General features: G+C 33.4%; 4 protein-coding genes across 5 annotated transcripts; 2 read left to right on the forward strand and 2 right to left on the reverse strand.

Annotated features, from left to right (window-relative positions):
* Window positions 1–4,329: 4,329 nt before the first annotated feature.
* LOC108225894 (two-pore potassium channel 5) lies at window positions 4,330–6,629 on the reverse strand. 2 transcript variants are annotated; one of them, XM_064079108.1, is made up of 2 exons: window positions 5,434–6,629; window positions 4,330–5,161 (listed from the first exon to the last, which is right to left on the reverse strand). In XM_064079108.1, the coding sequence occupies exons 1-2, from the start codon at window positions 6,435–6,437 to the stop codon at window positions 5,134–5,136; spliced, it is 1,032 nt and encodes a 343-aa protein (XP_063935178.1). In that variant the 5' UTR covers window positions 6,438–6,629; the 3' UTR covers window positions 4,330–5,133. The 2 variants fall into 2 exon arrangements, with proteins under 2 accessions (XP_063935178.1, XP_017256337.2); XM_017400848.2 differs by having other exon boundaries at window positions 4,337–4,984; window positions 5,434–6,628.
* Window positions 6,630–22,208: 15,579 nt separating this feature from the next.
* LOC108226581 (protein TIFY 10A) lies at window positions 22,209–23,644 on the forward strand. Its single transcript, XM_017401559.2, has 2 exons — window positions 22,209–22,498; window positions 23,009–23,644. Exons 1-2 carry the CDS (start codon window positions 22,299–22,301, stop codon window positions 23,433–23,435), a joined length of 627 nt encoding a protein of 208 aa, XP_017257048.1. The 5' UTR covers window positions 22,209–22,298; the 3' UTR covers window positions 23,436–23,644.
* A 160-nt stretch (window positions 23,645–23,804) lies between these two features.
* LOC108227006 (pollen receptor-like kinase 3) lies at window positions 23,805–26,440 on the reverse strand. Its single transcript, XM_017401999.2, has 2 exons — window positions 24,881–26,440; window positions 23,805–24,708 (listed from the first exon to the last, which is right to left on the reverse strand). Exons 1-2 carry the CDS (start codon window positions 26,331–26,333, stop codon window positions 24,149–24,151), a joined length of 2,013 nt encoding a protein of 670 aa, XP_017257488.2. The 5' UTR covers window positions 26,334–26,440; the 3' UTR covers window positions 23,805–24,148.
* A 30,134-nt stretch (window positions 26,441–56,574) lies between these two features.
* On the forward strand, window positions 56,575–57,731 carry LOC108226535 (protein TIFY 10A). The gene is made up of 2 exons (XM_017401506.2): window positions 56,575–56,874; window positions 57,225–57,731. Exons 1-2 carry the CDS (start codon window positions 56,675–56,677, stop codon window positions 57,610–57,612), a joined length of 588 nt encoding a protein of 195 aa, XP_017256995.1. The 5' UTR covers window positions 56,575–56,674; the 3' UTR covers window positions 57,613–57,731.
* Window positions 57,732–59,708: the final 1,977 nt, after the last annotated feature.

Genomic DNA, 59,708 nt, shown 5'->3' on the forward strand with positions numbered 1-59,708 from the left:
TTTTATCATAATATAAATGATTCTTGGTTAGTATTGTGTTTGAGGGGAGGACGGCCCAAACTAATTTTTATCTATACAATAATAATTTTTTTATTATTATTATGTTTGACGGGAAAACGATTAAAATAATTTTTTATCTAAGTTATAATATATTTGTTTATTAAAACGGAACTACAGCTTATAATAATTTTTATCCAATTATAATCTTTAACTTTATCATAATTATAATAATTTTTATTAGTATTGTGTTTGACAGTCAGGACGACTCAAACTAATATCTATATTATAATATTTTATTATTAGTATTGTTTTTGACAAGAGAGCGGCTTAAACTAATTTTTATCTATATTATAATATTTAATTTTATCATAATTATAATAATTATTGATTAATATTGTCTTTGATGGGAGGGCGGGTCAAACCATTTTTCTTTAATTAGTATTGTGTTTGAAAGGAGGGCTACTTAAACAAATTTTTATATTAGTTATAATATTTTTTATTAATGATATGGTTAACGGGAACATGACTCAAAATAACTTTTATGCAATTATAATATTAATTCATATCAAACTAATATCTATATTATAATATTTTATTATTAGTATTGTGTTTGAGGGGAGGGCGGCCCAAATTAATTTTTACCTAAATAATAATATTTTTTTATTAGTATTATGTTTGACGGGAAAGTAGTTAAAACAATTTTTTTGTCTAAATTTAAAAAAAATTCATAACGCCGCCGCGAAGCGCGGCTTTTTTCGCTAGTCAATATACTTATATAAAGGAGAAGCGAGGGGCGTGTAGGTGGCGCCTCTCACATCGCTCCATTCTATTTTTCTAATTTTCTAAAATTTTTGAATGAAAAATATCAAAAATTAGAACTACCTTTTTCAGTTTCGGGTATATTAGAAGTAAGTTTCACAATCTGATTTTGTTTCAAATTATATATAGAATATACTTCCTCCGTCCCATTTTAACTGCTTTTGACTTTTTTACACGTATTTTAAGGTGTTAAAAAAATCACATCTAAATATAATTATTCTTTATAAAATTTATATCAAAAAAAAGTTTAGAATCTAAACTTTTGTTTGATATAAGAATTGAATATTTTTATTAAGCGTAGACATTGTCTTTTTACACCTCAATATACGTGTTAAAAAGTCAAACATCAGTTAAAATGGGACAGAGGGAGTAGTAGTATGAAAGTTTTAATCTGATTTTGTTTCAGATTATTTAATTACGGGAAAGAGTAGCACACAAGTCTCTCTGCACCTATAAATACCCTTATAGATTGTAGGGTTTTGGATCATCTAAAGACAACCTCCTCTCTCTCAATATCACAACTCTACCTCTCTCTGGTGATAGTCCTCTTGCTTGATTTCTAACTCGGTGGTGTCGTTCTTCTGCAATGATAAGTGAAGGCTATTTATATAGTATTAAAAAAATAAAGGTTGTTGCAAGCAAAGGTAGTTATAGATCACTACGTGGGAGTCGACAAATTGAAATAGAGGAAAAGAATATAGTCTTGACATGATATTGATGGATGATATCAATAAATTAATTATTAGTGATGTATGTTTGTTGGTTATTTTTTTATAATATTTGTTTTTTTATCGGACATGTTTGTTGTTGTTAATTTTTATATGATTTACTTTGTATACAGGAAAATATGGTGGAGAGACGAGGGGCGTGTAGGCGGCGCCTCTTATATCGCTCCGTTCTATTTTTCTAATTTTCTACAATTTTTGGATGAAAAATATCAAAAATTAGAACTACCTTTTTTAGTTTCGGCTATATTAGAAACAAGTTTCAGAATCTGATTTTGTTTCAGATTATTTACGAAATATAGTAGCTTGAAAGTTTTAATCTAATTTTGTTTCAGATTATTTAATTATGGGAAATAATAGCACACAAGTCTCTCTGTACTTATAAATACCCCTATATATATCGTAAGGTTTTGGATCATATAAACACAACATCTTCTCTCTCAATACAACCTCACGGATTTAAGTTAGATGTTTTTGGGCACAATCAATCCAAAAAAAATTGACGGAAGGTGACAATGTAAGAACATGATTACTTTAAAAAAAAAAAACACAAATAAAATTAAGATTCGTCGTGCTTTAAATTGTTGATTACATGTATAAATTTATTTTCATTTTTTCACCATGAATTATAGTCCAATTTTACAATTTTATATATTAGTATTAGTATTACATCAAAATATTTATAATATAAATTTTATTTTATCCTACAAATATTAATTTTGAAATGTTAATATATTTTTTTATAGATAGCCACAAAATTATTTTATTTTACAAATATTAATATTAAATCATTAATATAATTTTTATAGGAGTTTCAGATTATTTATGGAATATAGTAGCTTGAAAAATTTAATCTGATTTTGTTTCAAATTATTTAATTATGGGAAATAGTAGCACACAAGTGTCTTTGGCACCCATAAATACCCCTACAGATTGTATGGTTTTGGTTCATCTAAACAAAACTTCTTCTCTCTCAATACCACAACCCTACCTCCCCGGTGATAGTTCTCTTCCTCGAATTATTACTCGATGGTGTTGTTATTCTGCAACGATAAGTGAAGGTTGTTTATACAGTATTAAAAAAAATAAAAGGTTGTTGCAAGCAAAGGTAGTTATTGATCGCTATGTGGGAGTTGACAAATCCAAACATGGGAAAAGAATATAGTCTTGACATGATATTAATGGATGACATCAAAAAATTAACTATTAGTGATGTATGTTTGTTGGTTATTCTTTTATAATATTTGTTTTCTTCATCGGACATGTTTGTTGTTGTTAATTTTTATACAGGAAAAAATTATTCATGCATTATATGTTTGCTCCGTTCAAGCAACTTTTAAGTGAAGGCACGATAAGTGAAGGTTGTTTATACAGTATTAAAAAAATAAAGGTTGTTGCAAGCAAAGGTAGTTATCGACCGCTATGTGGGAGTCGACAAATCCAAACATGGGAAAGGAATATAGTCTTGACATGATATTGATGGATGATATAAAAAAATTAACTATTAGTGATGTATGTTTGTTGGTTATTCTTTTATAATATTTGTTTTGTTCATCGGACATGTTTGTTGTTGTTAATTTTTATAAGATTTACTTTGTATACATGAAAAAATATTCATGCATTATCTGTTTGCTCCGTTCAAGCACCTTTTAAGTGAAGGCTGTTTATAGAGTATTAAAAATAAAGATCCTTACAAGCAAGGGTAGTTATAGACCCCTATCTCACGGATTTAAGTTAGATTTTTTGTGGCGATCAATCCAAAAAAATTGGAGGAAGGTGACGATATATGAACATGATTTATTTTAAAAAAACACAAATAAAATTAAGATTCGTCGTACTTTAAATTGTTAATTACATGTATAAATTTATTTTCATTTTTCACCATGAATTATATTCCAATTTTGCAATTTATATATTATTATTAGTATTACATCAAGATTTTTATAATATAAAATTTATTTTATCCTACAAATATTAATTTTGAATCATTAATATACTTTTTATCAGACAACCACAAAATTATTTTATTCTACAAATATTAATATTAAATAATTAATATAATTTTTATAGGCCGCCGCAACGCGCGGATTTTCAACTAACTTATATAAAAAGCACATTATACCTAACTTAATAAAAAGCACATTATACCTAACTTATATAAAAGGCTTATATAAAAAGCACATTATACCTAACTTACGTTCAAAAACGATATTATACCTGTACTTTTGGAAACCCAAATCTCACCACCTATCTTTACAACGATACGCACCTCCTCCATTGAATTCCGTTACCTTCCGTTAAAATACTCCTCCGTCTCAATTTACATGTCCCTTGTCAAATTGACTAATTTTTGACCAACTATTAAAAAAAAAATTATTTATTATTTTAGGAAATAGAAAGTTACATATTAAAATATACTTTCTAGCCTGTTTTAATAGAGGTATCTAGTCTATTTTAATATGTAAATTTCTATTTTCTAAAATAATAAATACAAATTTTCAAATAGTTGGTAAAAAATTAGTCAATTTAACTCCTCAAAAAGCAAAAGGGACATGTAAATTGAGACACGGGAGAATTTTAACGGAAGGTAGCGGAATTTAACAGAGGGGGTGCGTATCGTTCCTGAGACGTAAAAATAGGTGGTGCGATTCGAGTTTTTAAAAATATGAATACAATATCGTTTTTGAACGTAAGTTAGGGGGTCCGAATTGCAATTATATATGTACTGACTTAACGGAGGGCACTGAGTTAACGGAAGTTAACGGCAGGGGGTGCATATCGGTTTTGAGAAGTAAAGATAAGATGTGCGAGTTGAGTTTCTTAAAGTATCGGTACTCTATCGTTTTTGAACGATACTTAGGGGGTGCAATATGCAATTACCTCTAATCTTTTAGTTGCTTGCTTAAGGAGGAACATGTGAAGAGCGATATGACTGGTGTGTGTATTTGTGGCATGCTCGGGCTTAACGGTTATGCTTATTGTAGAAATACAATAATTGTAATAATTGGAAATGAACAAGTAACATAGAGTCATCGATACAGCAGGCAGGACCGAGCAAATGCCAACAACTCCCTATTATATTAAATATGAAGATCTAGACAGCTAACCAAAGAGTATAAATATTCAATCAGTATTAGCATTATACCAATAGAAAATTACAAATTATGGTTTTAAACTTAAATATTATCATTACCATTGTGCGTCTACACAATCAAATATATGAAAGGGCAAAAAGAAAAAGGTTCTTTTCTCTCTGAGGAACAAAATTCATCAAACACCTCAAATAGCGTTATCCAAAAGTCGCATGCTTGTCGATAAACTTGAAATAACACGTCATAGAAACAGAAAGAACTAATTACTAGTCCGTCATTTACCCATCTAGTACATTATGACATCTGCATTTGAAGCTTATCCGTTATATGATAGCTCTCATTGCCTACCTGCGTCATAAAGCGAAAGACTGATGCTTAAAGTACTAGCCTTTTTGGAGACCAAGTTCATCAAACATCGCAACTTATAACTATCGTTAACCCTGGTTATGTCATTGATGCTGAATTCCATAATGTGCTCTTTCCAACCCCTTCTTATGCTACTCAAGGTGCCAAAATACACTGGACCTAATGTTAATAGTCATTACTAAGTTGTTTGTAACAATTTCAATAAAGATTGAAACTTGAACAAAGAAATATCAATTAATCTACTCGAAATCGCTGGATAACGTACAAGCAAGCTAAAGAGACATATAAACATAGTAAACACACCTCATGAAGATCGTAACTTGAAGCTATTTGTAACAAAGCTAAAAAGGAATTTAACTACAACAAAAGCATATATTATTTCCTTAACCTTGAAATCACTATGGAGCACAAGCTAAAAGATAGCAAAATACCTGATGAAGCCATTGTGATTGAGGTCAGCAGCAACCAAATCCTCGACCGTGATTTCCCTATGCAACACCCATTTTGCAATCCTCCTATGCCTCTTATCAATCCTTGCCTCTGCCAAATACAAGAATGCCCTAGCCACGGCCAGCGTTGAAAACAAAAGCCAAAACGATGCAAACAACCTCCCTTGAGGAGTCTTAAAAGCTCTATCACCATACCCAACAGTAGTAACGGACATCACAGACAAATAAAAGGAATCAATCACACTCAACTCCTCCGTATAGTACAAAACCACACTCCCAAGTCCGATACACAAGAAAACCACACCGATAGCCAAACCAACCTTCAACCTAATTCTCATCCTCCCTTTAGCCTTATCATAAATATAATTCTTAACCGAAAACCCCTCTACTGAATTCTCTTCAATGCCTGTTAAAATCATGTTTTCTTGCAAATCAAGAACATAATTCACAACCCCGGATAACAAGATATCAATAAAACCAAACCCCACAAGCACAAACAAACAAGCAAATATCTTAGCAGCAGCAGAAGAAGGTGCAATATCACCATAACCAATTGTACACATAGTAACTATACAGAAATATATAGCATCAATAAAGGGATTCGTTTCGATACCGGAGAAATGATCACGATTAAACGCATAAATCAAAATTCCCAACATCAAATACACAATGAGCAAAAGGGTAGCTTGTCTAACTAAAGAACCTGAATTTGGCACAGGTTTTGCCACACTTTTCTTGGTGTCATGCATAACAGTCATTGCAGGGGAACTCCTGCAGCGGTGAAGTGTTTTTCGAATCTTGGAAGGATTAAAAAACAGGGAAATTGTGATGGGGTTTGAGTTGAAATCATCATCAGAACAAGGGGAAGGAGGGTATTGAATTTCTTGATTAATATTGTGATTAGTAGTGTTAAGAGTGTAATCTTGATTGTAGTTAAGAAGAGTTTGTTTAAGTTGTTGTGGACTAATGAATGATGGTTCTTCCATTTTAACGAGAGAGAGAGAGAGAGAGAGAGAGCCCACTTTTGAAAGATGTTAGTAGCTTAGAGGTGGTATGTATGGGGTATGGATGATGAGATGTAAAGATTGAGGATGAAAGGTGGGGTGTGGAATGTAATTATTCAGCACAGTCTGAGCGAGGAAATATAGGAGTTATCTGTGTCAAGAGAGACAGATGAACGGTGAAGACTGAGTTGAAATATTTGAAGACACGTAGTGGGGAATGGGGCTGCCCTTTTGATACTACGTAGTGGGAATGGGGGTTGCCTTGCGCTTCCTATACCAAAAAGGCAAAAACTACAAATGTTTGATACAGATACTGTTGAAGTATTATTGAAGTTGTTTCTTGATAAATTAATATCCAATCAAGTTAAATACTCCGTCCGTCCCCAATAACATCGGGAAACAAATGCTCGACACGCATTCTAATGCTTGGTTTGATAAATTATTTTAAATTTTTCTTCTGAATTAAAATTTGATACTTAAATTTTTATACAAAAAAAATTAAAAATAAATTATAAAATTATGTTTTACACGCGCCTTAAAATGCGTGTCGAGTGATGAAAAAAACTGTAAAGAAATGAGAGGGATGTAGGGAGTAATAATTTATTGATATATTAATAATTTATTATTTTATGTTAAAATTTTATAACATACACAATGCTCAGAATCAAATTTATATTATAATTCCCTGTATTGAATATTTAAAATAAAATCAGAAATCTGAATATATTTTATTTACATAAAAAATATGCACACATAGATAGACCAATCCTTTAATTATAAAGGCGGAAGCTACAGGAAAAAGCCTTTCCCAAACACTGAACACAGAAACTATAGGAAAAAGCATTTTTCATTGCGTACAAATATTTTATTAATTTATTTAATTTTCAATTCTAATTCACTTATTTATTTTAAGTAAGAGTCATATTTTTTAAATTTACCCAAACGGCCTCTCACATCAATATACTTATATAAAGGAGAAGCGAGGGGTGCGGAGGTGGCGCCTCTCACATCGCTCCGTTCTATTTTTCTAAATTTCTGGAATTTTCTGATAAAAAATATCAAAAATTAGAAGTACCTTTTTTAGTTTTGGATATATGGATTAAAAATATCAAAAATTAGAAGTACCTTTTTTAGTTTCAAATATATTAGAAGCAACTTTCAGAATCTAATTTTGCTTTAGATTATTTATGGAATATAACAGCTTGAAAGTTTTAATTTGATTTTATTTCAGATTATTTAATTATGGTAAAGAGTAGCACACAAGTTTTTTTGCATCTAAACACAAACCTACTCTCTCAATACCACAACCCTACCAATAAAGGTGGTTGCAAGCAAAAGTAGTTATAGACCGTTATGTGAGAGTCGTCAAATCCAAACATGGGAGAAAAATATAGTCTTGACATGATATTGATGGATGATATCAATAAATTAACTATTATTGATGTATGTTTGGTGGTTATTATTTTATAATATTTGTTTTGTTCATCGGACATGTTTGTTGTTATTAATTTTTATATTATTTACTTTGTACACAGGAAAATATTATTCATGCATTATCTATTTGCTCCATTCAAGAAACTTTTAAGTGAAGACGGTTCATACGGTATTATCCTTACAAGTAAGGATAGTTATAGACCGCTATCTCACGGATTTAAGCTAGATGCATTTGTGCACAATCAATCCAAAAACAATAAGAGGAAGGTGACAATGTAAGAACATGATTACTTTTCAAAAAAAAAAAACACAGATAAAATTAAAATTCGTCGTGCTTTAAATTGTTAATTACGTGTAGAAATTTATTTTCATTTTTTTTCACCTTAAATTATAGTTCAATTTTTATATATATTAGTATTGGTATTACATCAAGATTTTTATAATATAAAATTTATTTTATCCTACAGATATTAATATTTAATCATTAATATACTTTTTATAGACAGCCACAAAATTATTGCATTTTACAAATATTAATATTGAATCATTAATATAATTTTTATAGGCCGTCGCAAAGCGCGGCTTCTCAACTAGTATATATATAAAGGAGGATACGGGCGTCTTTAGAATTGCTCGATTCAGTCTTCTGATTTTTCTTAAATTTCGGATAGAAAATATAGTTATAATTCAAAAAATCAGGTTCAAGAATTCTAAAAATAATACAACTCTTTTCTTATCGAATTCTAAAGATGATATAATTCTTTTCTTATTTAGTATTTCTTATTGAATTCTAAAGATGAGACAATTCTTTTCTTATTTAGTATTTCTTATTGAATTCTAAAGATGAGACAATTCTTTTCTTATTTAGTAATCCTAATAAAAATAGGATTATATTTATTCAAACTAACAAAACCATAGATAAAATACAATTTATATTTAAGATTTGTAAGGTAATACGTACAATTTTTATTATCGATTTAGTCTTATAATTTTCATAAATTTCGAATTAGAAAATAAGGGATTGTAAAGATAATAATCATTAAAAAAAACTGATAGCAACAAAAATTAGAACCATAAAAGAATAATAATTTTTAACTAATAAATAGGCATCAAAAAATAAAAATAATTAACAAATAAAATAATATATAAAAAATAGGAATCATATATTAATTTTATGATAATGTAAATGGGTCTTGATTAGTATTGTGTTTGACGGGCACGGGACGCGGCCCAAACTAATTTTTATCTAAATAATAATAAATTTTCTATTAGTATTATGTTTGACGGGAAAGTCGCTAAAATTTTTTTTATAAAAGAATAATAATTTTTAACTAATAAATAGGAATCAAAAAATAAAAGTAATTAACAAATAAAATAATATATAAAAAGTAGGTATCATATATTGATTTTATGATAATGTAAATGGTTCTTGATTAGTATTTCGTTTGACGGGCACGGGAGGCGACCCAAACTAATTTTTATCCAAATAATAATAAATTTTCTATTAGTATTATGTTTGACGGTAAAATCGCTAAAATAATTTTTTATCTATGTTATAATATATTTTTTTATTACACAATTCAAAATAATCTTTAATTTTGTCATAATTAGAAGTATTGTGTTTGACAGTAAAACGACTCAAACTAATATCTAAATTATAATATTTTGTTATAAGTATTGTGTTTGACAAGAGAGCGGCTCAAACTAATTTTGATCTAAATTATAATATTTAATTAATCATAAAAATAATAATTATGGATTAATATTGTCTTTGACGGGAGGGGGGTTCGAACTAATTTTATTATTAGTATTGTGTTTGACAGGATGATCACTTGAACAAATTTTTATATCAATTATAATATTTTTTATTTGTGATATGTTTATAGTATTATGTTTGACGAGAAAGCGGCTAAAATAATTTTTTTTTACCTAAGTTATAATACTTTTTTTATTAAAACGGGTCCACAACTTAAAATAATTTTTATCCAATTATAATTTTTAACTTCATCATAATTATAATAATTTTTATTAATTAATATTGTATTTGACGGTAGGAGGACTCAGACTAATATCTATATTATAATATTTTGTTATTAGTACTGTGCTTGACAAGAAAGTGACTCAAACTAATTTTTATCTATATTATTATATTTAATTTTAAAGTATTATTTAGATAAAAATTAATTTGGGCCACCCTCGCCTCAAATACAATACTAATCAAGAATCATTTATATTATGATAAAATTATAATTATAGTTGGATAAATATATTTAATTTCATAGATTTTAGCTATTATATTTTTCTTTGAGATTCCTATTTCTTAGTTGATTATAATTATCACTTTTTTCTTTTAGAATTCCTATTTCTTAACTATGGTAGCTATTATATTTTTGTTAAAATTTCTATTTCTAAACTACTTAGAATTATCTTTTTTATTCGATAAGAAAAGAGTAATTTGAGCATAAATTAAATCCTAAATTCTTAACTCAAAAATTTAGAATCTAAAGTAATAAAGGAATTTCATTTTTTCCAACAAATAAGTTGCATTGAGTTGTTGCAAGTTAGTGCAGTTGCATTTATGATAGCAGACCGTATTTAGCGGTAATATATAAAAAATAATAATTTCATAATAAATTCTTTTTAAAAAAGATAATTTTGATAAAAGGTCAGATATCTTTTATTTTGTATAATTATGCATCAGATAAAAATATTTACTTATATTTTGACATATCATCAATTTAAATGAATTTATATATATACTAGTGAAAAAAGCCGCGCTTCGTGGCGGCGTTATAAATTTTGAATATACAAATTAATATTATAATAGCATAAAAATTATTTTGAGTCATCTTCCCTTTAAACATATCACTTATAGAAAATTATTATAATTAGTATAAAAATTTGTTTAAGTGGTCGCCCTCTCAAACACAATACTGATTATACAATTAGTACGAACCCCCCTTCTGTCAAAAACAATATTAATCAATAATTAATATTTTTAAGATAAAATTAAATATTATAATATAGATAAAAATTAGTTTGAGCCGCTCTTTTGTCAAACACAATACTAATAAAAAAATTATAATATAGATATTAGTTTGAGTCGCCCTACCGTCAAACACAATACCAATAAAAAAATTATTCTAATTATGATAAAGTTAAAGATTATATTTTGATAAAAATTATTTTGAACTGTGGTCCTGTTTTAATTAAAAAAATACATTAGAACTTAGATAAAAAAATTGTTTTAGCCGTTTTCCTGTCAAACATAATACTAATAGAAAATTTATTATCATTTAGATAAAAATTAATTTGGGCCGTCCTCCCCTCAAACACAATACTAATCAAGAATCTATTTTACAAATTTTGATACGAATTAATATTATAATTGCAAAAAATTTATTTTGAGTCATGTTCTTGTTAAACATATCATTAATAAAAAATATTATAATTAATATAAAATTTTGTTTAAGTGGCCCTCCAGTCAAACACAATACTAATAAAAAAATTGTTTGACCCGCCCTCCCATCAAAGACAATATTAATCAATAATTATTATAATTATGATAAAATTAAGAGTAAATCACACTCAGCACCACTATCTTTGGGTCTAATTAGAGTAAATTAGAGTTAAAAATAATACAACTCTTTTCTTATCGAATTCTAAAGATGATATAATTCTTTTCTTATTTAGTATTTCTTATTGAATTCTAAAGATGAGACAATTATTTTCTTATTTAGTATTTCTTATTGAATTCTAAAGATGAGACAATTCTTTTCTTATTTAGTAATCCTAATAGAAATAGGATTATTTTTTTTTGATAAGCCATATTATAATATTCATAAAACACCAACAGGGGCTGGCTTTACAAGCCAAAATTAGCACAGCCCCAAGAGAAACCAACAATATTCATCCGCAAACCATGCACTTACAAATGATCCAGAACAAAACCAGAAGGAAAATTGAAACAACCAACGAACTAAAGAAGACAAGCACTGAACAGGAAATAAAACTAGGAGGAAGAAATGATTAAAATCTTCCTTTTGCTTGAGCTGAGAGACCGCTGCTGCTGCCTAGGCCACCTCTGCCTTCTGCCATCCTCCTTGCACTTCCCTGCTGTCCCCAGTCGGCATCTTCACCAGTCAGATCAACCATAACCGTCTTGCCCTTGCTATCCCTCAAAGCTGTCATAACCTATCCTTCACCAAAGTTGGGCTGCACTTCCAGGAAATCCTCTCGTGGACCAAAACCAATATCCATGTCCAATTGTTCCTGCAAATCTTCAAATGGGGTAGGTACCTCAACTAAGGAATTGAAATTTGACATACCGTATTGTGCCATGCAAAGAGCCGCCCTATTCCTTAATGCATTCACAGAAACAAGCTCACAATCCCACTTCACTCCATTTTCCTGCATTGTGCCGTTATAGGTCCTGCTCATATTATTAATCTGCCTAACTACTTCTTCCAGACCCTCCTTCTCAATCAAGTCAGCATCATCCTCCAGGAGTATTTCATAAGCATGTGCATTATCCGTCTCCAATATCACCCTGGGAATCTTCTTTTTGTATGCCGTAACCATGGCTTTGTGAATAGCCCATAGTTGCAGCTCCAAAAATCCAACATCCTTCATCGGACCCATGAGCCCCCATAAGTACTCCATTCTATTATTTCTAGCCAAAATACCCACTCCATTACGATTGCCATTCTGCAGTGGCTCAGCTAGAGTGGAGGCATGAATGTTGACTTTCACATAGTTGCGTTTTGGCGGAGTCCAGCTAGGGTCCATGAGCCAGATGAAGATGGAGAAGAGAATATAGTGAAAGAGGAGAGGGAGAGAAATGAATAACCTTATAGAAGAGCGTTGATCATTCACTAGAATCCCTATATATTCACCTGCCCAGCACTCTTTCATAGTCCCTATATAACTCTTTTACAGTCCCTATACGCATGCATATAAATGCCTGTATTGGAGAGGCCAATGGCAATTCATTTCATTGCTTGGGAATATAAGACGCGTCGAGGATTGCATGTAAACAACGGTCAAGTTGACTGAGATATACAGCTTTTGTAAACACCAATAACGCTGCAATTTTTATTTAAAACAGCCCAAAAAATGGGCTTAAATGGGCTTTACACCCAACCTTCCGCTAGCCTAGGCCTATTAATCCCTGCCTTTGCAAGCCCATCAGCTTCAATATTGAGCCTTCTACTAACATACTTGAAAACCACCTTCTCTGAAGCTGATATAATATCGGAAGGGAGCTCTCTGCTTGCAGCTTGATCATACCTCAACCCTTCCAAATAAGAGATCGTTTCAGCAGAGTCTGAACAGATAACCACCTTGAAATCTTCATGCATTTTCTTTGCTAATACACCCAGTACATGCAAGCATGCCTCCTTCTCCGCATCCAGCGCTTGATTGGCCTTTGAGGGACCTGAGAACACATACTCCATATTACCTCCACTTGACTTGATTACACCTCCAATTCCTGCTTGTGCATTAGGGGACTTATGTTTTGTAAATGCACCATCTACAGCTACCACCCAATCATATCTACTCCACAGGCTTTCCCAGAAGTCATTGAATTGCTTACTGGCACTCACTTTTATTGCACCTTTTGGATTTACCCAGAACAGGCTTTCCATATTTTCACTAACTAGTTTAGTGATTTCCAGCCACCTGAAAATTCTTAATCTTAGAACTCTTAAAACATCCATCTTACCAGCTCTGCATTCATTGAAGATTAGTGCATTTCTAAATAGCCAAATAGTCCAAATAGTGGCTGACACCACTATCTGCCAAGCTTCCTTTACTTCTGCCTCCATTTTGTGCTCCAGTAATTTAGATAGTGCAAAATCCATTTGGATAAACTGATTCCATTTTATGCTCCAGGACTTACATATTTCTTCCCAACACCACTTTGCAATCTCACATTCAAGGAATAGATGCTCTAAGGATTCATCTTTCATCAAGCACCAGTCACAAGTTGGAGATAAATTAATACCATGTAATCTTCCTGCCAGAAAAGCTTTGGTGGGAAGAATCTTATGCTTCACTTTCCAGAGAAAAAAGTGTACTTTAGGCGGAATTCTGAGTTTCCAAAATGAGAGGTAAACAGGGCTTTGTAATGACACATTAGACAAAGCCATATAACATTCCTTTGTGGTGAAACTCTTTCCCGACCAACTCCAATACAGAACATCTTTGTCCTCAGTGAAAGTAATTCCTGACAGCAGTTGGTTCAGGGTGGAGACCTGTTCTGTCTCCCAAGCTCGTAGTTGTCTAGACCAGATTGTGCTTGGGAGACCTCCACAAGCCTGCCAAATCTCCCATACTAGCCGAACAGATGTTGTCTTTAAACCTGATAAGAGATATAATCGAGAAAACTCCTTCTGCAAAGAATTATGACCATACCAGATGTCCTCCCAGAATCGCACGCTACGCCCATTCTTGATTTTCCATATAAAACCATCCCTTAAAACACCTTTATCCCAACCCAGCCTCACCAACTTTTCAAGGCTTACTAAAGTGTGACTAGAAGATCTGTCTAAATTAATTCTGGCTGGATCAACTCCAAAAGTACTACCATACTTGCTCTGTAAAGTTTTGTTCCAAAATCTGTCCCTTTCATTTATGCATCTCCACCACCATTTTCCAAGCATAGCTATGTTCCTTTCTTTGACTTTCATAATACCTACTCCACCCAAGCTTCTAGGCCGGCAAATTTTCTCCCAAGCTATTAATCGCATATTATCCTTTTCCTGACCACTTATCTCTTTGGTACCCCAAAAGAACCTCCTCCTTATTTTCTCGAGTTGATTTTCTACAGCTCTGGGCATCAAAAACATATTGAACCAGTATATCGGAAGACTATCTAACACTGCTTGCAGAAGTATAACTCTACCTGCCGTAGAAACAGTTTTACTTTTCCAATCAGCCAATTTCTTTCTCACTTTGGATACTAGAGGATCCCAAAATTGGATTCTATTAGGAGACTTTGCCCGTTCTAAACCTAGATATTGAAAAGAGTCACTACCTACTTGACATCCAATGTTGCCTGCCCATCTACGCAAGTCCTCGGCACAGCTATTAAAACAATATAAACTGCTTTTAGCAAAGTTTATACGCAAACCTGTCAATAGTTCAAAACCGAGTAGAACTCTCTTAACTCCATTTATGGAATCGCTGTTGTCACTAACAAATATGACTCTATCATCTGCATACTGGAGATGAGATAAAGACCCCCCCATGTTCCCCAATTGGATCCCCTGAAAAATGCCTGCCCTTTCCGCCCTTTCTAACATACAGTGAAGGACCTCCCCTACCAAATTGAAGAGCAACGGAGAGAGAGGATCCCCTTGACGGAGACCTCTGCCAGGGGAAAACTCCTTAGAAGGGGAACCATTTATTAGAACCGAAATTCTTGAAGTTTTTAGAATGACTTCTATCCATCTAATCCACCGATCATGAAAATTCAGAGTTCTAAGTAGGTGAAGCAAGAAATCCCAATTGACGGAATCGAAAGCCTTTTCAAAGTCTAGCTTTAAGATTACCCCTCTACATTTCTTGCTTTTCATGCTACTTATAATCTCACTTACTAACAAAATTCCGTCTGAGATTTGACGACCTTGCATAAAACCACTTTGCACTTCTGAAACCAAATTACTAAGAACCCTATTTAGTCTTAAAGCAAGTACTTTAGTAACGAGTTTCATACCTGCATTAATCAGACTAATTGGTCTGTAGTCTTTTGGTAGTTGTGGACTTGCACACTTAGGAACTAAAGCGATGAAAGAGGAGTTGAAACCTCCAGGCAGGATACCCGAACTCATGAAGTTATGGACGCAAGCTAGAAGATCATCCTTGATCCACTCCCAAATTTTCTTCAGAGATCCCGCATCAAACCCATCCGGCCCTGGAGCTTTGTTAGACGGGCTAAGTTTCAAAGCATATTCCAGTTCCCCCATAGATATGTCTTCCATCAATCTAGTTGACCCCATATCTGATAATCTTTTCTCCATCAGCGTACCCAGCAGAAAAATGTCTGACTTATGAGTTTCTTTAAAGAAATTTTTAAAATACACATAAAACTCCTCTTTGATCTGCTCTGGATTGTCTACCCATTCACCATATGCAGATAACACCCCTCTGATTTTATTTTTGCTCCACTTATACTTCACTATATTATGGAAGTATTTGGTGTTACGGTCACCGTCCTGCTGCCATTGAATTCTAGCCTTCTGCAACCACATCTTGGCTCTATCATCATACAATCTTTCCAGTTGCACATTAATATCTTTGCTTCTCATTTCTTCTCCCAATTCTTCTGCCTGAAATTGCTCTCTCTCCAAAGTCCTGATCTTCTCTTCAATGTTGCCGTTTTCATTCTTATTCCATACAGCAATCCATTTTCTGAGGTGTCTAATCTTCTGATGAAAGTTTCCCGTTGCTTCCACTTTCCAAACCTCCTTGAGTCTGTCTAGAAATATTTCATTATTTAACCAACAATCAAAAACTTTAAACGGTTTAGCACCCCAGTTTTCCTTGCCCACAAAGAGATGCAAAGCTCTATGATCCGAATTCATTCTACCTAGTGCCTCCACTTTCCAATCTCCCTTCGAGAAAAATTCCCAATTTGCTAGCACCCTGTCAAGCCTGCTTTGTTTTGCACTAGGACCACACCAGGTGTATCCTGAGCCCACCATTCGAACATCAAATAACTCACTAGATTCTATGAAATCATTAAAGAAATTTGAGTCTGAATTCCGATAAATGCAGTTCTTCCGTTCTTCCAGATTTCTCACACAATTAAAATCACCTATTAAACAAACAGCCTTGTCTCCATGCTCATGAACAAAATTCTTCAAGACCGACCACAACCTTATTTTATCCAGAGCATGCTGAGGGCCATAAACATTAATACATACAAAAGATTGATCAACATTTTTCACCCTTCCAACGACTGCCAGCCAGTTTCTGTCACCTATAGCGGAATCAACTGAAAATACCCCACCATTCCAGAAAATCACTAATCCCCCTGACTACCCAGATGGAGGAACTTCTACCCAACAATTATAATCCCAAGCACCTGCAGACTGCCTAATTATTGGATCTTTAGTTTCTATCTTGGTTTCCTGCAGACACACAATGCTTGGCTGGCTGCATTGCAGCAACTTTCTTAAGTTATCCCGATTTGCCTTTTTAGAAATCCCTCTAATATTCCAGCTCAATATCGATATATTATCCATAAATAATGTAATTCCTATTGAAGAGGCTAATCACCACAAAATCTAATTTCCAACCAATCTATCTGTTGTTTTCTTAATAGCTTCCTCCCTACTGACCTGTCCAATCAATCCCATTTGCAAACACGATTCATAAATCTGCTCTGCTTCACTGCTACCAACCTTACAGAAAACAAAATTATCTGGTTTACTAAGAGCGAACGCTTGGTTTCCTTTTTTTGTCTTCCTCTTGGGAGGTCTGCCTCTTTTCCTCCCAAGTTTTAATTTTGTCATTTGTTCTTCAACTTTGTTAAAAGAACCACTTGAAGACAGTTCTTTAATTTGACTAAGAGTAGATGCAGAGTTTGTTTCCACAAACGCCAGCTGATCTTCCACACTTGTTACAGGTGATGATTCATCCTCCCTCACAAACCAAATATGACCATTGCGAACTGCCGGGGAGATTGTATCCTGTGTTTCCTTGACTACAGAATCCTCATCAATATCTCCTAACTTATCCTCAGTTGCACCTATTGATGGATCCTCACCTAGATCACCCTCTTGGCCCCCCTCTAATCCATCTTCTTGATTTGACCCTATAAGCCCTCCCACTTTATCACCATCTAATTTACCCTCATGATCATACTCACCCTCTTGAGCCCCCTCCAATACATACTCCTGCTTGGACCCTATATGTCCACTCACTATATCATCTTCTAAAACATCTGCATGCTCATCTTCTCTCTCTAAAGCCCCCCCTAAATCCTCTTCATATTCATCATCACCGTCTTGATCATATTCATGACCTAGATTGTCTTCAAGATCATCTTCTCCCTCTTGAGCACCCCCTGATTCATCTACATATTCATCTTTACCCTCTTGATCATAATCATGACCTAGATTGGCTTCATGATCATACTCCCCCTCTTGATCACTATTTATTTTATCATCTCGTTCGACTTGTTCATCACTGACCAGACTGCCATCATTGATTTCATCTTGATTTTCCTTCCACACATTTTCACTCTGGCTAGAGAGGCCCTCCTCATCTCTAACATCCTTCACCAAATCCTCCTCCCTTAAATCACTCAATGTATTTTCTTCGATAACTCCATTTTCCAACTCATTCAATAACACCATGATACTCTTTCCTTCGTATTCTATCATCACTTTCTCTTTAACTCTAGTCAACTCCTTTGTCTCCACCTCAAGCTTTGGGATCTGGTAACAAAGTTCCTCATTCATCAGCCTGGAAATTGCCGTGATTTCTCCAATACCATCCACTAGCTTTATAAAATTGCTAAGTTTCCAAAGTGTTATTGGTAGGCCCAAGCATTCAAGGACCAATTTTCTTGGAACAATCAAATCTTCAATTGAAGCTTGATTACATTCTAAGAAGCTCAATCCAAATAAATCCTGATCCACCTCCAAGAAGCTCTCCTGAGTTGGGAAGGTAATAAGGAACTTCCTGGAAGAGAGACCTCTAACCAAAATGTCCTCATGCCCCAATAGTTCAATTGAATTAAGTACCTCTATGGTTGTACTTTCTTTCCAGGTGGTTACTACAAGACTTTTGGAGATATCAGAAGCAATCTCATTATCCTTCAGCTTCAGCCCAACTGTCTCCTTCTTCTTATTATTTTCTTTTCTTGACCGAATAGGTGTCGGATCCTGCAGCTTCTTTTTACCCCCTCCTTTATAGCCTCCTTCTCCTTGTTTGCCGCTTGAAAATCCTTCCTTATATCTTTGTTGGCGAACTGCGCTCGAATGGTATTCCCAACCAACATTTTCCCGTTGATCCCTTTTATGAAATTCTCAGCTTCATTTGTGGTTTGCAATTTAACAAAACCATACCTCTTGCCCCATTTATCTCTCTTTACCGGAGTGATACAGTCTTGGATCCTACCCCACTTCCTCATAAATTTCCATATTTCAAGCTTACTAGTATTCACCGAAAGGTTGTGCACAAAAACTGTTGAACCACTTTTTGCCGACTTGTTTACTGATTCCTGTTTCTCTTTTTGAACCCATTGCTTTTGTCCACCCTGATAAACCAGGGCATTCTTAAAATTTAGCTTACTTTTCCCATCGTGCATATCCACTCCTTGGTTCTTCAACTTGTCTTCCTCTTTATTATTACCCAACATTGCTTTCATATTTCTGATGGTTCTCGATTCCCTTAGCGAGTTGTAATGAATATGGTTTAAAGCCATTTTAATACCCTCTCTGTCTCCTTTTTGCACCATCTTCACAACATTCGGATGGACAAGATCCTTGTAAATAATGACATATTCCCTCAGCTCACTCTCTTGTCGCTTCATCTTCATATCCCATTCTTTGTCTCTTCTCCAAACTGTCTTATTCAGATCAAGGTTTTCTGCCCTATCCCACCAACCTTCATTCATCAGAAATCTGTGGCATTGACAGAGTGCTTCTTCATCTCCTTTTAGGCACTTCTTCATTATATCCTCATCAAGGACCTTTCCTAAATACTCAACCCTTGCCATAGCAATATCCGCCCAACGGACATCACCCTTTTTGATAGCTTCCAACAAATCATAGTCTAAAAGAAACCAAAACTCCAAGATGCTGTTTTGCAACTCAAGAACCTCTTCATCTGTGATTAACTCCCTATTAACTCTAGCTTTAGTTGCTAAAAACCTCCAATGATCACCTTCAAAGCTTGGCTTTCGTCGATGTTCCTGCCCGTCGCCTTCGCCACCACTGACCTTTCGACTCCCCATCTTCTCTCATAAAATTAAAATTTGAAAACTAACAAAATCATAGATAAAATACAATTTATATTTAAGATTTGTAAGGTAAAACGTACAATTTTTATTATCGATTTAGTCTTATAATTTTCATAAATTTCGAATTAGAAAATAAGGGATTGTAAAGATAATAATCATTAAAAAAAAACTGATAGCAACAAAAATTAGAATCATAAAAGAATAATAATTTTTAACTAATAAATAGGCATCAAAAAATAAAAATAATTAACAAATAAAATAATATATAAAAATAGGAATCTTATATTAATTTTATGATAATGTAAATGGGTCTTGATTAGTATTGTGTTTGACGGGCACGGGAGGCGGCCCAAACTAATTTTTATCTAAATAATAATAAATTTTCTATTAGTATCATGTTTGACGGGAAAGTCGCTAAATTTTTTTTTATAAAAGAATAATAATTTTAACTAATAAATAGGAATCAAAAAATAAAAGTAATTAACAAATAAAATAATATATAAAAAGTAGGTATCATATATTGATTTTATGATAATGTAAATGGTTCTTGATTAGTATTTCGTTTGACGGGCACGGGAGGCGACCCAAACTAATTTTTATCCAAATAATAATAAATTTTCTATTAGTATTATGTTTGACGGTAAAGTCGCTAAAATAATTTTTTATCTATGTTATAATATTTTTTTTTGAGCAATTATAATATATTTTTTTGTTACACAATTCAAAATAATCTTTAATTTTGTCATAATTAGAAGTATTGTGTTTGACAGTAAAACGACTCAAACTAATATCTAAATTATAATATTTTGTTATAAGTATTGTGTTTGACAAGAGAGCGGCTGAAACTAATTTTGATCTAAATTATAATATTTAATTAATCATAAAAATAATAATTATGGATTAATATTGTCTTTGACGGGAGGGGGGTTCGAACTAATTATATTATTAGTATTGTGTTTGACAGGATGATCACTTGAACAAATTTTTATATCAATTATAATATTTTTTATTTGTGATATGTTTAATGGGAAGATGACTCAAAATAATTTTTATCCTATTATAATTCTGATTCATATCAAAATTTACCACGCCGCCGCGAAGCGCGGCTTTTTTCACTATTTAGTATAAAATACGTAGGACTATACTTTATTCTGAGAATAATATGTATAAATATAACAAAAAATATATAATACAATAAAAATAATATAAAAAATACCTTGAAGAATTATAATGTAAATATAAATTCTGGCATTAACCATTAATACTACTGTATTTTTATGATTACGAGAAAATGGTGCGGGAAGATAATGTTCCATGTAGGATTTGTAAAGATGGTGAAAAGGAATACGCTGTTTTAGGACACAAAACCGTGCAAGTAAGCTTCTTACACTTAACATAAATAAGCATAAAACCATATGGTTAAACTGTTCCCTCTAATGCAATCCCCCCGAATTAGAAAACCAGCAACGACTCCATCAACAAACATATATCGAAGCATATGTTTGAGCAAAAACTACTGCCGACTTTCAGGTGGGCAACTACTATTAACAATTATAGCACAATGTATTTATGTTTTAGAACATCAATAGCTCACGTGTTTCCTCCTTGGGTTGGTTATTTTTTAAAAATCGATAATTCAAGATTTAACGAAAAAACACATGAATAAAGCAGAAATAATATTATTATCGGTTTTTCTATGGTGTGCCCCCACACTAAACACTAATTTTTATGAGTTTGATGCATTCTTATTGGTCATGTAATCATAAATATGGATGACCCCCTTGCATTTACACCAACTCCACCAATCAAAATCCACTAAACTCATCAAATTTAGTGCTTAATGTGTGCCTTTGGGCACACACTAGAAAGACCCTATTATTATTCATACGAGAGTGGGCCGGTAATACAGTGGATTTGGATTTTAAGATGGAAAATGCTTGGTGCACATAATTGTGTACAAAAACATGTGCATAATGACATGTGGTGGATTTTAATTGGATGGCCCCGTGCATTTACACCAACCACCTCAATTAAAACCCACCACATCACTCGCCACATCATTATGTACAAATTTTCTGTACACAATTATGTGCACCTAGCACTGCTATTTTAAGATTTATGAACATCCCACCGAGTAACGAGTGGTGTATGTGAGTGCAATTAACACGTGCTGCGAATTAGTAATAGAAAAAATAGGAGACAGGCGACTAGTAGTTGTAATAAAATGTCAAAAAAGAAAGCACGTCGGTTAGACCTAACATAACACAAGCTTTACAAACACATGCTAAATTCCTGTCTTCCTATCCATATTCTATTCTTCTACATGTTATCCACTTTATATATATATTTACTCGCTTCCCTCTTCCTCACTTATACTTCCGAATCATTTGTACAAAGTTAAGAGACAAGAACGGTGAGTTTTGGCCGTCAACATGTCGAGAATTTCGCAAGAAAAATCCAAGTTTGCTCAGACTTGTAATCTTCTGAGCCATTATGTTAAGGAGAAGGGTAGGTTTTTAGATCTTAATATAGGGATCCATGGAGAAGTATCGCCCCAAAATGATGTCAAGCCCATGAATCTTTTTCCACAATATGCTAGTCTGCAAGATGCTGTGAGAGTCACCAGCTCCAGGTTTGTTGTTTTTTGTTACTTCTCTTGTTCAACATTTTTCGAGTCGCGCTTGTTGAGCTGCAAAGTCTCTAGAAAGTTTAAGTCGTTAGAAACAGACCTTAAAATGTGATACACCTCTCTTTAACTCAAAAGCCTAATTTTAGATTGGAGAGTGGATCATTATGGAGTTGTTTGTCGGAAACTCGAACTCGTGTTTGATGTTTGGATTTGTGATTTTGTTATACGGAATGAATCTCCAATCTCATTTGATGAATGATGGCTAAATCATATCTTAATTATCGCTTAGATATTCATTCTCATACCCCTTCCCATTCTCGATTCCTATTCCACCCACCATCCAGGCATGAGAGTTTTCATTTGAGCGCGGACAAAATTTAACTTAATTATACTTTTTTTTAAAAATGGTTTTAGAATGGAATTTATGCTGGATATCATCCTCGCATGATATTATAATTTTGCATTTAACTTGTTTCTGTATTTCTAACGAAATTTTGCTTATGATTGGTGCAGGGTTAAAACTGAGACCGGGCAAAAAAGTGGCCAAATGACTATAATCTACGCGGGACAAGTTCTGGTGTTTGATGATTTTTCTGCGGTAAAAGCCAACGAAGTGATGCAACTAGCAAGCAAGTCTGCCGCACCATCTGATACCAACACTGGATCTGTTATAGCCTCTGGCGCAAGCAAACTCGTCGAAAATCACAGCAACTCGATGCCCTTTATCTCCAGCATTGGTTCGGTTTCAGGTTCTGTTGAAGCACAGAGCGAAATGAAGCAGCAATTGCAACCAATTGGGTTGGATCTGCCGATTGCAAGAAGAGCTTCACTCCATAGGTTCTTATCAAAAAGGAAAGACAGGGCTAGTTCAAGAGGGCCATATCAATTGCACAAGCCATCTAAAGAATCTTCAAAGGAACTGTTCGATCTCAACTTGTAGTCGATGCTAGATTGATAACAGGACTCGACTGTTAACAGTAATTAGCTGTGCGTTTTGGCCAGAGAAATTAATGATATATATTCAATGTATTAATGATGTTACCTATTTTTTAAGTTGAATGCTTCTTTAACAATACAAGTAGTTATACATGCTCAGATCTGCTGGTGTAATGTATTTTATGGGAAATGTGATTTAGTATGATTCAATTAGTCTCTCCTTCTAACCTGTTACGATTTTGGGAGAGATCGTCACTTAACACGATTCTTTTTGTTGTTGTGACTCTGTTCAAAATTCGTAAGATTAAATTTCCAGAACAGAATGGCCTCACTATAAAAGGCAGCACACAGCAGGAAAAGGGCCTGCAATTATATGAGAAATTTTGCAGAGCTTGGGATCATATTCATCGAAATCAAATACAGAAAATGTCACTTTTGTCGAGTAAACATGCATGTACTGAGATCCCCAATGCTAGCATCAACCTCGCAAAATTACTGCATGTTCAACAATGTGATCATATACCAATGCAGTTGTATTTAGCATAGCATCATCACCCTTTAGGTTTCAAACACAAATTTGACGAATTCGTCACCTCAGTTTCGTATTCTAGAGCTCTTTTTCATGACCATGTGTGTGTACATATAACTAAGATATCTGACTTTCTGGGGGCACAACATGGAGGGTATAGTGGATCATCTTGAGATCTGTACTGCAATTTATATCTCCTCAATTCGTCTAGTCGCTTCTCTAATGTCCAGCCGTTGATCTGGATTACTTTCGGAACAAGCTACACCAATCTGAAGGATCCGTTGCATCTGCCCAATTGCACTACTATTGTCCACAATCTCTGGATCAAGAAATTCAGCTTCTCTTCCCTCAAGAACAGCATTTCTTACCCATTCAACCACGTCAACTCCACCGCTCCCATGGTTAAGATATTGTGTTGGAAATTTACCTGTGATGATCTCCAGAATGACAATTCCTAGACAGTAAACATCACATTTGGGAGAGACCTGATGACCTTGTGAAATTTCCGGAGCCTTGTAGGCGAATAGTTGTGGTACTTGGTTGTCAGAGATCATAGAATTGAATCCGAAATCTGCCAGTAATGGCTCATAGTTGGAGTCTATAAGAACATTGCTTGATTTAAGATTACCGTGAGGCAACTCTGAAGAAGCATACTGCGTGTGAAGATAATCCAATCCTCGAGCAATCCCTTTGATAATTTTTAATCTAGCAGGCCAGTTGAGCTCTGCATGGGTTGGTCCCCTGTCACCTACATGAGAATACATCATATGGTTGTTTATCTTGAATCTTAATAACGAATTCAACAAATCAAAAGACATGTCAAATGTTTAACAGTTTAGAGCTATCACGAAAACAGAAAAATATGAGAAAAAAGAAAGTATTAAATCCGAAGGAAAAAGAGCCACATAGTTGATGCATACCATGCAATATGTAGAGTAAACTGCCTTTAGGCACAAACTCAGAGACCAACAATTTTTCTTCGTTGCGAAAATGGTATGCCAAAGGTGCCAAGATGTTAGGATGACTCATTGCAGACATTTTTCTGATCTCTGCATCAAATCTATCTTTCTCAACCTTATTCATCTCTTTAATCCTTTTTACCACCAATGAAAATCCATCAGGCATCATTGCTTTATATGATGAGGCCCCCATTGTCCCATTACCAAGAACCTCAGCATTTGCCCTCATTAGATCCTGCAGCCCAAACATACCATTCTTCTCATTCACCACCACCAAATCTCCAAGCCTGCGCTTGGCGCTCTTATTGGTGGACCGTGTTTTCTGAGCCGTGACGCCTTTCTGAGTTGACACCCTACTCTGTGTTGAACCTACAGACAGTTCTACATCTCTTTTACCCCCTTCCCATCCAGCTGATTCCATAGATTCCTCTAAGTTATCATTCTGAAAAGCATGTTCATCTTCTTGGCGACGTTTCATCACAAGAATAGCAAATACCATAATGCCAAGAATCAGCACACACAAGGACAATAACCAGAAAGCTATTTTACTATTAGATTGATTATTTGAAACTTTTCGCGATGATGATGGCCCTGCCCCCGCCACACTCTCCTCACATTTTTTACCTAATTGTTTTCCACAGAGACCCTTGTTTCCAGCGAATGAACTCTGGTTGAATTTAGACAAACTTGAAGGAATCTCCCCATTCAAATCATTATTGGATATATTGAGTGACACCAAATTGTTTTGCTTAAATTCGGGTATTTTCCCAGAAAAATGATTATCATTCAAGTGTATCGACATGAGGGAAGAAATCTGTGTCAACGACAAAGGAATCTCACCGCTGAAATTATTATTAGAAAGCCATAATTTCTTGAGAGACCCCATTCCCTTGAAATAATCAGCTGGAATTTTACCTGAAAACCGATTATTAGCCAAATACACAGCTTTCAAAGATCCCAGTCTATTAATTTCTGGGATCGGACCTTCAAAAGAATTATCCGAAACGCTGATGCTTCTGAGGTTAGGCATTTTCGTTAAGGCATCAACATCAATTTTACCAGAAAGTCCCAATGTTCCGAGATGAACACCGGTGACTTTCCCATTGTGACAAACAAGGCCAAGCCATTGTTTACCTTTGGCACAAGGCTCTGTTCCGGATTTCCATGTATTAAGAATGTCACTGTTTTTGAATGATTTCTTGAGCTGCAACAATGCGGCTGAATCTGGGTTGGGAGATTCGGTTGAAATTAGGGAGAAATTGAAGAAAATAATGCAAAAGAAAACAAGAGGATTGCATTTGCGGAGGACTTTGGCATTGGCCATCATAGCAGAACCATGCATGCAAAAATGCAGGTTGAATGAAAAAAGGTGGTTCATCACAGTATCTAATAGTTTCCAAATTCCATGGGCCATGTGATTCGCTTGTGAAAAACCGTTTTTTTCGTTGCTTAGATTTTTTTCTTTTTATTTTTTGACAAACGTTGCTTAGATTTTTTATTCAAATAATTGCATGTGACAAGATTTACTACGTCACACACAAAATTGTCTACCAATATGATTTGTTATTTCTACATTCTAGCATGAAGAAATTAACCACTTTTTTGTTCAGAACGAAGATAGATATCTAAATTTTTGAATTTTGATTAAAATATTAAAATTTTAGTTAATATATTAAGATTATGAATACATTTAGAGGGCGTTCAGAAATGTACTTTTGATTTCAAATTATGGGTTTCAAATAATAATATTTGAGTTGTCACTCGAAATTTTCAAATTTATTTTAATAGTTGTATGTTTGGATTTCAAATGAATTCCAAATCAAAATTTTCAATCATATTATTACTAAATTTAGAATTTCAAATGAAACCCAAATTTCCTCATCAACCCATTAGCGAAATTTCTTTTGCAATACAATTTTTTTCTTAATTTGTAAATTGATGTAAACTAAACTATTGTATTACGTTTCATTAAAAGCAACATAATACATAGCTCGTACTCTTATTAAAAAGAATATATATATATAGAGTGTTTGGATAACTTCACTTATAAATCAATATGTTTGGTAATTTAAATTTATAAATTAAAAAAAAACGAATTATACAAGAAACATTATTAATAAATAAAAATTATTACATATTAAAATACTTTTGCTTCTAAACACATGCAAATAAGCTTAAGCAGCGGCGGAACCAGAGGGGGCTTGGGGATGCTATAGCCCCCGAACTCGAAAAAACAGTGTAATTTTTTTTATAGCCCCGTTGAATTATTGATAATATAATTTTTTTAGTCCCCGCTGAATTATAAATATCATATAGAGGGACTTGCTTTCCAAATTTCAAGATATGATATTTTGATTGATTCTTGGATAAATTGTTATTCTTTAATATTTTTGTATCTGCTCATTTTATATAAAGAGATTATTGATTTGGGGCTTTGGATTTCTCAATAATTGGAGTTTGAACTTTGAACAATTGAGTGCACATAATTTGATGAACCGCGTTTGATGAACATCATGTGCGAGTACTGCTGTTTGATGAACATAATTTGTTAGGGTATGTGATGGTTAAGCGTAGCACATTGGTTCATTATTCCGGAAGAAAACAAATGATGTATTGCTATTAAAATTTTACATTTATTTTTGTGAATTGTGATGATCACTTATTTGTTTTCAAAAATCTTTCTACATAATTACATTGCACTTTTGATGTATTAAAATGTGCATGTATCCTCTCCTGGCAGCATGTATCCTCTTCTAGAAACGTACTTTAGTAAAAGAAATAAGAAAAGAAAGGATGAAAGAAAAGACACACAAGACATGTCTTTTTACAAAATAGATTTTGATCCCCTTGTAAATATATATATATATTGAAGGTCCTTACCATCTATTAAATATTCATTTTCTGGTTAACTTTTTCTATTTTCGGGTAAAATAAATTCTTAAGCATGAAAATCATGAGTAGACCTTATATTGTTTAGTAAAAATTCACTAAAAGGATCAAGATATCGAACCGCAAACCGAATTCGCGAGTCATCAGGCCTGATTCACAAGAACTAGTTTTTTATGTACTCGTACCTCGTACCCGAATGACCCATGAACCAAGTCCCTCTTAAATTTTAGTCCTGATTCCGTCACTGAGCTGAAGTCAACTTTTATAAAAAAAAAAAAAAAGTGAGAAGCTGGTGTTCATAAACACCCACTCTATTTATAAATTTTTTTCTCACGACTTTTTAAAAATACTTCTTACTTTTTTACGCAAATTAATCAAGAAAAGAAGTAAAGAAGCATCACAAACTTCTCTTTTCCAAACAGGGGCGGAGGCTCGATAAGAGGAAATGGAGAAAGTGAAAGGAAATGTATTAAAGAAGGAAATATAGGAAAGAACGGGGAAAAGAAATTTGGAAAAGAAAACGACGTAGTCAAATATATAATCATATAAAGACTAAAGTAATAGAATCGTGGATTTCATGTGTGTAGTATAATGGCTGGGCAACACCCCGGCACAAGCTATCATTCCACAACGGCTTTCTACGTGTTAATTTTCTTTTCAGTAGTGTGTGTTACATTATTATTTGGGAAATTTTATATATTATTTTTATGTAACATTACTATTTTTATATTTATGTCTGACGTAATGAGTCATGTAACCCATCAAAAGATTCAAAACCCTCACCTTTTTTTCTTTGACGGATATCAAAACCCTCACCTTGTTCATACCAAAAATATGTTAATGATATCGACAGAGATTCACATTAATTTAGTCGGCACTCGGCAGAGTATGCTATGCGCCTAATATCACACCATTCTTTAAGCAAAATGATCCAATTCATCCCCTTTCAACCCGTACCAGGAGATCTCCGATGAGTCGCGGACTAAATTGGATCGGTAAGTGATTGGTTATAATTATTGGCTAAATTAAACCGGTAACACATTATATAAAATTTGCTGAACCTGTAAGACAATGTTGTGCTTCAATAATATTGACTATATTAGTTGGCTATAATTTAAAAACAATATGTTATTAATATTTAGATTGTTATAAATAGAATACATCAGTTTAATATGAGAATAAATGATATGTAATCTACATACAAATTTCTTACAGACATGTATAGGTTCGACAAATATAGTCATCCATTTTTTGGTATGTCAACTCAATTTTTAGCTAAAGAATCTTCATGGTTGGAGATGCTCTGAGATATTATGTAAAATTTGTTGAACTTGTAGGATATTGTACTTCGATGATATTGGCTATATTGGTTGAGTCTGTCATTTATAATATACTCCTACTAATTTCTGATTTTAAATTCTATAATTATTTATTTATAATTTTAAATAAATTTCTGATGTATCATATACAATTTTTTTTTTTTTGAAAATGAGAATAAATTTCACAAATATAAGTCGAGATATATAATAGATTATATATATTATAAAATAAAAAAATATATCAAATAATTAATTATTAATAAAATCACGTGTATATACATGTGCTGATCAAAATATTCACACAATTATGATAACTCATAATTGAGACAATTAAACTTTTAATTAAGGCACAATTAATAAAATATTAACGCTCCCAATTAAGACACAATTAACGCCCTCAAATAAGGCACAATTAACGCCCTCAATTAGGAGGCACAATTAACGCCCTCAATTAGGAGGCACAATCTATGCCCTTAATTATGAGGCACAATTAACGCCCTCAATTAAGACACAATTAACGCCTTCCTTTGTGAAACCAGATCCATCCCGGAACTATCGTTGCCGCAACCCTTGGCCACCACCGTTACGCCATTTCTCCCACACACAACCGCGAAGAAGACGACCACGAAGAGAACAATAACCACCCGAAATATATTCATCGCTAGAAGTAACATACACCAAACCACCAAACCTCAGAGTCTCAACGCAGACTTCAAAAATCTCGAATCACTACCACAAGAATAAATATCGATAAAATCAAAATAATCCCTGCTCAAACAACACTGACCTCGAATCACTACCACAAGAATGAATATCGATAAAATCAAAATAATCCCTGCTCAAACAACACTACATTATCAATCTATTCGCATTATCATTGGTAACCACCCGACAAATTCGACAAAACCACACTCTGTGAAAATCATCCGCTTCATTAGCAAGCACAAAATCAACATCAGCTTCAACCAGGTAACTCAGAGAACACATGCCGCAGCCACATATTGCGTCAAGCACAAAAAAATATATTTTAATTTATAATAAAAAAATAATTTTAAATTCGGAATCAAGGACCTTCAGAGCATCTCCAAGGGGCTCTCTGAATGAGTTTTTAACTTCAAATTTAAAGAGCAAGGCAAGAAATAGAGCTCCAATGGGCTCCTTGGAGCTCTTTAACTCCTCTCTTTTAAAGAGCATGTAGGAGCTCCTAACATCTTTTTCATAAATAAAATATTACTTTCCCTTCAACTTTACTACTAACATTTCTCTATTTTTACTTTTCTCTCTCATTTATATGAATAAAATATGAATAAGGAGCAAGTATAAAGAGAAACATTGGAGATGAAATCTTTTTCAATGTCTTAACTCACTAGGAGCCTAAGAGCAAGTCCAACCATGTCTTAGTGAAAGCCCTATATATATAATAAAATATAATGTCCTAGTGATTTAGGACACTGTATACATACATCTAATCCAACAATATGCCTTATCTTCATGTCTTAATATTAAAATATTAATATATTTGAATACAACTATATATAAGCCAAGTATGAAAAGGTGTGAAAAGAAAGAGAAAATGAATACTTTATGGATTAAAATGTTTTAGGACAAGTGTGGTAGTGCTTTATAAATAAGGCACATGTAGTGTGTACTAGTGTTTAGAGCAAGTCCAAGAGAAGCCTTATATCATGTCCTAAGTTAAAATTTAGGGCATTTGATGAAAAAAGTTGCTCCAACAATGTCCTAGTGATGCCTTATATCACTAGGACAACCCCTTCAAGCCCTATTTTTGTGGCACTCTCTCTCCTTGCCCTATCTCATATTTTATAATAAATTCCTACCAACACTCTCTTTCTCTCTCTACTTTATATTATGTTCTAATGATGAAAGTGAACTTTTAATAATAAAATATTAAACATATAGTGAAAATAAGGCACATTGTTGGAGTTGAAGTTGGTAGAATATGTCCTAAACTACTAGGACATAATTTTTTATATTATATTTAAGGCTCCAACTAGGACACTGTTGGACTTGCTCTAAGGCACCAGGACACTGTTGGATTACATCATTATCTCAAATGCCTTAAATTTTAACTTAAGACACAATTGTAGGGCACTATTGGACTTGCTCTAATATTATATTACTCCCTTCATCCCAAATTAGATGGCCCTTTTGAGAAAAAAATTTATCCCAAAATAGTTGAGCCTCTCTTTTTTCAATGCACATTTATCACCAATCTTCCATCCTTACCTTTTCTTATTTATCATTTCCAATGTAACATCTTACTAATAGAGTACTATAAAATGTCAACACAATAAATAAAGACATAGATGGAAAAAAGATTAATCATTTAATACTTTTTAATATGTGTGAAATGAGCAAAAAACCTCATCTAAATTGGGATGGAGGAAGTATATTTAAAGAGTGTTTTAAGAGGCTCGTTGGAGATGCTCTTAGGCTTTACATGGGAACGGGAATAGTGGCGATGATCTCCTAATCAGTGACCACCATGCAACTTGCTTAAAGGTGTACCGTATGAGTAGTCAAACGAGGCGCAGCTTCCAGGAAAGAGGCTGCGAAGCTGCATTCAGGGAATGGATTGTTGGCCTGTTGGGCTTAGGGGGGTTATATTGGATCCGACACAAATTCGACCCGCAAGATAAGAATTCGGGTTAGAGTTTTTCGTGTTTGAATCGGATTCGAATTGATTCAAAATCAACTCGAAAAGAGGTCATTTTCGGCTTTAATTCGGGTTACTCGAAATTGACCCGGAAATTAATATATTTAATATAAATATTATATATTTATGTAAAATACATATATTTATATTATTTTTGTAATATTTCTTAGTTAATTTATTTAGTTTGATATATATTAATTTATTTGAATTAAACTGAATTTATTTATTATTTAAAAAATATATTTATTAATAAATATTATATTTCGGATCGGGATCGGGTTCGAGTTAGGTATTTTGACCCGTTAAACTTTCGGATCGGGTTCGGGTTGAGTAAAATTTTTGACCGCGACTATCAACCCGACTGGAACCTAACCTGAAATCCGAAATTACCTGCCGTTTTGGCTGTTGCATTATTTTACTTATTTCAATATATACATTTACTTGTGTGACTCGCCCGTTTGGGTTGAACTATTTTATCTTTTCTTTTTAAAACTCGACGGTGCTGAACTCGGCAGTCGGCAATCGGCATGTTAGTACCAGTCTATATGCATCTTATCTCTTTACACTTTTTTACATTACTCATTATGTAATTAGTTGAGAAACCGTGCGTGGCGATGGTCTATAAAATATGTATTAATGATTAAAAATTAATATTTGTAATATAAAATGAATTTGTATATGAATGACTTCTCCAGTTTCTTTAAATTGATTGTCCGCACAAATATCAATTTAAATTAATGAGATAGTGGTCTATAACTCATAATTGTATTGGATAGAGAAGATAAATATGCACAAAAAATTGTTTATGTTAAATTTTATGATGTCTAACCTTAATATACGGGGGTTTGTTTGATAAAAGACCGGTTTATCAAAAATATTTTCTGTTTTTCATATACAACTTTTCGAAAGATATGGTGGTTATAGTCTTGGAAGAAAGCCCTATTCGGTATCAAAATAATTAAAAAGAAGTTTCAAATTCTGATTTGATATTTATTAAGGTAGATGATATAGTGAAAAAGTAATTTTGAATTTTTTTAATATATTCGAAACTAAAAATAATAATTTTTATTTTTGATATTTTTAGAATTAAAATCATAATTTGAAACTTTGGTTCCAATAATTCTGATACTTAAAAAGATATGTAGATTTTATTTTTGATATTTTGAAAAAGGTAGTTTTGAAATTTGCTTCCAATACATCAGAATTTAAAAAAGATAATTTTATTTTGTGATATTTTTCATTCAAAAATTCCAAAAAATTAGAAAAATAGAACAAAACTATTTGAGAGGCGCCACCTACACGCCCCTCGCTTCTCCTTTATATAAGTATATTGATTTAAAGCGTATATAAAACACAAGTTTATAAGAGAATCAGAATGTGTGCCGAGTTCTGTCCTCCAATATAAATAATCGAGGGAGACGAATGGAGTAGTATTTATTTTTCAAGTCTTTCAAATTTTATTACATTAATCAATCAAAAAAATATTTTTTTTGTAACAGTTTAGATAATAAATTTTTATTCAGAAGAAAAAAAAATAAATTAATTTATCGAATTAAATTCTATGAGAGTATTAAAATACGTGCTGAGTATATACCGCAATAAATAATTGAATGGGAACGTGGGGAGTGGTATATATTTTTGAAGTGTTTCACATTTTATTGCAGTAATCAATCATCATGAATCCATATTTGACTAGTTGATATCCCCCACCAACCAACAATTGCCTCTGCCCCCTAAAATAAGCGGAGTTTAGTTTGTGTGTACGTCTCTTTTTGTTCCGCTTTAGTCAAAAAGTAACACTGTCCAAATTACAAAGTTTGTTAGGTGCAGATAAAAATATCATGTGATTTGCAAACAATATTCAACTACAAAATCAGTTTTGATATGAATATCTTATAAAAACTTAGAAAATTCACATGATTCGTTTCTAGAACACTGCTCCTTCGTCCCAATCAATCGTGTTTATTTGGTGGGGACATGTCCGAGAAAAGTGTAAAGAATGAACAAAATTTTTTGGAAGTAGATAAAATAATAGGATCAATTATAATTCTAATAATAGATTTGAGATGATGGAAGAAAACCGTGGATGCAATGATGTTTTATATTAATATAAAATAGAGATAGATGAAGAAAGTAGTGGATGCCGTAGTATTTTATATTATTATTTTTCTAATGGTGGGCTCATGACTACATACTAAGTATCAAATTTAATATATTTAACTCATTTTAATTGCTACTACCTATTAATAATGGTGGACCCCCTACATATACAAAAACTTCACCAATCAAAACAAGCTAAATATATCAAATTTAGGATTTAGCATGTGCTTATGACTACACACTAGCCACACCCTTTATATTATTAAAAGTTACCTTTTTTTTATATGTACAGAAATATTGAGACATCCAAAATATAAATTATATAGAAATGAACGAAATGGAGGTACTAAGTATAATAAAAGAATTGGAACATATCTAATAACCCCATTCACTTCATCTTTTTTGATAGAAGAATAAGCCAAACAACTCATTTTTACCCCGAAAAGAATGACTATTCTTCTTTCTCCAAAAGTGAATCATCTGCATATATTTTTTGAACCTTAGGATCAATGAAATTCTAGTGATATACTAACAGATGTTTAAGAACCATTGTAAAATTTAATTAAATATTGCAAAATTACACAAATCACTCTAATTGTTTTATTGAGGAATTCACTAAATTTTAGTAGTGATTGAAAATTAGAATTTAAACTCATTCTTTTTAAAATTAAAATATATTTCAAAATTGATGTTTAATACCCCTCAATTAAATAATTAATGGAAGTAGATTTGACTTATATTTAAGTCAAATTATTTTTTATCAATAAGAGAAGACCATTGACATTTACTTGCAGCACAGCAGCACTGAACAATTTACGAGTAGTACATAAAAAGATTCGTTTGTTTGGCATGTTCGTCTAGTCAAATGACATGGTGGACTAGTTTGTGCCCTAGGGCCTAGACGGTCAGTCTCCGCATAAGACTATCAAAGATTCAAACATCCATTTGATCCCGACGATCTTATGGCAGACCTATTTCCCCAGCCCTCGACATTTCACGGAGCAGTACAAACATATACTCCCTCAGTCTGAAAATAGTGTTGTTTTCACTTTTTCACGTAATTTGAAATGTAAAAGAAATATATTTTTATGTATTATTTTTTAAAATTTTCATTTTTAACTAAAAGTTTAATATTTATATTTTATTCAGGAAAGCAAAATTTGGAAAATAATGTGTAAAGGTATGTTTTTTTACTTTAAATTACGTGCAAAAAGTCAAAACGACACTTAATTTGAAACAGAGGGGTATTAGGGCATCTCCATCCATCACTCTAAATTTCATATTTCTTTACTTTTAACTTTATAAGTAGAGTAATCCATCTCCAATCATCCAGTACTCTATCTTTATATATAAAGTCATGTACTATCATACTCTATATATGAAGTTGAACTTTATGCTTTATTTATAAAATGAATTAGTGGTTGGAGATAGAATAAAGATATAAAGTGAAAAAGGTGAAAATGAAGATGAAGTTGCTTTATTTATAAAATTATGATTGGAGATGGTCTCAGAGGTTGTTTGATAAAACTGAATAAAAAATGCTGAGTCATTAAATTTGCTGAATATACTGAATGAAGAATTTACCTGAATGAAAATTTACTGAAAGAAATTTATTGTTTGATAACAATCATATTAAAATATCTGAATACAATATATTTATTATTTTACCCTTATAATTCCAACATACATCATAAATCATCCAAAATTATAACAAATATAATTTTATTCAAAATTATAAAAAAAGTATAATCTTATCCAAAATTATAAAAATTACAAAAATGTAAATCATCCGAAATTATTTAAAAATTATAATTTTGGATAAATTTTTATAATTTTGGATGATTTATGATGTTAAATTTTTTATAATTTTTATAATTTAGGAATTTTATCCATAACTATTGTTATTTTACACCAACTATAAGAAAGATTGTAGAAGGGGAGGGGTTGAATACAATCTTTTACAAATTAAAAGATTCAAGAAACAATACACTTAATCACAGTAAAACAGGAAACACCAAGTATTTAAAAATACGGGTGGATTGAATGATCCACCCGTGAGATTTTATATAGAAGAATCTGTGGATTGATTACAATTCGCACAGCTGCTGGTTCATCACTCAAACAAGTTCTAACTCTCAGATTTTTCTCTCAAGTAATTTGAACAAGTTCAACTGATGCTTCTAACTTGGTTATATACTCCAAGTTTTACAAAGCTTTTAGCTAGATTACAAAATGCACTCTAATCTAAAAACAATGCTGCACAACTTTGTCTTATGCATGCTTTCTGAGATGTCTTCATCTTTGACCATCATCTTGATTTGATCCAGATTGCACTGCATGAGATAAGTATGTTTCTGCTTCTTCTTTATTTTCCTAATTAGGCTTCCATGTCTATTTTAGTGTAATTCGATCCATGTGATTTGTCAGACTTAAGCTCTAGTCACTTTCAACTGCTCTTTGCTTCATCAGTTGAAAGCTCTGGTTGCTTTCAACTGCTCTTGACTTTATCAGTTGAATGCTAGGCTCATCAGTTGAATGAATTACAAGCTTCATCAGTTGAATGCTGTTCCAGTCTCATCAGTTGAATTCCTCAGCATCATCAGTTGAATACTTTGTCTTCAGTTGAATGCTTGATTTTCATCAGTTGAATTCCTCAGCATCATCAGTTGAATACTTTGTCTTCAGTTGAATGCTTGATTTTCATCACTTGAAACATCATCCAGTCTTCATCAGTTGAACAGTTACATCTTATCAGTTGAATATCCTTCACTTAGATAAAATTACATGGCATTGGATATTTACAATTAGCCATCCTATTCTACCCATCCGTTGATAATTCCCAAAGATAAGAAATATAACAATTACAACTGAAATTTGATAAAGATTCTAAGTAAGACATGTTACAAAATGTTTATGTTATCATCAAAAATTATTGATTCCTAACAATCTCCCCCAATTTATGACTGGAGAAGATGCAGACATAAATTCTACACTTGATGATAACAAAACATTAATAAAATAAAATGCAGAATTTAAATACAAGAGTTAGAAAAGTTTACAGATGATTATGCTCCTCTAGACTGAGCAGTTACTTGTTCCTAGAAGATCTTCTTCTTCTGGACTTAAGTTTTTTTTTTCAAGAATATTAATCTGTTTCTGAAAGATCCTGTAGAACCATTCTTCATCACTATCTTGTCTGTTGAGCTTGGATTGGAGAGTCTTCAGAGTATTTAAGCTAGCAACCTTGAGTTGATCTTTAGGTCTGAAAAATCTCCTAACACCTTGATTGTCCCTAAATTCCATGACTGGAGTAGGTTCATGGTGAATTTTCTTTCCAGTGTAGGGAATTTTCAGCCTTCTTTGCAGACTAGCATCTGAGGACCATTCCTTCCTGATCTCAAGGATTCTCTTTAGTACCATTTGCTTTGCAGGTGGTGTAAATCCTCCTGTCCTCTTCATAGATCCATATATTTTTGTTAAAGAGCTGAATCCCTCAGAATTCAGAACTCTGTGAAGAGGCCAGATGACATCACCTTTGTTTTTGTAAGAGAATACCAATCTTTCAGGTAATTTTGAAGTTGCTTCTATTCCTCTTACTTCTTGAAGATCATCCAGCTCCAGCTCCAACTCAGAAATTTCTTCAATGTTAGCAATAATGAGATAGTCATCAGGATTTTCAGGTTCTTTTGGAGGTTTAGGAGGGTTAGCCATCCTCTTAGCCACAGACTTGACTTTCTTCTTAGGCTTGGAAGTTTCTTGAACAAGAAAAGCTGGAATTGGGATATCTTCCAAGTCAATTGGCTCCTCCTTTGGCATTATTGGCTCATCATGAAAGTTGACATCTGGATGTACCACTGTGGTGTCCTGGATTGGATAGGAAGGCTTTGAGATAGGCTTTTCTGGCACTTCTTCTCTTCTCTTGGCTGCCTCAGGCATCTTAGTTTTAGATTTGACTCTCTTTTTCTTTGGAGAAGATTCAAGAGGCAATCTTTTCTCATTTAGAAGCTCAGCTGCCAACTCCTCTTCCAGCTCAATAGCATACCTTTCATCAACCTCTATTTCTTGATTCAAAGAGAGTTGAGATTCAAACTCCTCTTTTTCACATTCTCTAGCCACCTCTTCAGCTTTTGCAAATGAGTAGTGAGGATGGCCAGTTCCAATAAACAGCTTTTGGCCTTCTCTGTAGATGATGGCAAAATGAGCTTTTAAAGCCACATCTGTACAGTCTTTGTAACTTTTGATCTCTTGGCCCAAAAGCTTGTATTCATTTTTGTCAGGCCTGGCTAGTGGAAAGTAGATTGAGCTTGAGTCTTTTCCAGGCCTGGAGTAACCACAATTGTTTGGAAATAGAATGGCCTTGAACTCATTCAAAAATGATGGCTCACCCTTTTCTGTCTTGGAAGGAATAACAATCTCAGGTGTAATCACCCTGAGAATTGTAGTTGTGGTTGGAAAAGAGATTTGAGCTGTGGTGGCTGCAGAAGATTTCTTGCCCAACTGAGCCACTCTCTTTGCAATAGAGTCTAATTCTTTCATCCTTTCAATCTTTTGCTTTTCCCTTTCAGTGTGGAAGGGAGGAGGAATTTGGCTGATCAAATCTGCAGGAGTTAGCAGGAAGTGTAGGGGATGGACTGGGAAGTGAAACACCAGAGGCAAGAAGAAGATGTTGAAGAAGTCCAGTCTGAATTCTTTGCTGCTGCAACATCTCTTCCATTCTAGAGTTTAAGATATGGACATTTCCTTCCAGAACTTCCACTTGCTTTTCCAATTGGAGTTGCTTTTGCTCAGATTCAGAAAGAGCTGATTTGACTTTAGCTGGAAGCTTTTCATCAATTTGCTTGGTCAGATCAGTCTTAACAGAGGCAATGAGAGAATTTAGATGCTCTATTTCATGCTGAAAATGGAGAGATTGATATTTGTGAAGCTTGAGGTTGTCTAGAGCCTGACTGGCAATAGTGGCAGAGATGGCTGGAGGGGAGGATGAGCTTCCAGATTGTGGTTGAAGAATGGTGGAAGCTTGTCTTTGCAGCTCCATGCTAACAACAATTGCATTGGCAGACTGCATGGAGAGCCAAGAGGGTAGAGAAGTTGTAGGTTGTTCAACAAGAGATTCCTCAAGAGCATCATTGAGGTCTTCATCACTATCATCATAATGAAAATCATCTCCAGCATTGGCAGGCAGAGCTGTAAGTGCCTCCTTTGCTCTAAGCATAGAAGATGTAGTGTGAATCAGATTTAGGTGCCTCTCAGCTGCTTGATTATCCAATCTGGCAAAATCTTGAATAGAAGACATCCCATGAGTAAAAGTCTCAGGGTCTAGTGAAACACTATCCAATATGGATCTGTATTCAGCCTGAAAATCTTGTTCACTAAACCCTTCATTGACACCTGCATTTCTCTCAATTTCTCTCTTTTCTTGCATCAAGGGCTCCCCTTGGCTCACCACACCACTTACCTCTCCCTCACTTACCCTTACTAAAGGGTCACTCTTATCCTCTCCTTTTTCCTGGCTAGAAGAAAATGCCAGACTCTCCACACCCTCTCCTTTTGCCAGCTCACTAGGCTGCCTCTCCACTCCATAGCTCACTTCACTCAATCCTAGAAGTGTTTGTGCTACCATGTGATCAACTGCTGTAGAAAGAGGTAAATTAATTGAAGTAGCAGCAGTTGTCAACTGATGAGGGACATCAGTTGAAACATGAGTAGAGGAGGCATTCAACTGATGAGAGCTGTTAAGCAGATCAGTTGAAGGACAAACACTATTCAACTGATGAAAGAGATCAGTTGAAGATAATGAAGAAATAGGTTTAGAGGCTGTGATAGTTGAGTCTGTGGTGATTGATTTTAAAGGAAAATCCACAGAACACACTGTCACAGAAGAAGGAAGTGGAAGAGAAAGATCCAACAAATCATCAAAATGATGATGATCAATCTCAGAGGGGGGCTTCTCCATGAAATCCAAAGATGGAGAATTTACAAGTGTGGTGTGAATTAATTCCACATCCACAGAAGAGGTTGGGGATTGTGTTTGAGTAGTAGAGTTGGTAAGATCATAAATATGGGTGATTTGTTGAGATGAAGAAGGGGGCTGTGACTCCACATTTATTGGAGTCACATCAATCTGACTTTGAGAGGTTACAGGCATAAAATCCAGAATGGATGCCTGTGTGTGTGCAGAGTGCTTAACTTTGTCACTTCTCATCTTCTTTCTCCCATAAGCTTTGATTGGTGAAGAAGTGGTGTCCCTCCCCCTTTTTATCTGTGTCCCTGGTTGGGGACTATTTTCAATAGCAACATCCTTTTGGGAGGATGCTGCTAGGGATGTGTTTAATTCCATATTAACATCTACAGTCTTTTGGGAGACTGCAGAGTGGCCAGGCTGGTCAATACTCACCTCTCCATCCTTATTCTTAGGGCTTCTTTTATGTTCACCCTTTCCCTCCCCCTCACAACCTCCAATCACACTCCCCTCAGGTTTGTGTTTCTTGGATTTTACAACAGATGCCTTTTGGGAGGCATCTGAGGTTGGTTTAGAAGATTTGATTTTAGAAGGTTTTGCCACTTGTGTGGACTGTTGATGGGCCTCTTCAACAGCCCTGATGGCAGAAAGCAAAGAAGGTGAGGGTTGAGAGAGAGTAGTAGGAAAGCCATGTACCTCTTTTTCCTTTCCAGCCTCCATTATTGGCAGGTACACCACCTCCAAGGAGGGGTATAGATTCATCCTAAAGAGGTCTTTAAAGACTCTCTTTTCCTGCACAAAACTGGGAAGCTTGGCTTCCTTGTTAGTGATAACTAGCTTTTCATTAAGATGATTAGCTAGCATCATGAGAAATCTAACATAATAAATATTCCTAGGTCTACCAGTTTTATCACCTAGTTTCTCCCCAATTTCTTGGATCATCAAACCACCAAAGTTGAAATATTCATTAGTCAAGTACATGTAAAGCATCTGTAAAATTTGGGAAGTAAGAGCATTAAAATTACTAATTTTACCAGAGAATGCCTTAATAAATGCATCACACAGATAGCTCCATTCTCTCCTAAGACCTCTTCTTTCTATTTTACCTAAGGCATCAGTTGGCAAAACATAGTTCATGGCATAAAGTAAATTAACCAACTGAATATCACTAGGCAGAGATAAAACAGTATCTTCAGGAATCTTAAAGCATGCTTTCATAACATCAGCATTAACAGAATGAATTTCATTATTGATAGAGAAGGTTAGAGTTTCATTCTCACTATTAAACTCTGCAGAGGTCCACATCTCATCCACTATTTCATGGTAGATGGTAGGAGCTTCAAGCATAGCATAAGAGAGCTGGCTTGATTTGATGAACTCCATCATCTTGTGATACTCCTTCTCCTCTACTGCCTTGGTATCCACAAATGATGCGAAGTTGTTCTTCTCATAAATGAACCCACTTGGTGCAGTATACTTCTTCATTGGTGCCATTGCAGTTACAGAGAAAACTTGAAGGAAAATTAGAGCTTGCTTTTGCACAGAGAGAGAAGAGAGCTTTAAGAATTCGAAAGAGTGAGATGAAAAGAAATGAAAATAAATTAAAACACTTAAATACTTTCTCAGAAAATTGCTGTGATTGGCTGAGAAATTACCGTTGAGAAAAAATTACTCTTATTGAACTCTACAAAAATTACACACACGATCGTGTGTATAAAGTAGGAGAGAGACAAAAGAAATTTCAACGGCTCAGATCTGATAATGCTTTCAACGGATGGAATAAGCGCCTCTTTAAACTTCCTATTCAACTGATGAAGATCAGTTGAAAGCGTCTTCAACTGGTGTCATCAGTTGAATGAAAAACAAAACAAGAGGATATTGTTTCAAACATCAGTTGAAACAATTTCACTAGTTCATCAGTTGAAATATTATAGACTTTATCCAGAATTTTAACTAATTCAACTTTGATAAATCAAAATTAATCAAATTCTGGCTGCCAAATTACAGAAAAATTCACTCTAAATTAGGAGAAATTTAACATACCTAATTTACTTACCAACCTTGTGAATGTGGATTCATCAAGAGGCTTTGTGAAAATATCTGCAATCTGTTCTTCACTTGGAACAAAATGCATTTCAACAGTACCAGCCATCACATGTTCTCTTATGAAGTGGTATCTGATGTCAATGTGCTTGGTTCTTGAGTGTTGTACTGGATTTTCAGTTATAGCAATAGCACTAGTGTTGTCACAAAATATTGGGATTTTTGAGAGATTTAATCCATAATCAAGTAATTGATTTCTCATCCACAATAATTGTGCACAACAGCTTCCAGCTGCAATGTACTCAGCCTCAGCTGTAGAGGTTGATACAGAATTTTGCTTTTTGCTAAACCAAGAAATCAATCTGTCACCAAGAAATTGACAGGTGCCTGTTGTACTTTTTCTATCAATTTTGCATCCTGCAAAATCAGCATCTGAATATCCAATTAGATCAAACCCAGAGTCTTTAGGGTACCAAATACCAAGATTTGGTGTTCCCTTAAGATATCTGAATATTCTTTTTATAGCAATAAGATGTGATTCTTTAGGATCAGATTGAAATCTAGCACAGAGGCATGTAGAAAACATAATATCTGGTCTACTAGCTGTCAAATAAAAAAGAGAACCAACCATGCCTCTATAATTAGAGATGTCCACAGATTTCTCATTAGGACTTAACTCTAATTTGGTGGCTGTTGGCATGGGAGTCTTAGCTTCTTTGCAATCCAATAAATCAAACTTTTTAAGTAGATCATAGATGTACTTAGTTTGATTTATGAATATACCTTCCTTTACTTGTTTAACTTGTAAACCAAGAAAGTAGGTGAGCTCTCCCATCATGCTCATTTCATACTGACTTTTCATTAGATTAGCAAACTTCTTGCAAAGTTTCTCATCTGTAGAACCAAAAATTATATCATCTACATAAATTTGAACCAGAATAAAGGCACCATTTACATTTCTGTAAAATAGTGTTTTATCCACAGTTCCTTTGGAAAAATGATTATCTAACAAGAATTGAGACAGAGTGTCATACCATGCCCTTGGTGCTTGCTTTAGTCCATAGAGTGCTTTTAATAAAAAGTAAACATACTCTGGAAATTCTGGATCTTCAAAACCAGGAGGCTGACTGACATATACCTCCTCTTCCAGTTCACCATTTAGAAAAGCACTCTTGACATCCATTTGATAAACTTTAAAGTTTGCATGAGCAGCATAGGCCAGGAAGATTCTTATTGCTTCCAGTCTTGCAACTGGTGCAAAGGTCTCATCAAAATCAATTCCTTCAGATTGAGAGTATCCTTTAGCAACAAGCCTTGCCTTGTTTCTGGTGACAACTCCATTCTCATCCACCTTGTTTCTGAATACCCACCTTGTTCCTACAATTGTTCTGTTTTTAGGTTTGGGTACCAGCTTCCATACATTGTTTCTCTCAAATTGATTTAATTCTTCTTGCATAGCAAGAACCCAATCAGCATCTTTGAGAGCATCTTCTATGACTTTAGGTTCCTCCTGTGAAAGGAATGCACTGTACAAACACTCATCTTGAGTTGCTCTTCTTGTTTGTACAGATGCATTTGCATCTCCAATAATTAGCTCAAAAGGGTGATCCCTTGTCCACTTTCTTTGTGGTGGAAGTGATTGTCTTGATGATGTGGCTTCAGTATTGAAGTTCAGGTTTCCATGTTGGAAAGCTCCCCCTAAATTTGACATCTCATTATTTCTAGACTGATTGAAACTTTGAGACATTCTTTCAACTGATGATCCTTGAGGTGTTTCAACTGATCCCTCCAATGTAGTTTCAACTGATGCTTCAGTTGAATTTCCAATAGCAGTTGTTTCTTGCACTAGAGAGTCATCAGTTGGAACATTAGTTCCAGGATTAATTCCAACATTCTGAATAATGTCATCACAGTCATCATCACTATCATACAGATCACCTTCACCTTCATTCTCAAATCTGAGATTATCATGAAATCCTTCATCTGAGAATCCTTGAATCTTCTTATCATCAAAAACTACATGGATTGATTCCATAACAATGTTGGTTCTCAGATTATACACTCTAAATGATTTTCCATCAGAGTATCCAACAAAAATAGCTTCATCTGCCTTGGCCTCAAATTTTCCAAGATTTTCACCTTGATTTCTTAGAACATAACACTTGCATCCAAATACATGAAGAAAGCTAATTGTTGGCTTCTTTCCTTTGAGGAGTTGAAAGGGAGTTAGATTATGAGGTTTGGTAATTAGTGAAATGTTTTGAGTGAAACAAGCAGTGTTCACAGCTTCAGCCCAAAAATAGGTTGGAAGTTGAGCTTCATTAATCATGGTTCTTGCAGCCTCAATAAGAGTTCTATTCTTCCTTTCAACAACACCATTTTGTTGTGGAGTTCTTGGTGCAGAGAACTCATGAATAATTCCCTCTTCTTCACAAAATTCTTTCATCACAGAGTTCTTGAATTCTGTTCCATTGTCACTTCTTATCCTTCCAACTTTGACATCTGGATTGTTGTTTAATGCCTTGATATGATTGATGATGATTTTCCCAGCTTCATCCTTAGAATGCAGGAAGAAAGTCTAAGTAAATTTTGAAAAATCATCAACAATCACTAAGCAATATTTCTTCTTTGAAATGGACATTATGTTGACTGGTCCAAATAAATCCATATGCAAGAGCTGAAGAGGCTTCACAATTGATGAAAGAGATTTGCTTTTGAAAGAGCTTCTCTTTTGCTTTCCTAGCTGACAAGCTCCACATAGTCCATCTTTGGAGAATTGCAGCTTAGGTAGATCTCTTACCAAGTCCTTCTTTACTAACTCATTCAAGGTTTTGAAATTTAGATGAGACAATCTCTTATGCCATAGCCAACTATCATCTGAGCTTGCTTTGCTGAGAAGGCAAGTGATAGATTCAGTCTTTACAGAATTAAAGTCAGCTACATACACATTTCCTTTCCTTTGTCCAATCAGAACCACATTGTTGTCATCACCTTTGGTGACAACACAGGCTGCAGAAGTGAAATTAACTTTGTAACCTTTGTCACAGAGCTGACTGATGCTAAACAAGTTGTGCTTAAGACCAGACACCAATGCAACTTCATCAATGATGACATTCTCTTTTGCAATCAAGCCATATCCCATAGTATATCCTTTGCTGTCATCTCCAAAGGTAATGCTAGGGCCAGCTTTCTCCACAAACTTTGTGAGCAGGGAGGAATCACCAGTCATGTGCCTGGAGCATCCACTATCCAAGTACCACAAATTCTTCTTGTGGTTTCCCTGCACACATTTCACAAACAGATCAAGTTGATTTTGGTACCCAAATTGCTTTGGGTCCAGATTTGTTAGTCTTAACAGCCTTTTCCACTTTCTCAACCTTTTCCTTGGATTGAATTGGTTCAATCTTTGTTTTTGGTTGAGAAATTGGAATATCAACTCTGTTTTCAAACACAGGTCTTTGAGGCATGTATACATTGTTCATTCCATGCAAATTTGAATGAAATTGAGGCATGTTAAAGGCATTAAAATAAGGATTGAACATATATGGCATGGTAGGCTGAGAATAAGGATTGTGAGGCAATAAACCAGGCATCATATTCATAGCAGATAAATTCATGTGAGGAACAGATGTCATAGGAATAGGCAAAGATAAATTAGGAGCAATCACAGTTTTACAATTAGCAGATAAATGATTTACACTACCACACTTACTGCAGGTTTTCCTAAGAGCACTAGCATTGGGAGTGTAATTGGTGTGCTTGTTAACTCCTATTTTGCCATTTCTATTTCCTTTCTTCTTTTTAGTCTCCTCAGATTTATGCTCACTAGTATCCAACTTCTTCTTGTTCTTGTTACTGGAATTAAGAGTGTTATTAACACTATCACTGGTCTCAGAAGAACTATTCTCACCTTTAACAAAATTCTTTTTAACAGGACCATATTTCTTGTTAAGCTTCTTGAGAACATTCTTGTCAACTGATGAGTTTTTGTTCAACTGATGACTCTCATCAGTTGAGACTTTGCTTTTCAACTGATGATCATCATCAGTATTCTCATCACTTGAACTGTTCTCAGATACCTCAAGCACTTTCTTATTCCTCTTCCATTCATTTTCTACAAAAGTCTCTCTACCTTGCATGTTAATGATATTGGTGGAAGCATCTCTTCCAGATTTCCATTTGGCAATAATCTCTTGTTCCTTATCAAGCTGCTTTCTTATGATCTCTTCTCTTTTCAGAACAACCAAGAGATCATCCTTGGCTGTCTGACACTCAATTTTCAGCTTCTCAAACTCAATAAATTGAGCTTCTAAGGCACTATTTCTATCACTAAGAAAGGTGTTAGCTTCCTTAATCCTACTATTTTCCTTAGTGAGAGATTTTAAAGAAACATGCAAATGATACAATTCTGTAGACATTTCATTTATGGTAGCATTGCATTCATCTTTAGTTAACTCAACTAAGTTTGTAGTAAATACCTGACTACTGCTTCCAGTGTTTTCTTCCTGATCTGTGGAGTTGGCCATTAGAGCTAGATTGACAAACTCCTCCTCTTCATCAGAATCATCTCCAGCTGCCCAATCATCCTTTGTGATGAATGCTCTTTCCTTTTGTTTGAGAAGTTCATAATATTTCTTTTTGTAGTCAATGTTTTCACTTGACTTCTTCTCAACTTTAGGCTTTCTACACTCATTTGCAAAGTGACCTGCATTCCCACAATTGAAGCACTTGAATTTTGATCTGTCTACCATGCTTCTATCAGACTTGGGATTGCCTTTAAATGATTTTGCAGAATTAAAATTCTTTTTGAATTTTAGTTTGGAGAATCTTCTTGACAGGAAGGCTAGATGCTCATCAATTCCATCACTTTCTTCACCAGAATCAACTACATCTTTCTCTTTTCTTTTTTCTTTGCTTGACTCTGAGCTCTCCTCTTTGACCAACTTCTCAGTTTCTTCAACTTGAGACTTTCCATTGTCCTTGACAGTATCCTCTAGAGATGCAACTAGAGCCACAGATGAATGCCCTTTCTTTTGGCTTTTCTCAATTTCTTCATCTTGCTCCATTTCAAGCTCATAAGTCTTTAAGGTTCCATACAGTCTCTCTAGAGTATAGTCTTTAAATTCTTGTGTATTTCTGAGAGAGACTGTCATGGGTTTCCATTCTTTGGGAAGAGCTCTTAAGAATTTCAAGTTTGAATCCTTAACTTGATATACTCTTCCAAAGAGCTTTAGACCATTTAACAGTTTTTGAAATCTGTTAAATGTATCACTCAAACTTTCACCAGCCTCGAAATGGAATGACTCATATTGTTGAATCAGAAGCTGCATTTTGTTCTCTCTCACTTGCTCATTCCCTTCACAGATGGTCCTGATGGTGTCCCAAACTTCTTTGGCACTTGTGCAGCTGATAACACTATCAATCATTTCTTGATCCAAACCATTGAACAGAAGGTTCATGGTTTTCTTGTCCTTATGCACTTCTTCAATATCTTCTTGAGAATATTCATGGATAGGTTTTGGAATCATCTTACCTGCCATGTCTTCACCATCAGCTCCCATACTGGTGCAGACCTTCATGGGGACATGAGGTCCTTTTTCAATGCAGTTCACATAGCTTTCATCAATGGACAACAAATGCAGATGCATTCTCACTTTCCAGTGAAAATAGTTGTCTTTGTCAAGAACAGGAATCTTCACTCCAGCATCCTTCTTTCCCATCTTTCTTTAGCAGTGTTGATCTTTTTCTCTGTTTGTTGGGAACCTGGCTCTGATACCAATTGTTATTTTACACCAACTATAAGAAAGATTGTAGAAGGGGGGGGGGGTTGAATACAATCTTTTACAAATTAAAAGATTCAAGAAACAATACACTTAATCACAGTAAAACAGGAAACACCAAGTATTTAAAAATACGGGTGGATTGAATGATCCACCCGTGAGATTTTATATAGAAGAATCTGTGGATTGATTACAATTCGCACAGCTGCTGGTTCATCACTCAAACAAGTTCTAACTCTCAGATTTTTCTCTCAAGTAATTTGAACAAGTTCAACTGATGCTTCTAACTTGGTTATATACTCCAAGTTTTACAAAGCTTTTAGCTAGATTACAAAATGCACTCTAATCTAAAAACAATGCTGCACAACTTTGTCTTATGCATGCTTTCTGAGATGTCTTCATCTTTGACCATCATCTTGATTTGATCCAGATTGCACTGCATGAGATAAGTATGTTTCTGCTTCTTCTTTATTTTCCTAATTAGGCTTCCATGTCTATTTTAGTGTAATTCGATCCATGTGATTTGTCAGACTTAAGCTCTAGTCACTTTCAACTGCTCTTTGCTTCATCAGTTGAAAGCTCTGGTTGCTTTCAACTGCTCTTGACTTTATCAGTTGAATGCTAGGCTCATCAGTTGAATGAATTACAAGCTTCATCAGTTGAATGCTGTTCCAGTCTCATCAGTTGAATTCCTCAGCATCATCAGTTGAATACTTTGTCTTCAGTTGAATGCTTGATTTTCATCAGTTGAATTCCTCAGCATCATCAGTTGAATACTTTGTCTTCAGTTGAATGCTTGATTTTCATCAGTTGAAACATCATCCAGTCTTCATCAGTTGAACAGTTACATCTTATCAGTTGAATATGCTTCACTTAGATAAAATTACATGGCATTGGATATTTACAATTAGCCATCCTATTCTACCCATCCGTTGATAATTCCCAAAGATAAGAAATATAACAATTACAACTGAAATTTGATAAAGATTCTAAGTAAGACATGTTACAAAATGTTTATGTTATCATCAAAAATTATTGATTCCTAACAACTATAATTTCAAAATTATATTTTTAAATTTTTATCTAAAACACATCATAAATCATCCAAAATTTTTATCCAAAATCATAAAAAAGTTAATCCAAAATTATAAAAATCATCCAAAATTTTTATAATTTTGTATATTTATAGCCCATATCAAGATTAATCAATTCCTTTTTTTTAAAGAAAAGTGACGGGCACCTGATAATACACTGTTAAAGCAGCTAGAATAAACGCAGGAAGAGTGAAAATAAAGGGTTGAGTTTGAGGGTATATATTGGAAAACCCTATTCAGAGTCTCTCTTACCCACTAAGCGAGAGTCCACGCTCTTATCCAATAAGCGTGTTTTGGTTGCATTAAGCACGTTTGATAATCTGTTAAAAAAATTAAATCTCTGACCGAATAAGTAAAATGGCCATTAAGAAGCTATTAAGAGTTATCAAACACCCCCTTAGTCTCTATTTAAATTAGCTAGGAAAGAGCTAACTTCAGCATAGTGAAAAGAATAATACCGAAAGATACAGGTAAATCTAATATTAGTAGGCAACAACAACCGGAAAATATAATAAAATTTTGTGTTTGTTTGGTATACAAACACGAATATATATATATATATATATATATATTTAGATAAATAATATATATTTTTATGTGTGTGTATATACATATAGGCCAAAATTCCATGGAGGGACATTTTATATGGAGTTCCATAGTAAACCTTTTATTTAATCTCCACTGTTCATTTAGATTGAATCTAACGGCTGTTAAAATTTGATCGAAAATGATTCTTTTTCTCGGTAACCATTGCAGTCAACCAGTGTCCTCTCTCCCCGAGCTTTCTCTCTCTACTCTTGCTCTCTCGCTCTATTGCTCTATCTGCTCTCTCCCCCCCCCCCCCCCTCTCTATCTCTATCTCTACCTCCCTCTCCCTCCTTCCCTTTCGTTCCTTCCCCCCTCTTCTATACTCTCTTGATATCTCTCTCTCCCTGGCGCACAAACAAATTATGGATTCTTTCTGGAACGAATCGCAAATTAGGAAATCAGTTATTGATGTTTACTGTTTATTAGGTAATTGTGTTTACTCTCTTTATTTTGATTGTGATTTTGATTCTACTGGTGAACATAAATACTTAATTTGTAAATTATTACTTGATAGGGTTAATTTGACTAATTTATTTTGGTTCTATTGTGGAAGCATTACATATGAGCTTTGTTAATTTTTCTGTTTTTTCATTAATTTCGAGTCTACTGTAGAATCATATATTTGATAAAGTTGTGTTTCTTGATAGTAATTATTCTTTTAAAGGTGTAATATTTATTATTTTATTTTTGAACTATTTTGAATTTGATTCTTTGGCTTTCAATCAATTTATTCTAGTTATTTTTATTAATTTATTATATTTATTTTATGATTTTAGTAAAGAATCAAAATTGTGAACACAGATTCTACTCTAGAAGATAAATGCTCAATTTGTTAATTTATTACTTGATCTAGTTAAATTTGTGTTAATTGGTTTTGATTCTGTTATAGAACTATATCATATACGAGCTATCCTGGGTTGTATGGTTTTTCAATAATTTTGATTTTACTATAGAATTATAAATTTTCATCATGTTGTCAATTAGTTCACATGTTGTTTTGAATGATACTATGGAGCAAGCCTTTCGAGACCCCTGCCAATGATGAAATTTTATCCAGTCATCAATCCTGTAGATGCTAAAACTGTTAATGCATTTGTTAACAAAGAGTAAGATCAAACTGTATTCTTTCATTAGAAGTAGTAGTTAGTATCTTAATGTTTGTTGTACTCAATGTCCACTATTGGTTGCACCACTGATATTCTAGAAACATATGAAGTTTAACTAGCTGCTACTATTACAATGTGAGATATATTAATCATGTTTACACGTGTGTTCCTTTGTTAATGCATGTTTTGATGCAGCCTGAAGTGTTTAAGGATGTCTGGTATCTAAATTATTATCGACGTTTATGTATTCTAGTTTAATTTGTGAAGCCAAATCATTGGATCCTAATAAGGTAAAGCAAAGATATTGATTTGCTTAAGAGGTATAAATGCTAGAACTGCTAAAAGCATAAATGCTTGTTGTGTTGGTGTTGTTGGGATGATTCTCTGTTTTGGCTGATGCCCCCCCCCCCCCCCCCTCCCCACCCCCCAAAAAAAAAAAAAATTATCATTGTTTCCCATCTTACTTACAAAGATGGTCAAATTCTCTATGCCTAACTCAATTCCACTAGATATATCACTCTCTCCTAAGTTAATTCTAAATTTTGTTATTCACATATAGATATGCCATTGTTTTAATAAATATCCAATTGGATACATTGCGCTTTCATATTCACAACTTGGCCAAGTTCATCCTCTTTTCATGATTATTTTTTCCTCCACGAGTCTAAACACTGTTATACCAAATATATTTAAAATGAGCAGGACACTATGTCTTTTTTCTTATGGATGGTGCTTGCTTTCTTTTGTATGATTGTAATTTAATTATATAACCATTAGTTTATTTTACTGTGTTTTTCAGCCTAATATTATTGCACTAGGATTGAGTATTCTAGCAGCATTCTCTGAAGGAGTATTCCTAGATGGAAGGGAAAATGATAATCGTCTAACTCCGTTTAGAATACTATCTGATACCTTCATGTCTTGCCATCCTGTTTCTGGAATTCTTGGCCTACTGAAGAAATTCCATCCTAGCTAGAGTGTTGTTGCCATAAATTCTGCAATCATCACTACTGGTAAAAAGCCTACATAATCTTATTTATAAAATTATAAAATCTTTAATCAGTTCTTACATTATATGTTTATCAAGCTTTTTGATCTTTAATCCCACCATTTTTTGCCTTCTAAATCTCAGATTTACTTAATTTATAAAAATTATGATTGTATGATTCTACATCCATGAACTTGCTCATTTATTTATTTTGATCGTGCTTCTGATTCTATAATGAAACATAGACGCTCAATTTGTTATTTATTAATGTGTTTGATAAATTATGTTTGATAAGTTTTTGTTTAATTATAGAATTATATAAGTTTTCTTGATTGTTTATGAATTATATAAGTTGGTTTAGTAAATTATAACTAACAAGCTTTTTGTTCAGTTGTAGAATTTCAAGAGTTTCACTCGTTGCTAATGAAGTGTATATTATTCTAGTGTGGAACATCAACACTCAATTTTATATTTCATTAATTAATTTAGTAAATAATGATTAATTTGTTCAATTTTAGAATTATAATATATATGAGTTCTCATGGTTCTCTTTTTCATTGATTTCGATTCTATTCTAGAATTCAAAAACATATATATATATATATATATATATATATATATATATATATATATATATATATATATATATATATATATATATATTCAAAAAAAATTGAAAAAGTAGTATTGTTTGATAGTAATTGGTATTCTAAAGAATTAATTTCTCAAATTTGGATGTATGTTAGATGTTTGTTTTTTTTTCTTTGAACTATTTATCATTTTGTTTTACGATTTGAATCTACATATTTTGGTTGTTTTTTTTTATTATGTATGTTATCTTTAATTTACAATTTTATTATTGAGTCAAAAATATTTATTGAATATTAGATGGCAAGTCATAGTTCTTTTATGAGTGTTCTTGTTATGAATGATATTTTATTTAATACGATAAACAGATCAGTGGTCAAGACGAAAGTTGCTTTTAGGTAATTGTGTAAAATTAATTGTCATGGATTATTGGCTACTTAAAATCTAAATGACGTAAGTCTTTGATGGTTTTTTGGCTATCAGGTGTGCTTATAATGAGCAAGGTGTATTTTTGAATTCTCTGATGAAGACAGATGGGATCATAAGCTTAAAAGGGACAAGGTTAAATTGTCTTCTCAAGCCAGAAGATCATAAACAATGGAGTCATCCTTAATTCTATCAAAATTTATCAATTCAATATTTAAACCTGAATGTTGTGACCGGAGCATTGGTTGGAGGACGTGATAGAGATGATAATTTTAGAGATGGCAGAGGAAATTATATGCCGACTGAATCCTGCACATATAATACAGCACTGCTTGTTGGTATATTTGTGATTTTGAGGAGCTAAATCAGTTGTCTAATTTATGGTCAACTGCTTCCTACCGGGTAGACATAATACATCTCAATGGTACATATATATAGAAACATTACTATGCGGCGAGTTTCAAATTTGATTTTATGTGCTTATGAACAGTTATTAGAGCTGTAATTTGAACAACAGCCCTAACACATGATTTGATATAGTATCACACTTTTGTTAATACAGAAATAAAAGTGAATTTTGTTATGAACTTGTATCTGTAGCTTTTAAGTCCTTCACGAATCTCTATTTATGAATTAAACCTTTTAAACTTTGAAAATAAAATAGGAAGCCATTCATGCATGAGGATGAAAAGTAAATAACCACCCTAGAGAAAGAAAATGAAACCATTTTATTATTTATATTAAAATAATTATATGTAATTTGAAGGTCCGAAATGACCTATCAAATAACAGTCAGCAAGTACACATTTGACCATAACACCGACCTTAAAAAGTCCTAGGATGAATGCTCTAAATCAAGATGTTATGCCAATTTGTGGTCTTTGTCTGTGAAAAAAAATCAGGGACCACGGCATGCATGCAGATGCTTCATTGCTTAAAAAATCATACACTTTGATAAAGCGATGAACAACAAGATACTTGAAAGTATCACACTATAGATATGTAAACATGTAAAAGCTTATAGGTTGATCTAAATTTGCTAAACAAATATGATAATATCCAAGATTATCATTTCACATATATAGGAACAACGTAATTAAAAGGATCAAATGAAAACTAATCAGCATATGTCCTTTACACAGACTCTTCATCTTGTGAGACATTCTTCAAAATATTTTCAAGTCTGAAACTTGGACTTCCACGTTGGACACTTCCAGCGGAGTTTGAGTAACAAAGGGTTGTCTGCATAATGTAGAGCATAAAATGATTTTATGAGGAACATAAAGATGATAAAATATTTAATGTAGAGCATAAAATGTAATTATGAGGAACATAAAGATGATTCTAATACAGAACACAAAAATGTATCTAATATTAAACATTAAAACTAGTGTTACATTAAGTGACTATATCAATCTATAAAATTATGAGGGAATATCTACTGTAGAGTTAATATATAGATTTATTCTATAGTAGAATACATGCAAAGAACAATGATAACATACTAATAATCTGCTTTCGAATACAAACAAAATTTATACTATGTTAGAACCTTTGTAAAGTACTCGAGAAATTACAATACTTCAAATCAAATTCATACCTATTGATCTTCGCATCATGTAATCTGTAATTGCTATTCATGAACTACTTGAAACAAAGAATTATGTTATGATTACGAATGAAAATGTTATAAATTAGAATCCTAATTTATTATGAATCGCAAAATAGAATCAATTTTGTTCGATTAAACTTTTACTTTCTACAATTTGTGACTCAAACTTTTAATTGGTTCTTCAAGCAAGCTAGATTTGTTCTTCCGAGCTGGTTTCTTCGATCTCCGTGTGTGTGTAGCAGAATCTGTTCAGAGAGTGTGTAACATGAATATATACGCATGCCATCACTGAATAGCCTTTGATGCCTAAAAATAACTCTACCAAAGAATCAAGCTGTATAACCAAGTCAAAATTTAATTTGAAAAAAGAAAAAAAAGACCTCTGATTGGGTAGACAATGACGTTTCTTAGTATCATTTAGCTCATGTGCTAGTTAAAAGTTTCCACTTTCCCGCACTCGATTTTCATTTTCTTCTTGTCAAAAGACTAGATTACTAGAATTAGTTAATGTTTGAAGTAAGGCAACTCAAATTTATAATACTACAGAATATTAAACAAAATTATAAAAAACACTTATAATTTATACTTCCACCGGAAAACACATAGCCAAAACAAACATAAACAACACTAAAATTAGATCCAATATAACTCCATTACAGAACACAAAGTACTTAAACAACACATAAAAAATATGATCTATCCTACTATGGAATCAAAAAATTACACCAAAATTATATAGAATAAAACTTTATGCTTCTACGGTAGAACACATAACACAAAAAAGTCATAAACAACCGGAGAAATTGCAGTTATGCTATACAACACAAAGTAGATGACACCATACTTATTCTACTACAGAACCATAAAACTACCCAAATATTATTTTTAAAAGATGCTAAAGTACACAAATACACGTTTCTACTGTAGAACCAATACATACACAAAAATTCTAAAATGAATTATATTCAATACATATCCATATATATCCCCAAATGCATCTCAACCATATGAAGCACATATATTCTACAGTAGAGTATATGTAAAGAATATAATAAATTGTTAAAAATATTCTACAATGTAATAAATCGTGATTCCGCAATGGAATCAAATTCACAGTAGAATTAAAAAAATTATATCATACAGACAAATCAAATCTATTCTTGTAGAACACAAAATATTTCTTTTCACACCTAATCACCTTAGCATCTTGTGATTATGATTCCTCTTCTAAATCGACCACAAACAATAAAAACAAGGCATGTATCTCATAAACATCTGTAATAAAACATGAATCTAAATGTTCCATCTTAGAACCCTAACTTTATAGAACGAAAATTACATGTATTACCTTCTGATATCTTCGTTTTTAACCTTCAAAACTTCTATTTGTTCTTGCAGCAAGCTTGATTTGTTGTTGTCAAGTTGTTTCTTCGATCTTTAATCAGGAAAGCTCCGTGTGTGTGTGTGTGTATCACTGTGTGTATTCTCAATTGAAGGGACGTTTTAATTGTGTTTTAAAATTTTACAATACTATCTTCTAATCTTGACCGTTTATTTTTTATTAAATAAAATCAATGGTTTAGATTGTAGTGTGCTATGTAACTCCATATAAGGAGCCCTACCCATATATATATTATATGTACAAATTTAGACATAATTATGTGTAAGTATAAAAATATCTTATAAATTAATATATATAATATATATTTTTAATTAAAATTAACTATTGATTTATATTATATGTACATGAAAATTATAAAAAAAAATACACGACACATTTTGAAACGAATATAAATTTAATGATATTATGCAGATGAATTTCAAATAGATAAGATATTTCGTCTTAAAATATATAATAAAAGATTTCACTATAGTAAAGCGATTATGTAAAGATCACGGTATCAGGCACACTTCCTTATAAAGATATCGTAGAAACAAATACAAAATCGTACAAGTAATCCGCAATTAGCTTTTTCCACTTAACATAATCCACCACATGTTCAAACTGCTCCTTCAAATCCTCCTAAATTAGAAAACTAAGTACAGCTTAACTAAAAAACTTGAATTTAACTCAAAAAAACTACTACCTCTGAATTTCACATGCACATTTGATTCGCTCACAACGAATATCATCATGAGCACATCTTTTATCTGAATATAATACACTCGCATACTTTTTTTAGAAATCCAAGATTCGAATCTCCGACAAAAATCGTAACAAACGAGTACCGAATGATTCATATGCGTAAATTCGTTGGGTTCGGGTTTCGTGATTCATGAACATCTCATCTGCTCTATCACAAATTGATAAGTCCACATGTGGCGCGCAATTAACACGTGCTATTAAACATGAGTAGAGTATAGACAGGTGACAAGTAGTTTAACAATTAGTCAAAGAAAGAAAGCATGTCGGCTGGACCCACCGCAACACAAGCTTTACAAACACATGCTAAATTCTTGTCTTCCTATCCCTATTTTATTCTCCACGTTACAATCTTTATATATAAACGTAGCTACGTTCCCTCTTCTCTCCCACTTATACTTCCCATTCATAGTACAAAATTAAGAGACAACAGAAGAGTCAACATGTCGAGAATTTCGCCGGAAAAGTCTAGGTTTGCTCAGACTTGTAATCTTCTCAGCCATTATGTTAAAGAGAAGGGGAGTCTTCGAGATCTTAACATAGATATCAACGGAGGAGTATCTGCACACAATAATGTGAAGCCTATGAATCTTTTTCCCCAGTATGCCACTATGCAAGATGCTGTCAGAATCACCAGCTCCAGGTTTGTTATATTTCCTTTCTTTTCTTGTTCCCATTTTTCTTAAACTACGCGGTAGTTGTACAGAACTTAGAGACGTTTGGACAACTTTAAAAAAAATGACCCGTTGTTCAAAATAAAGAAGTATATTAGAAATGAGAAGCAAACAAATTAATAAAAATTTGAAAAAGAAATAGAATCTCTCGGTGAAAAGTAAACATTCTCAACTTTTAGAAGCAGCTTCTGCTTCTCTTGGATAAACAGATGCTTAATATGAGTCTCTTCTTTTGAGATGTGGTTTTAAAATGGAATTGTAAATTTTTGATTAATTAGTTTGGGTATTTCTAACGAAATTTTGCTTCTGATTGGTTCAGGGAAAAAAATGAGACCGAGGTTAAAAATGGGCAGATGACTATAATCTACGCGGGACAAGTTTTGGTGTTTGATGATTTTTCTGCGGTGAAAGCCAACGAAGTGATGCAACTCGCAAGCAAGTATGTTAATGCAAGCAAAGTGGTCGAAAATCCTAGCAACTCGATGGCGTTTGCCTCCAGCATGGGTTCGATTTCAGGTTCGGTTGAAGCGCAAAACGAAATAAAGCAACAAGCGCAACCGATTTGGTTGGATCTGCCGATTGCAAGAAGAGCTTCACTGCATAGGTTCTTATCGAAAAGGAAAGACAGGGCTAGTTCAAGAGGGCCATATCAGTTGCACAAGCCATCTGCAGAATCTCCCAAGGAACTGTTCGATCTCAACTTGTAGTCAATGCTGGGATATTATTTGATATTTTATTTATTTACTAATGCTGTTACAGATTCTTTTTATATTTGATGTATGTTTACCAGACAATTAGTTATACGTGTTCAGTGTTCTGATCTGAATGATATCGTTCAATGACTTGCCGATTTGTAATGGATGAATGAATTCCTAGTCAAACATTAACAACTTTTGGACCGCGTTATTGTGATAAATTAAGAGTCTGTTTGAGTGTATTTTAATAAGGGTTTGTCTAGTGTGTGCCCATGGGCACATGCTAAGCATCAAAATTTATAATTTTGGTGGATTTTGATTGGTGTGGTTGGTGAATTTGCAGGGGGTTCACCATTATAAAGAAGCATGAGCCAATCAAAATCCACCAAACTTATACAAATTTGGTGCTTAGAGCATCTCCAACGGTGTTGGCTATAATCGTTGGCTAAATTGGACCTGTAAGACATTATGTAAAATTTGTTGAACCTGTAAGACATTTTGCTTCAATGGTACTGGCTATATTGGTTGGCTATAATTTAAAAATAGTATGTTATTAATATTTTAAATTGTTAAAATAGAATATATCAATTCGATACGGTAATAAATAATGTACAATCTTCCTACAGATTTTCTTACAGACCTGCAGAGGTTCAACAAATTTAGCCATCCATAGGAGGTTGGCTAAATTTATAGACAACAGGTGAGCATGGTTGGAGTTGAGTTTTTGAAGCTGTTGGCTAAATTTTTTTATTTTAAGTAAGCCAACTCACCTTTTAAGGTTTTAGATGGTTGGAGATGCTCTTAGTGTGTGCCCCTGGGCACACACTAGAAAAACCGTATAAACAATGTGCCTCTTAACAATTTAGTACAGATTTAAGAGTGTAAACTCCAACCGCACTCTCCATTGTCTTCTCTATTTCATATTTTATTCATATTGGACTCCACTATAAATAAATAGAGAGGGTAAGGTGGAGGTGAATTGGAGTGAAGGAATTTTTAATTGTGCAATATTAAGTTAAGAGTTATGTGGTCGCTCTCAACTTTGAGGAGAGAGGAGAGAGAAATAAGAGGTTATTAGTGATTTAAGGAGCCACTAAGAGTCTCTTAGAGCAACTTTTTTCCTCATCCTCCTCAAATCTCAAGTTAGTAGTCTAAATGAAGAGTTTCTTAGAGATGCTTTAAGGGAAGTTAAATTAGTTTAGATAAATTTATATTATTTATTATTTACGAGTTAATAATAAATTTAATAAATTATTTATTTTTATATTGAAATTGATCTTTATTATAAAAATTAAAGAAAGAAAATAATTGATTAGAAAAATACACACAGATTTTTGAGTTTTCAACTTATTTCTTCGTAAAAAATAACTCTTTAACACAACTCACCACCACCTTACAGTTATCTTCCCTTGGTTCAGAGTTGCTCTTCTTATTATTTTATACACCTTACGGATATCTTCCCTTGGTTCAGAGTTGCTCTTCTTATTATTTTATAGATACATATGTGATGCATATTATTTTATAGAAACAATCTTTGCACAAAAAAGTTCGTGGTTAAGTTGGTTGATTTTAGTTGATCATGTGTTTGCTTTTAGTTGATATTCTGATTATATTTGTGATATTAGTATTGTTCTTCATTTGCAACAACTTACAACTTATTATGTAACTAAATATAATTTTCAGCATATTTTTTTAAAATTATATTTGAGGTTGCGTATATGATTGCTAGGAGTTGCATGTATAGTTGCAAATGTAACCTTCATTTTTTTGCAATTTTTTTTCCAGCAACTTCTTTAAAAACTGACAATATTTTTATAAAAACTTTTTCAGATTTGGGTATTTTTTAAAAATCCCCTAATATATATAATTTATTATTGAAGATGAGAGTAGAGAAATGTATTGAAATGGAGGGAAGTGATAAAGATGATTTAAGACAAACATAATGGTATCTTAAAAAAAAAGCACTTAATGTTTTAAAATACCACTAGGACATTGTTGCCGCTGGGACATTATCAGAGCACTCATTTTTCCAAATACCTTAAGTTTTGGTTTAGGACATCAATCTATAGAACATTGCAAGTGTTAGTGCACGAGGCCAAGGATCAATT

This window comes from Daucus carota, chromosome 6 (assembly GCF_001625215.2).
Source record: "Daucus carota subsp. sativus chromosome 6, DH1 v3.0, whole genome shotgun sequence".
Taxonomy (NCBI): Eukaryota; Viridiplantae; Streptophyta; class Magnoliopsida; order Apiales; family Apiaceae; genus Daucus; species Daucus carota.

Excerpts from the sequence above, each read along its gene's own strand:
- LOC108225894 (XM_064079108.1), bottom strand. The coding sequence starts at position 6,437 with ATGGAAGAACCATCATTCATTAGTCCACAACAACTTAAACAAACTCTT. Across the intron at positions 5,162-5,433 it reads AATCACAATGGCTTCATCAG|GTCCAGTGTATTTTGGCACC; the intron begins GTATTTTGCTAT and ends TATTAACATTAG.
- LOC108226581 (XM_017401559.2), top strand. The coding sequence starts at position 22,299 with ATGTCGAGAATTTCGCAAGAAAAATCCAAGTTTGCTCAGACTTGTAAT. Across the intron at positions 22,499-23,008 it reads GTGAGAGTCACCAGCTCCAG|GGTTAAAACTGAGACCGGGC; the intron begins GTTTGTTGTTTT and ends TGATTGGTGCAG.
- LOC108227006 (XM_017401999.2), bottom strand. The coding sequence starts at position 26,333 with ATGGCCCATGGAATTTGGAAACTATTAGATACTGTGATGAACCACCTT. Across the intron at positions 24,709-24,880 it reads TTTACTCTACATATTGCATG|GTGACAGGGGACCAACCCAT; the intron begins GTATGCATCAAC and ends ATTCTCATGTAG.
- LOC108226535 (XM_017401506.2), top strand. The coding sequence starts at position 56,675 with ATGTCGAGAATTTCGCCGGAAAAGTCTAGGTTTGCTCAGACTTGTAAT. Across the intron at positions 56,875-57,224 it reads GTCAGAATCACCAGCTCCAG|GGAAAAAAATGAGACCGAGG; the intron begins GTTTGTTATATT and ends TGATTGGTTCAG.